This window comes from Nycticebus coucang, chromosome 12 (assembly GCF_027406575.1).
Source record: "Nycticebus coucang isolate mNycCou1 chromosome 12, mNycCou1.pri, whole genome shotgun sequence".
NCBI classification, from domain to species: Eukaryota; Metazoa; Chordata; class Mammalia; order Primates; family Lorisidae; genus Nycticebus; species Nycticebus coucang.
The window spans coordinates 10,609,117-10,681,205 of record NC_069791.1 but is presented as its reverse complement, the minus strand read 5'-3'; the positions used below and the strand labels follow the sequence as shown (position 1 = coordinate 10,681,205).

The 72,089-nt window shown below is 38.8% G+C and overlaps 2 protein-coding genes and 1 pseudogene across 2 annotated transcripts; 2 read left to right on the top strand and 1 right to left on the bottom strand.

Annotated features, from left to right (window-relative positions):
* Window positions 1-35,575: 35,575 nt before the first annotated feature.
* Window positions 35,576-36,511, top strand: LOC128561102 (olfactory receptor 6C2-like). Its single transcript, XM_053554867.1, has one exon. The coding sequence runs from the start codon at window positions 35,576-35,578 to the stop codon at window positions 36,509-36,511; it is 936 nt and encodes a 311-aa protein (XP_053410842.1).
* A 19,688-nt stretch (window positions 36,512-56,199) lies between these two features.
* LOC128561307 (zinc finger protein 277-like) lies at window positions 56,200-59,091 on the bottom strand (annotated as a pseudogene).
* A 6,085-nt stretch (window positions 59,092-65,176) lies between these two features.
* On the top strand, window positions 65,177-66,115 carry LOC128561097 (olfactory receptor 6C2-like). The gene has a single exon (XM_053554861.1). It carries the CDS (start codon window positions 65,177-65,179, stop codon window positions 66,113-66,115), a length of 939 nt encoding a protein of 312 aa, XP_053410836.1.
* The last annotated feature ends 5,974 nt before the right edge of the window (window positions 66,116-72,089 follow it).

The window sequence follows — 72,089 nt, the reverse complement described above, 5'->3', positions numbered from 1 at the left end:
AACCATCCAATATTTAGATTTAGCAGACATTTACAGAACATTTCATCCCAACAAAACTGAATACACATACTTCTCATCAGCCCACGGAACTTACTCCAAAATTGATCACATTTTAGGTCACAAGTCTAACCTCAGTAAATTTAAAGGAATACAAATTATTCCATGCATCTTCTCGGACCATCATGGAATAAAACTTGAATTGAGTAACAACAGGAATCTGCATACCCATACAAAAACATGGAAGTTAAATAATCTTATGCTGAATGATAGCTGGGTCAGAGATGAGATTAAGAAAGAAATCACCAATTTTTTGGAACAAAACGACAATGAAGACACAAACTATCAGAACCTCTGGGACACTGCAAAGGCAGTTCTAAGAGGGAAATTTATAGCACTGCAAGCCTTCCTCAAGAGAACGGAAAGAGAGGAAGTTAACAACTTAATGGGACATCTCACGCAACTAGAAAAGGAAGAACATTCCAACCCCAAACCCAGTAGAAGAAAAGAAATAACCAAAATTAGAGCAGAATTAAATGAAATTGAAAACAAAAGAATAATACAACAGATCAATAAACCAAAAAGCTGGTTTTTTGAAAAGGTCAATAAAATAGATAAACCTCTGGCCAACCTAATCAGGAAAAAATGAGTAAAATCTCTAATATCATCAATCAGAAACAACAAAGACGAAATAACCACAGACTCATCAGAAATCCAAAAAATCCTTAATGAATATTACAAGAAACTTTATTCTCAGAAATATGAAAATCTGAAGGAAATAGACCGATACTTGGAAGCACGCCACCTTCCAAGACTTAACCAGAATCAAGTGGAAATGTTGAACAGACCCATATCAAGTTCAGAAATAGCATCAACTATACAAAACCTCCCTAGAAAGAAAAGCCCGGGACCAGATGGTTTCACGTCAGAATTCTACCAAACCTTTAAAGAGGAATTAGTACCTATATTACTCAACCTGTTCCAAAATGTAGAAAAAGAAGGAAGACTACCCAACACGTTCTATGAAGCAAACATCACCCTGATCCCCAAACCAGGAAAAGACCCAACAAGAAAAGAAAATTATAGACCAATATCACTAATGAATATAGATGCAAAAATATTCAACAAGATCCTAACAAACAGAATCCAGCAACACATCAAACAAATTATACATCATGACCAAGTTGGTTTTATCCCAGGGTCTCAAGGCTGGTTCAATATACGTAAATCTATAAATGTAATTCAGCACATAAACAAATTAAAAAACAAAGACCATATGATTCTCTCAATTGATGCAGAAAAAGCTTTTGATAATATCCAGCATCCCTTCATGATCAGAACACTCAAGAAAATTGGTCTAGAAGGGACTTTTCTTAAACTGATAGAGGCTATCTACAGCAAACCCACAGCCAATATCATATTGAATGGAGTTAAATTGGAATCATTTCCACTCAGATCAGGAACCAGACAAGGCTGCCCATTGTCTCCATTGCTTTTCAACATTGTAATGGAAGTTTTAGCCACCGCAATTAGGGAAGAAAAGGCGATCAAGGGTATCCATATAGGGTCAGAAGAGATCAAACTCTCGCTCTTCGCAGATGATATGATTGTGTATCTGGAAAACACTAGGGACTCTACTACAAAACTCCTAGAAGTGATCAAGGAATACAGCAGCGTCTCAGGTTACAAAATCAACATTCATAAATCGGTAGCCTTTATATACACCAACAACAGTCAAATTGAAAAAGCAGTTAAGGACTCTATCCCATTCACAGTAGTGCCAAAGAAGATGAAATATTTGGGAATTTACCTAACAAAAGACGTGAAAGATCTCTATAAAGAGAACTATGAAACTCTAAGAAAAGAAATAGCTGAAAATGTTAACAAATGGAAAAACATACCATGCTCATGGCTAGGAAGAATCAACATTATCAAAATGTCCATACTACCCAAAGCAATATATAATTTCAATGCACTCCCTATTAAAGCTCCACTGTCATATTTTAAAGATCTTGAAAAAACATTACTTCGTTTTATATGGAATCAGAAAAAACCTCGAATAGCCAAGACATTACTCAGAAATAAAAACAAAACAGGAGGAATCACACTACCAGATCTCAGACTTTACTACAAATCGATAGTGATCAAAACAGCATGGTATTGGCACAAAAACAGAGAAGTAGATATCTGGAATAGAATAGAGAACCAAGAGATGAATCCAGCTACTTACCGCTATTTGATTTTTGACAAGCCAATTAAAAACATTCAGTGGGGAAAAGATTCCCTATTTAACAAATGGTGCTGGGTGAACTGGCTGGCAACCTGCAGAAGACTGAAATTGGACCCACACCTTTCACCATTAACTAAGATAGACTCTCATTGGATTAAAGATTTAAACTTAAGATATGAAACTATAAAAATACTAGAGGAGAATGCAGGGAAAACCCTTGAAGAAATTGGTCTGGGTGAGTATTTCATGAGGAGAACCCCCCGGGCAATTGAAGCAGCTTCAAAAATACACTACTGGGACTTGATCAAACTAAAAAGCTTCTGTACAGCTAAGAACACAGTAAGCAGAGCAAGCAGACAGCCCTCAGAATGGGAGAAGATATTTGCAGGGTATATCTCTGACAAAGGTTTAATAACCAGAATCCACAGAGAACTCAAACGCATCAGCAAGAAAAAAACAAGGGATCCCATCGCAGGCTGGGCAAGGGATTTGAAGAGAAACTTCTCTGAAGAAGACAGGCGCACGGCCTTCAGACATATGAAAAAATGCTCATCATCTTTAATCATCAGAGAAATGCAAATCAAAACTACTTTGAGATATCATCTAACTCCAATGAGACTAGCCTATATCACAAAATCTCAAGACCAGAGATGTTGGCGTGGATGCGGAGAAAAGGGAACACTTCTGCACTGCTGGTGGGAATGCAAATTAATACATTCCTTTTGGAAAGATATATGGAGAACACTCAGAGATCTAAAAATAGATCTGCCATTCAATCCTGTAATTCCTCTGCTGGGCATATACCCAGAAGACCAAAAATCACAACATAACAAAGATATTTGTACCAGAATGTTTATTGCAGCCCAATTCATAATAGCTAAGTCATGGAAAAAGCCCAAGTGCCCATCGATCCACGAATGGATTAATAAATTGTGGTATATGTATACCATGGAATACTATGCAGCCTTAAAGAAAGATGGAGACTTTACCTCTTTCATGTTTACATGGATGGAGCTGGAACGTATCCTTCTTAGTAAAGTATCCCAAGAATGGAAGAAAAAATACCCAATGTACACAGCCCTACTATGAAACTAATTTGGGACTCTCACATGAAAGCTATAACCCAGCTACAACTTAACAATAGGGGGAAGTGGGAAAAGGGGGGGGTGGGTAGAGGGAGGGGAATCGGTGGGATCACACCTGTGGTGCATATTACAGGGGTATTTGCGAAACTTGGTAAATGTGGAATGTAAATGTTTTGGCACAGTAACTGAGATGGCGCCGGAAAGGCTATGTTAACCACTGTGATAAAAATGTGTCAAATGGTTTATGAAGTGAGTGTATGATGCCCCATAATCATATCATTGTATACAGAAAAAAATAAAATAAAATAAAAAATAAAATCTTTCTCAAATAAATCATTACCTGCAGATAATGGCATAGTTTGCTCCTAAATCCTAAAGGTTCACATTATTATTCACCCACAAGGGCCCACCAAATCCTCTTTTTAGTGGCATTAAATTATTCAGGGACATATGACCTAAACAGCAAAGACCCAGGGCTGCCTGGACATGATCCATTGTTTTTAAATTGTTCTGGGAAGCACTTAAAACTGGAAGCCCTCTGGTTATTTAGTAAATATATCAGAATAACACATTTAAGAGAGCCAGATCTTGCTTCCAAAGTTCATAACAACATTGTTCAACAACTGTGTTAGCTGTATGGGAGAAATATCTTGATCCACCCCATACCACTGGACCTCTAGAAATCTCATTAAGGCAGAACTTTACATTTTGGTACGTTCTCATTTTCAACCTTTTAACACAGAGATGTCTTCTCCAGGTTGTTATGGAAGTCACTACTTCCTACTTACTGGATCAAGTGATGTCTTGTGGAATGGAAAAACAATCAAGTCCCCTACAGACTAGAGGGCTGGAAAGTCAACATGGAGTGAAGGTATACTTCACATTCACTGCATATGATATTAATAGTAGTCAAGATGTACTTCTGGCCCTGCCCACTAACAGAAAAATGCTTCTGGTGGCTTTCACTAACAAGTACAGAGAAGCAGCAATTAACAGATAAACACCTACATGCCAGCTACTGGGAATATATTGATCTGGACCAATGGCAGCCATTGGAGTCACTACCTGATTAACTTTATGATAATTGGCCACCAATCTCTAAAACCCATCTTTTTTCAGCATAAGATAAATAAGCTAGTTAAATGTAGAATTATCAGACTTGTATTTTTAAGTTCTAATATTAACAATCTTTGTGATTCCTTCAGATATGTCATCTTGCCTTTGGTTTGCTATTCTAATAGATAAAGGTATCATAATTGCCTTCACTCCACAAGTTGGGAAATGGTGGGGATCCTGTCAGTAGACAAAAGTCAACTTATTTCCTCTTCCTCAATGCACAGTCACCTTAGTAAGGAACCAAATTTCACTGTAGGGAAAGCTAGAAAAAATATTTATTAAACCAAGTTTTGTACATGTAATAAGTGCCTTTATTGTAGAAACGTGACCTCCCCCTTTATAGTTGAGGGGCTTTGAGTCTGTGAACTGGCCCAAGCCTGGAAATTGGTAAAAGCTAAAAAAAAAAAAAAATCAAGGAAACCTGACATGACCAAAAGAATGTCATATTTCCCAGTAACCGACACCAAAATAGGAGATCTGTGAATTTCCTGGAAGAGAATTAAAAATAGTGTTTTAAGGAGGACCAGTGTACTACAAGAGGATACAGATAGAAAACTCAATGATACAAGAACACAGTTCATGAATAAAATGTAAAGTTTAACAAAGAGGTTAAACTTTATCATTTAAAGTTTATAAAAGTTTAAATTATAAAGCAGATATAGCTGAAGAATATAATTGCAAAAAAAATGCATTCAGAGCCTCAACAGCAAACTCTTTTGAAATTATCCAGTCAGAAGAAAAAACATTTTAAAACACTGAAAAATAGTAAAGAAAGCCTCTGAGAATTGTGGAACACCTTGAAGAGAATTAATGCACACTTTATGAAAGTTTCAAAAGGACCAGACACTGGGAAAGAGTCTAAATGTCTGAAAGAAGTAATGGCAATAACTTCCCAAACTTGAGTAAAGAGATAAATGTCCAGATTCAGAAAGTTCAAAAGTGTCCAAACAGGATCAGTCAAAAAAGATTACACTGAGACACATAACTTTTTAAATTGTGAAAACTCAAAAAAAAGAAAAAAATAGAATTTTGAAAGCAGCAAAAAAGTAGCTGCTTATTACAAACAAGAGAACCCCCAGAAGAGTATCAGTAGACTTCTCAGCTGAAAACTTCAGTCCAGGAGTCAGTCCAGGAGAGAGTGAAATGATATATTCAAACTACCAAAAAAAAAAAATAGTCAACCAAGAACTCTACACTAGCAAAGCAGTCCTTCAGAAATGAAGGCGAGAAAGAGAATCAGAGCCAGATGGCAGAGGAAGCCTCTGCAGCAATCATCCCCTCACAGAAACATCAGATTGAACAACTATCCTTGCATGAAATACCTTTACAAGGGTTAAAGAACCTTGAACGTGTGAGCAAGGATGTGAAGCCCCTTTAGACCACGAAGACAAGTAAAACCATGGCCGGACAGTAAAGGGAATGGTTCTCCTGTGACTGTACTACACCCTCCACCCCACAAGCCATTATGGCACCACACCTGGAAAGAACCCCTGAATTCACAGTTTCTCCACTGAAAAAAGTAAGCTGGCACTGAAAAAAGTAAGCTGGAGGTAGACGTTTAGCTTCTTCTCCACCATTCTGGGTGTCTTTGTGGGAGTCTCACGCGGGCATTGGCCCACTAGGAACACCATGAGTCCCTGAGGCCTGCTAGGGACAAAAAAGGGGGTCGAAGGCTAGCAGCAGCCAGTTCACGGGATTGACTCCCCAACCTCCCTCACAGGTTGGCTCCCCAACCCTGCCAGAGAAGTTGTGTATGGCCACCAGGCTGTAGATAATACAGTCTGAGATCCTCCAGATCTAAGGGCGAGGCTCTCCCGCGTGGCCCTGTCATCTCCATTTATCTCCCACAGACTTATCCAGGTTGGAAACTGCAGAGACAGCTAGAGACTCATATCAAACCTGAGCTTAGGGCGCCATCTAGTGCTGAAGCTGATTACGACGGCCCACTCAAATTTTCTAAACAAAACCCCTGAAACAAAATAATCAACAAATTAAACCCAGACTGTGAAGATTTGATTAAATACCTAATCTGTCTATACTCAGACTGAGAATCACACCTCTAAGGAATAAGAATAGCCTAGGAAATACGGCCTCACAAAATGTTCAAAATAATAATATAATAAACAGCAAAAAAAGAGAAAAAAAATCAGATTTAAGCTTCACTCTACACCAAATGTATTTCATCATTTAACCATTAGCATTAAATACCATTTAACAGCTGAAGAATTCACATTCTTTTCAACTGCATAGGAATCTTTCTTCAGGACATGTTTGGCCACGAAACAAATTTTGAAACAAATTCAAAAAAGTCAAAATCATATTAATTTCTTTGCTGAAAATAATGGAATAAAAATAGCTATGGACCACAGTAGGAACTTTGGAAATTATAAGAATACATGGAAATTAAACTTAAAATTTTACTAAACAACCAATGGGTCAATGAAGCAATGAAAAGAGATATAAAATAATTTTTAAGACAAATAAAAATGAAAACACAACACACCAAAACTTATAAAATACACAAAAATAAGTCCTGAGAGGGAAGTTTGTAGCAATAAATGCCTACATCAAAAAGAAAAAATATCTCAAAGGAGTGCTCCAAGATCATGCTGCTCAGAAAAAGCATTGCAAAGGGAGAGTGACAGCAGGCTTACAGGGTGGGGAAGAAAAGAAAATATTAGATAATATAGTTAAAGAAAGCAGGCAATATATTTCTCCCAACTGCATCTAACACCTTTCATCATTTTTTATTTATTCATGAAACAATTCTTCCTTGAGTAACTACTATGTTTCAAACACTTAGAACATAAGTCTGAACAGACAAAACAGGTTCCTGATCTCAAGAAGTGTATATTTGCCTCTTTCCAAGGTAGTGATTCATCCTAGAAACAGAGAAAGTCCTGGTAATTCTTGTCCTTCAAGATATTTTGTTCACAATTTAATAAATATTTAAATCCATGTCCAGCATTTTGCTATTCAATATAGTAAATCCAAAAATGAAATCTGTCATAGAGCAATAATACAATATATAAGCTATAGAGTTATGAAAGGTAATACAAGAAACCGTTCAAGGAAACATATTGAAGTACCATATTAGCAGCACAAAACATGCCTCATGCTTTTAATGCAGAGCATCCCTGTGGGCAGGTGAGATGACTGCACCGTTTATGTTACTTGCTATGTGACAGCCATTACTCTCAGCAATATATGCAGTGATAACAGAATCAACTTCAATCCCTATGGATAGTAAGTTATTTTAAACAGTATGAATATATTAATAATAATAATAACATGCCATTATTATCATTATTATATTACAAATGAAAGAACTGAGGCGTAGAGCCTAAATCATACTAATAAGTGAAAAGCTAAAATCTGAATCAAGGTAATCTGACACAAAGTCCACACACATAACTAGAGCCTGATACTGCTTCCTATTCTGGCAGGCCCTGTAAAAACATAGAGCTCTCCTCAAACCTAGAAAAGATTTAGAAGGTAAATGATGAAAAAGAGAGCTTTACTTATAGGAGAGCAGCATCAAATAGATGTATTAAACTATGCTTCAAAACTCTTTCAATAAATCTTTCTACCTGATTGAACAATCCAAGATGGTGGCCGAGTAACAGCCTCCCTGCAACAGAGCACAGTGAGTCTGGGGAGATAAGACTCCAAGCATCTCTGGCTGGTGGAATCTGCCTGTAATCATCCCTTTGAGGATACAGGGAGTCAGCAAGGGACTTCTGGATCCCAAGAGGAGGACAAAAACAGTGGAAAACTAGCAAGTGGTTGCATGTGTCCGATCGACCTAATCCTGTCAGCGGCCATAAGTACAAGCAGCAGTGAGACTGCAAACTGCAAAGGCCCTACCTGTGAACTGTTTCAGTGTTTTTGGACTTGGCACCCAGTTGAACTGCCTTTGGGGAGAGCTTGAGCAGGAGTGCGGAGAACTTTGGGCATTATCTAGGGCCCCAGACTGAGAAGCTGAGCCAGAGGGAGCTAATAGTGTTTGGTTGTGGGCCGCAGGGAGCCATTGTGAGAGAACTGCCCCAGCAATCTCCGCCTTCAGGGTCGCAGAGCAAGGATCGGGCAGGACCTAGTAACCTAGTGACTGAGCAGCCTAAAAGCAGAGACTGAGCCACCTTACAGCCTTAACCCTCAAAGGCAGAGTGAGACTGGTTTTGGCACACTGGAGCCATGGGCTTTTGCCCTAGGTAGAGTGCCATGGCATCACAGCTTATAGCAACCTCAAACTCCTGAGCTTGGCACTGCCTGGACCTCCGTAAGAGCTGTGCCATGACCCCTGACCCGTGACCCGTACCTGCCGGGACTCTGCATGCCCTGACCAAGATCTGCTGGAGCCGCGCAACCCTGTGACCTCCCTCCTGTAACTTCCCTGCCTCCACACGGGCCCACTCATCTGGGCAGGGACTCTGGTAGCCGCGTGGCCTCTGGAGCCCTCCCTGCTTCTGCACAGAGCCTTTCTCCTGGCCAGAGACTGCTAGAGCCTTGGGCTCTCTGTGCCAAAGTCACTGGGCACCAGGCACTCCCAGAACTGTACGCACCACCTCCCGCCTTACTACTGGATCCGGGTGTGTCACACTCCAGAGCTGCTTCCACAACCAAAACTCCTTGGCTAGGGCAGCCAGAGAGGAACTACACAGGGTCACTCCCAACAAAGATCCAGCAACAATAGACTGATCCCGCTGGGGTCTAATCTTGGAGACACACCTCCCCAACTCTGAGGACAGCCAGAGGCAATGGTGAAAAACAAACATGAGGCAAAATCAACAGAAAAACTCTGGCAATATGAATAGTCAGAGTAGATCAACTCCCCCAAGAATCAATGGGGCAGACACAGCACAAGATCCCATGCACAAACAAATAGCTGAGATGTCAGAAATCAAATTCAGAATCTGGATAGCAAATAAGATCAAATTAGAATTCCAAGCAGTAACCAAAAAGATATCTCCAGAATTCAACAAATTCCAATAACAAATGACCAAAGATTTTGACACATTGAGACAAGAACTTGCAGCCCTCAAAGATCTGAGAAACAAAGTAGAATCCCTCAGTAACAGAATGGAGCAAGCAGAACAAAGGATTTCTGACATTGAAGACAAAGCTTTCAAACGCTCCCAAACTCTCAAAGAGGAAGAGAAATGGAGAGCAAAAACACATCACTCTCTCAGAGAGCTCTGGGATAATTCGAAGAAAGTCAATATTCGCCTTATACGGATCCCCAAAAGTGATGAAGTGGCTTCACAAGGCACAGAGTCTCTTCTCTATGAGATTATGAAGGAGAATTTTCCAGACATGCCAAGAGATTCTGAAATTCAGATAGCAGACAGTTTCAGAACTCCAGCACGACTCAACCTAAATAAGACATCCCCCAGACACATCATAATCAACTTCACTAAAGTTAATATGAAGGAGAAAATTCTGAAAGCAGCCAGACAAAAGAAAACCATCACCTACAAGGGCAAAAATATTAGAATAACTGCAGATCTCCCTGCTGAAACCTTTAAAGCTAGAAGAGGATGATCATTGATTTTTTAATCTCCCAAAACAAAACAACTTTCAAACCAGGATCCTGTACTCAGCTAAACTGAGTTTCATTTATGACGCAGAAATTAAATACTTTAACAACATTCACATTGAAGAAATTTGCAATAACTAAACCAGCTCGCCAGGATATTCTCAGACCTATCCTCCATAAAGACCAGCATAATCCTCCACCACAAAAGTAAACCCACCCAGAAAATTTTGATCAAATTCCAACTTCCACAGTTGCAAAAGGATTAAAAATGTCCACTGGACCCTCAAAAGGCTTATCAATATTCTCAATTAATGTGAATGGTTTAAATTGTCCTCTAAAGAGGCACAGGTTGGCTGACTGGATACAAAAACTCAAGCCACATATCTGCTGCATACAAGAATTGCACCTTACATTAAAAGACAAATATAGACTCAAGGTGAAGGTATAGTCATCAATACTCCAGGCAAATGGAAAGCAGAAAAAAGCAGGCATTGCAATCCTATTTGCAGATGCAATAGGCTTTAAACTAACCAAAATAAGGAAGGATAGAGATGAGCACTTCGTATTTGTTAAATGTAATATTAATATGATGAGATTTCAATTATTACTATTTATGCACCCAACCAGAATGCACCTCAATTTAAAAGAAAAACTCTAACAGACATGAGCAACTTGATTTCCTCCAGTTCCATACTAATTGGAGATTTTAACACCTCCTTAGAAGTGCTGGATAGATCCTCCAAAAAGAACTAAGCAAAGTAATCTTAGATTTAAACTGAACCATTCAACATCTGGACTTAACAGACATCTACAGAACATTTCAACTGAACAAAACTGAATACACATTCTTCTCATCAGCATATGGAACATACTCCAAAATCGACCACATCCTAGGCCAGAAATCTAACCTCAGCAAATTTTTAAAAATAGAAATTATTCCTTGCATCTTCTCAGACCATCATGGAATAAAAGTAGAACTCAATAACAACAGGAATCTGCATACCCATACAAAAACATGGAAGCTAAACAACCTTATGCTGAAGGATAAATCGGTTATAGACGAGATTAAGAAGGAAATCACCAAATTTTTGGAACAAAACAACAATCAAGACATGAATTACCAGAAACTCTGGGATACTCCAAAGGCAGTCCTAAGAGGGAAATTTATAGCACTGAAAGCCTTCCTCAAGGAAACAGAAAGAGAGGAAGTTAATAACTTAATGGGACATCTCAAGCAACTGGAGAAGGAAGAATACTCCAACCCAAAACTCAGCAGAGGAAAAGAAATAACCAAAATCAGAGCAGAATTACATGAAATTGAAAACAAAAGAATTATACAACAGATCAATAAATCCAAAAGTTGGTTTTTTGAAAAGATCAATAAAATAGATAAATCTTTGGCCAACATAACCAGGAAAAAGAGAGTAAAATCTCTAATATCATCAATCAGAAATGGTAAAGATGAAATAACAACAGATGCCTCAGAAATACAAAAAATCCTTAATGAATACTACAAGAAACTCTAAGAAATATGAAAATCTGAAAGAAATTGACCAATACCTGGAAGTACGCCACCTACCAAGACTTAACCAGAGGAAGTGGAAATGTTGAACAGGCCTATATCTAGTTCTGAAATAGCATCAACTATACAAAATCTCCCTAAAAAGAAAAGCCCGGGACCAGATTGCTTTACGTCAGAATTCTACCAAACCTATAAAGAAGAACTAGGACCTACATTACTAAACCTCTTCCAAAATATAGAAAAAGGAGGGGAGACAAGATGGCGGACTGAAGCCAGCTTTCAACAAAGGCTCCCGTCCAGAAGGAGAGTTAAGGGACAGGAATAGTAAGTATCCTGGTGGACTTGAGCCTCACCAAGAGAGAAGGCTGAAGAACGCACATCAACACCGCTGAGGCAAGTTGTGATCACAAGGACGCAAACTAAAGGTACAAAATCCACCACCAAGCGGACGGGAGTCCCCCTCCCCCATGAGACCGGCTCATGAGCCCCACAATTGAACAAGCGGGCAGAAATTAAAGGCCCTCCCACTCCACTCCACGGGAGAGACCTTCTAAAAACTGGACCTACCTCCCCTACTGGGGTGCCGTGGCGTTCTCCTGCCAGACATAGGGCTGAATAAAACTTTGGGAATCCTTTGCCGGCAACCCTGAACCCCCGGTGCTCCCCTCCCACCCACTGAGGTCTGGAGGCCTGTCCCCCAGGAATTCGGATCCTTCGGTGATTTCTCAAGGGGAGTGGACAGTCCCCGAGTTGCGACTGGTCAGCATTGACTCTGAGGCTTGCAAGTGAGGAGAGGGCACTAGGCTGAGGGGGAGTCACGCCTCGCGGCACTTCCCTGCGGTGCAGTGCACCAACCCTCCCCGGGCACAAGACTGAATAAGACTCTGCCCTCCCCGCTGAGAGCTGAGAGCGCCCCTACTCTCACTCGGGGTCTGAGGGCCTATCTCCCAGGAGTTCGGCTCCTTGGGTGATTTCTCAAGGGGAGTGCACAGTGCCTGAGCTGCGTCAGGTCAGCGCTGACTCTGGGATACGTGAGCGAGGAGAGGGCACTCTGCTGAGGGGAAATCAAGCCTTGGCGGCACTTCCCTGCGGTGCAGTGCAGGAGCCCTCCCCGGGCACAAGACTGAATAAGACTCTGCCCTCCCCGCAGAGAGCTGAGAGCCCCTACTCTCACTCGGGGTCTGAGGGCCTATCCCCCAGGAGTTCGGCTCCTTGGGTGATTTCTCGAGGGGAGTGCACAGTGCCTGAGCTGCGTCAGGTCAGCGCTGACTCTGGGATACGTGAGCGAGGAGAGGGCACTCTGCTGAGGGGAAATCAAGCCTTGGCGGCACTTCCCTGCGGTGCAGTGCAGGAGCCCTCCCCGGGCACAAGACTGAATAAGACTCTGCCCACCCCGCTGAGAGCTGAGAACCCCTACTCTCACGGGGTCTGAGGGCCTATCCCCCAGGAGTTCGGCTCCTTGGGTGATTTCTCAAGGGGAGTGCACAGTGCCTGAGCTGCGTCAGGTCAGCGCTGACTCTGGGATACGTGAGCGAGGAGAAGGCACTCTGCTGAGGGGAAATCAAGCCTTGGCGGCACTTCCCTGCGGTGCAGTGCAGGAGCCCTCCCCGGGCACAAGACTCAATAAGACTCTGGCCTCCCCGCTGAGAGCTGAGAACCCCTACTCTCACTCGGGGTCTGAGGGCCTATCCCCCAGGAGTTCGGCTCCTTGGGTGATTTCTCGAGGGGAGTGCACAGTGCCTGAGCTGCGCCAGGTCAGCGCTGACTCTGGGATACGTGAGCGAGGAGAGGGCACTCTGCTGGGGGAAATCAAGCCTTGGCGACACTTCCCTGCGGTGCAGTGCAGGAGCCCTCCCCGGGCACAAGACTGAATAAGACTCTTGCCTCCCCGCTGAGAGCTGAGAACCCCTACTCTCACTCGGGGTCTGAGGGCCTATCCCCCAGGAGTTCGGCTCCTTGGGTGATTTCTCGAGGGGAGTGCACAGTGCCTGAGCTGCGTCAGGTCAGCGCTGACTCTGGGATACGTGAGCGAGGAGAGGGCACTCTGCTGAGGGGAAATCAAGCCTTGGCGGCACTTCCCTGCGGTGCAGTGCAGGAGCCCTCCCCGGACCGCAGTATTGCGTAAAACTGAATGAAACTCTAGCTTCCCCCCCCACTCCCAATCGGGGTCTGGGGGCCCATCACCCAAGAGTTCTGATTCTTGGGGGATCTCTTAAGGGGTGTGGACCCAGCACAAACTGCGGCCGCTCAGTGCTGACTCTGGGGCGCGGGACAGAGGAGAAAAGGGTCGCCTGAGTGCCCACACCAGAGCAGCAGTTCCCTGGAGGTAGATCAACAGCCGTTTTTTCTTTAACGGCAGAACGCTCACTTCTGGATATTCTGAGGCCACACCCCTTGTCTCCCTGGGCAACCAGAGGAGGCCACCAGTGACGGCTCACAAACCCGGGAAGCTTCCAGGGCGGGGCCGACCCAGAGAGGTGTTCAGACGCAATTCTCCAGCAGCAAAGACGTTTGAACTCAAAACAGCCCGTCTTCTGTAGACGACGACAGGAACAGAGACAGAACCTCACAAAGTTGTCTGTTCTGTTCTGTTCTGTTAGCAGCATCCATCAGGGTCGGGGCTAAGCCTGAGTGAACACCTCCTTCCCATCACCTGCATCAAACACTCAAAGATGTCAGGCCCCATCTCCTCCTGCTAGATAGCGGCAGTCTGCGGGGGCCTGGCAGACTTCCTCGCGATTCAGGCAGGTGCAAACCCCTGGAGTGTCTGTTCACTGCAGGCAACTGGGTTAGCCATCTGCAGAGATACCAGTGACTGGGTCCGACGGAGGGGCAAAGTGGGGAAGGAGACGTCAACCTTCCCAGACTGCTCTGTTTGCTGGGTGGCTCCTCCTGACTCCACGCTGCACTGGGGTGAGCTGTGTCAGAGGAGTCACCAGGCCCCTGTGATCCAGTTCCCAGAGACCTCTTGAACCCTTCCACCCGAGACAAGTGCCGATTGAGACAGTTGATTCGGACCTTTTGAACTGGGCTAATAGACTGAGGACTTTACAGGCGGTGCCCTGGGTGTGCAATTGTAGGAAGGTTTGATTCTCCTTTTCCAACTGGGGCCAGAGGTGGGCAGGTGGGGTGACTTAATTGCTGATTTTTCCACACAGCTGAGACCTCAAGCCAGAGTAGAAGTTGCAATAGGATCGAACAGAAACCAGCTGAAAACAAGACAGAACCACTTTCCTCCACCACACCAGACAGGGCCCCAGTTTCTCAGGCCACAACACTGTACGGGCCCTCGATAAAACCCCAGGGGAAAAACCAAAGGGAGTAAACCATGGGGCGGAATCAGCGGAAAAACTCTGGTAACATGAATAACCAGAATAGATCAACCCCCCCAGGAAAAGATACGGCAGATGTGATTGAAGATCCCATTCATAAACAACTGGCTGAGATGTCAGAAGTCGAATTCAGAATTTGATTTGCAGACAAGATTAATAAAATGGAATTAGGAATTCGAGGAGAAATTCAAAAATTGTCTCAAGAATTTAACGAATTTAAAGACAAAACCATCAAAGACTTAGACACACTGAAAAAAGAACTTACAGCCCTCAAAGCTATGAAAAATACAGTAGAATCCCTCAGTAACAGAATGGAGCAAGCAGAAGAAAGGATTTCTGACATTGATGATAAAGTCTTCGAACGCTCCCAATCTCTCAAAGAGGAAGAGAAATGGAGAGCAAAAACGGATCACTCACTCAGAGAACTCTCAGATAATTCGAAAAAAAACAACATAAGGGTTATAGGAATTTCGGAGAACGATGAAGTAGCTGCCAAGGGCACAGAGGCCCTTCTACATGAAATTATGAAAGAAAATTTTCCAGACATGCCTAGAGAATCTGAAATTCAGATAGCAGACAGCTTCAGAACCCCAACACGATTCAACCCCAATAAGCCATCTCCCAGACATATCATAATTAGCTTCACTAAAGTTAACATGAAAGAGAAGATTCTCAAAGCAGTCCGGCGAAAGAAAACTATAACGTACAAAGGTAAGAACATTAGAATAACTGCAGATCTGTCTGCTGAAACTTTTCAAGCAAGAAGAGCCTGGTCATCAACTTTTAATCTCTTAAAGCAAAAAAACTTTCAACCCAGGATCTTGTATCCAGCTAAACTGAGTTTCATCTATGATGGAGAAATTAAATACTTCAATGACATTCATATGTTGAAAAAATTTGCCATAAGTAAACCAGCTCTAAAGGATGTTCTCAGACCTATCCTCCACAATGACCAACCCAATCCTATACCACAAAAGTAAACTCACTCAGAAACTTCGGATCAAACTCCAACTTCCACACTGGCGAAAGGATTAAAAATGTCCACTGGACCTTTGAAAAACTCCATACCCAAAATTCCACCAGACTTATCAATACTCTCCATCAATGTGAATGGCTTAAACTGTCCTCTAAAGAGGCATAGGTTAGCTGACTGGATACAAAAACTCAAGCCAGATATTTGTTGCATACAAGAGTCACATCTCAACTTAAAAGACAAATACAGACTCAGGGTGAAAGGATGGTCATCCATATTTCAGGCAAATGGTAATCAGAAAAAAGCAGGTGTTGCAATTTTATTTGCAGATACAGTAGGCTTTAAACCATCAAAAGTAAGGAAGGACAAGAATGGTCACTTCATATTTGTTAAGGGTAATACTCAATATGACGAGATCTCAATTATTAATATCTATGCACCCAACCAGAATGCACCTCAATTTATAAGAGAAACTCTAACAGACATGAGTAACTTGAGTTCCTCCAGCTCCATAATCGTTGGAGATTTCAACACTCCCTTGGCAGTGATGGATCGATCCTCCAGAAAGAAGCTGAGCAAAGAAATCCTAGATTTAAACCTAACCATCCAATATTTAGATTTAGCAGACATTTACAGAACATTTCATCCCAAAAAAACTGAATACACATACTTCTCATCAGCCCACGGAACTTACTCCAAAATTGATCACATTTTAGGTCACAAGTCTAACCTCAGTAAATTTAAAGGAATACAAATTATTCCATGCATCTTCTCGGACCATCATGGAATAAAACTTGAATTGAGTAACAACAGGAATCTGCATACCCATACAAAAACATGGAAGTTAAATAAACTTATGCTGAATGATAGCTGGGTCAGGGATGAGATTAAGAAAGAAATCGCCAATTTTTTGGAACAAAACGACAATGAAGACACAAACTATCAGAACCTCTGGGACACTGCAAAGGCAGTTCTAAGAGGGAAATTTATAGCACTGCAAGCCTTCCTCAAGAGAACGGAAAGAGAGGAAGTTAACAACTTAATGGGACATCTCACGCAACTGGAAAAGGAAGAACATTCCAACCCCAAACCCAGTAGAAGAAAAGAAATAACCAAAATTAGAGCAGAATTAAATGAAATTGAAAACAAAAGAATAATACAACAGATCAATAAATCAAAAAGCTGGTTTTATGAAAAGGTCAATAAAATAGATAAACCTCTGGCCAACCTAATCAGGAAAAAAAGAGTAAAATCTCTAATATCATCAATCAGAAACAACAAAGACGAAATAACCACAGACTCATCAGAAATCCAAAAAATCCTTCATGAATATTACAAGAAACTTTATTCTCAGAAATATGAAAATCTGAAGGAAATAGACCGATACTTGGAAGCACGCCACCTTCCAAGACTTAACCAGAATCAAGTGGAAATGTTGAACAGACCCATATCAAGTTCAGAAATAGCATCAACTATACAAAACCTCCCTAGAAAGAAAAGCCCGGGACCAGATGGTTTCACGTCAGAATTCTACCAAACCTTTAAAGAGGAATTAGTACCTATATTACTCAACCTGTTCCAAAATGTAGAAAAAGAAGGAAGACTACCCAACACGTTCTATGAAGCAAACATCACCCTGATCCCCAAACCAGGAAAAGACCCAACAAGAAAAGAAAATTATAGACCAATATCACTAATGAATATAGATGCAAAAATATTCAACAAGATCCTAACAAACAGAATCCAGCAACACATCAAACAAATTATACATCATGACCAAGTTGGTTTTATCCCAGGGTCTCAAGGCTGGTTCAATATACGTAAATCTATAAATGTAATTCAGCACATAAACAAATTAAAAAACAAAGACCATATGATTCTCTCAATTGATGCAGAAAAAGCTTTTGATAATATCCAGCATCCCTTCATGATCAGAACACTCAAGAAAATTGGTCTAGAAGGGACTTTTCTTAAACTGATAGAGGCTATCTACAGCAAACCCACAGCCAATATCATATTGAATGGAGTTAAATTGGAATCATTTCCACTCAGATCAGGAACCAGACAAGGCTGCCCATTGTCTCCATTGCTTTTCAACATTGTAATGGAAGTTTTAGCCACCGCAATTAGGGAAGAAAAGGCGATCAAGGGTATCCATATAGGGTCAGAAGAGATCAAACTCTCGCTCTTCGCAGATGATATGATTGTGTATCTGGAAAACACTAGGGACTCTACTACAAAACTCCTAGAAGTGATCAAGGAATACAGCAGCGTCTCAGGTTACAAAATCAACATTCATAAGTCGGTAGCCTTTATATACACCAACAACAGTCAAATTGAAAAAGCAGTTAAGGACTCTATCCCATTCACAGTAGTGCCAAAGAAGATGAAATATTTGGGAATTTACCTAACAAAAGACGTGAAAGATCTCTATAAAGAGAACTATGAAACTCTAAGAAAAGAAATAGCTGAAAATGTTAACAAATGGAAAAACATACCATGCTCATGGCTAGGAAGAATCAACATTATCAAAATGTCCATACTACCCAAAGCAATATATAATTTCAACGCACTCCCTATTAAAGCTCCACTGTCATATTTTAAAGATCTTGAAAAAACATTACTTCGTTTTATATGGAATCAGAAAAAACCTCGAATAGCCAAGACATTACTCAGAAATAAAAACAAAACAGGAGGAATCACACTACCAGATCTCAGACTTTACTACAAATCGATAGTGATCAAAACAGCATGGTATTGGCACAAAAACAGAGAAGTAGATATCTGGAATAGAATAGAGAACCAAGAGATGAATCCAGCTACTTACCGCTATTTGATTTTTGACAAGCCAATTAAAAACATTCAGTGGGGAAAAGATTCCCTATTTAACAAATGGTGCTGGGTGAATTGGCTGGCAACCTGCAGAAGACTGAAATTGGACCCACACCTTTCACCATTAACTAAGATAGACTCTCATTGGATTAAAGATTTAAACTTAAGATATGAAACTATAAAAATACTAGAGGAGAATGCAGGGAAAACCCTTGAAGAAATTGGTCTGGGTGAGTATTTCATGAGGAGAACCCCCCGGGCAATTGAAGCAGCTTCAAAAATACACTACTGGGACTTGATCAAACTAAAAAGCTTCTGTACAGCTAAGAACACAGTAAGCAGAGCAAGCAGACAGCCCTCAGAATGGGAGAAGATATTTGCAGGGTATATCTCTGACAAAGGTTTAATAACCAGAATCCATAGAGAACTCAAATGCATCAGCAAGAAAAAAACAAGGGATCCCATCGCAGGCTGGGCAAGGGATTTGAAGAGAAACTTCTCTGAAGAAGACAGGCGCACGGCCTTCAGACATATGAAAAAATGCTCATCATCTTTAATCATCAGAGAAATGCAAATCAAAACTACTTTGAGATATCATCTAACTCCAATGAGACTAGCCTATATCACAAAATCTCAAGACCAGAGATGTTGGCGTGGATGCGGAGAAAAGGGAACACTTCTGCACTGCTGGTGGGAATGCAAATTAATACATTCCTTTTGGAAAGATATATGGAGAACACTCAGAGATCTAAAAATAGATCTGCTATTCAATCCTGTAATTCCTCTGCTGGGCATATACCCAGAAGACCAAAAATCACAACATAACAAAGATATTTGTACCAGAATGTTTATTGCAGCCCAATTCATAATAGCTAAGTCATGGAAAAAGCCCAAGTGCCCATCGATCCACGAATGGATTAATAAATTGTGGTATATGTATACCATGGAATACTATGCAGCCTTAAAGAAAGATGGAGACTTTACCTCTTTCATGTTTACATGGATGGAGCTGGAACATATTCTTCTTAGTAAAGTATCCCAAGAATGGAAGAAAAAATACCCAATGTACACAGCCCTACTATGAAACTAATTTGGGACTCTCACATGAAAGCTATAACCCAGCTACGACTTAACAATAGGGGGAAGTGGGAAAGGGGGGGTGGGTAGAGGGAGGGGAATCGGTGGGATCACACCTGTGGTGCATATTACAGGGGTATTTGCGAAACTTGGTAAATGTAGAATGTAAATGTTTTGGCACAGTAACTGAGACAACGCCGGAAAGGCTATGTTAACCACTGTGACAAAAATGTGTCCAATGGTTTATGAAGTGAGTGTATGATGCCCCATAATCATATCATTGTATACAGTTATGATTTAATAAAAAAAAAAAGAAAAAAAAAACAAAATATAGAAAAAGCCAACAAGAAAAGAAAATTATAGACCAATATCAATAATGAATATTGATGCTAAAATACTCAATAAGATCATAACAAACAGAATCCAACAACACATCAAAAAAATTATACACCACGACCAAGTGGGATTTATCCCAGGGTCTGAAGGCTGGTTCAATATACGTAAATCTATAAATGTAATTCAGCACATAAACAAACTAAAGAATAAGGACCAAATGATTCTTTCAATTGATGCAGAAAAAGCTTTTGATAATATCCAGCATCCTTCATAATCAGAACACTTAAGAAAATCGGTATAGAAGGGACATTTCTTAAACTAATAGAGGCCATCTACAGCAAACACACAGCCAATATTGTACTGAATGGAGTTAAATTGAAATCATTTCCACTTATATCAGGAACCAGGCAAGGTTGCCCATTGTCTCCATAGCTCTTTAACATTGTAATGGAAGTTTTAGCCATTGCAATTAGAAAAGAAAAGGCCATCAGGGTATCCAGATAGGGTCAGAAGAGATCACAATTTCACTCTTGGCAGATGATATGATCGTATATCTGGAAAACACTAGGAATTCTACTACAAAACTCTTAGAAGTGATCAAGGAATATAGCAATGTCTCAGGCTACAAAATCAACACCCATAAATCTGTAGCCTTTATATATTCCGACAATAACCAAGCCGAAAAAACAGTCAAGGACTCTATTCCTTTCACAGTAGTGCCAAAGAAGATGAAATATTTGGGAGTATACCAAACAAAGGAAGTGAAAGATCTCTACAAAGAGAACTATTAAACTTTAAGAAAATAAATAGCTGAGGGCGGAGCAAGATGGCAGCCGAGTAACAGCTTCCTTGCATCTGGGCACCGTGACTCTGGGGATATAGGACTCCAGGCATCTCTGGCTGGTGGGATCTGCCTATCATCACCCCTGAGAGGATACAGGGAGTCAGCGAGAGACTTCTGGACCCCAAGAGGAGGACTAAAACAGTGGAAAACCGGCAAGTGGTCGCGTGTGTTCAATCCGTCTAAACCCGCCCACAACTGTAAGTTCAGTAGCAGCGAGACTGCAAACCAGAAAGGCCTTACCTGTGAACTGTTTTGGTGTCTTTGGACTCGGCACTCAGCTGAACTGCCTTGGGGAGAGCCTGAGCGGGACTGCGGAGAACTTTGGCCTTTGTCTAGGGCCCCAGTCTGAGCCGCTGAGCCAGACGGAGCTAATAGTGTTTGGCTCTGGGTCACAGGCAGACACTGTGAGCGATCTGCCCCGGCAAGCTCCGCCCTCAGGGTCGCAGAGCTGGAATTGGGTGGGAGCTGGTAACCCAGCAACCAAGTACCCTAAGGGCGGGGTCTGAGCCGCCTTGCAGCCCTAACCCTCGGGGGCAGAGGGAGACCAGTTTTGACACACAGTTCCACAGGCACGAGAACTTAAAGAGCAAGAGGAAGTGAAAGGAAAATTAGTGCAAGGAAACAGATAAAAGAAATCACCCATGAGAAAGAATCAGCAGAAAACTCCAGGCAACATGAAGAACCAGTCCAGAACAACCCCGCTAAGGGACCATGAGGTAGCTACAGCAGAGGATTCCACCTGTAAAGAAATGTTAGGAATGACAGAAAGGGAATTTAGAATACACATGTTGAAAACAATGAAAGAAATGATGAAAACAATGAAGGAAACTGCTAATAAAGTGGAAAATAACCAAAAGGAAATCCAAAAACAGAATCAAATCAGAGATGAACGATATGAAGAATATAAAAAGGATATAGCAAAGCTGAAGGAAATGAAACAGTCAATCAGGGAACTTAAAGATGCAATGGAAAGTATCAGCAACAGGTTAGACCATGCAGAAGAAAGAATTTGAGAGGTAGAAGACAAAGTTTTTGAGATAACTCAGACAGTAAAAGAGGCAGAAAAGAAGAGTGAGAAAGCAGAACGTTCACTGTCAGAATTATGGGACTTTATGAAGCGTTCCAACATACGAGTTATAGGAATTCCAGAAGGGGAAGAAGAATGCCCCAGAGGAATGGAAGCCATACTAGGGAATATTATAAAAGAAAATTTCCCAAATATCACCAAAGATTCTGACACATTGCTTTCAGAGGGCTATCGGACCCCAGGTCCCCTCAACTCTAACCGAGCTTCTCCAAGACACATTGTGATGAACCTGTCCAAAGTCAAGACAAAAGAAAAGATTCTGCAAGCTGCCACGAGTAAGCGCCAGTTGACCTACAGGGGGAAACCCATCAGATTGACGGCAGACTTCTCTAATGAAACTTTTCAAGCAAGACAATGGTCATCTACCTTTAATCTACTTAAACAGAACAATTTTCAGCCCAGAATTCTGTACCCTGCTAAGCTAAGATTCAAAATTGACGGAGAAAACAAATCATTTACGGATATACAATCACTGAGGAAATTCGCCACAACAAGACCAGCTCTACAGAAAATACTTCAACCTGTTCTGCACACTGACCACCACAATGGATCAGCAGCAAAGTAAGAACTCAGAAATTAAAGGACAGAACCAAACCTCCACACTGATGCAAAAGATAATACTAAGCAATGGACTCTCACCAAATAAGACGAATAGAATACTACCACAATTATCAATTATCTCAATAAATGTTAATGGCTTGAATTCCCCACTGAAGAGACATAGATTGCTTAACTGGATTAAAAAACACAAGCCATCCATTTGCTGTCTGCAAGAAACACACCTGGCTTCAAAAGACAAATTAAAGCTCTGAGTCAAGGGTTGGAAGACAATTTTTCAGGCAAATGGAATTCAGAAGAAAAGAGGAGTTGCAATCTTATTTTCAGATACATGTGGATTTAAAGCAACTAAAGTCAAAAAAGACAAAGATGGTCACTTTATATTGGTCAAGGGAAAAATACAACAAGAGGACATTTCGATTATAAATATCTATGAACCCAATATAAATGCTCCCAGATTCTTGAAACAGACCTTACTCAGTCTGAGCAATATGATATCTGATAATAACATAATAACAGGGGACCTTAACATTCCTCTTACAGAGCTGGACATATCCTATAAACAGAAATTAAACAAAGATATAAGAGACTTAAATGAGACCCTAGAACAACTGTGCTTGATAGACGCATATAGAACACTCCATCCAGGGTGGCGCCTGTGGCTCAATCGGTAAGGCGCGGGCCCCATATACCGAGGGTGGCGGTTTCAAACCCAGCCCGGCCAAACTGCAACCAAAAAATAGCCGGGCATTGTGGCAGGCGCCTGTAGTCCCAGCTACTCGGGAGGCTGAGGCAAGAGAATCGCTTAAACCCAGGAGTTGGAGGTTGCTGTGAGCTGTGTGAGGCCATGGCACTCTACCGAGGGCCATAAAGTGAGACTCTGTCTCTACAAAAAAAAAAAAAAAAAAAAGAACACTCCATCCAAAAGATAAAGAATATACATTCTTCTCATCACCCCATGGAACATTCTCCAAAATTGATCATATCCTGGGACACAAAACAAATATCAACAGAATCAAAAGAATTGAAATTTTACCTTGTATCTTCTCAGACCATAAGGCACTAAAAGTGGAACTCAACTCTAACAAAAATGCTCGACCCCACCCAAAGGCATGGAAACTAAACAATCTTCTGTTGAATAACAGATGGGTGCAGGAAGAAATTAAACAGGAAATCATTAACTTCCTTCAGCATAACAACAATGAAGACACAAGCTACCAAAACCTGTGGGATACTGCAAAAGCAGTTTTGAGAGGAAAATTCATCACTTTAGATGCCTACAATCGAAAAACAGAAAGAGAGCACATCAACAATCTCACAAGAGATCTTATGGGATTGGAAAAAGAAGAACAATCTAAGCCTAAACTCAGTAGAAGAAAAGAAATATCCAAAATCAAATCAGAGATCAATGAAATTGAAAACAAAAGAATCATTCAGAAAATTAATGAAACAAGGAGTTGGTTTTTTGAAAAAATAAATAAAATAGATAAACCATTGGCCAGACTAACGAGGAATAGAAAAGTAAAATCTCTAGTAACCTCAATCAGAAATGATAAAGGGGAAATAACAACTGATCCCACAGAGATACAAGAGATCATCTCTGAATACTACCAGAAACTCTATGCCCAGAAATTTGACAATGTGAAAGAAATGGATCAATATTTGGAATCACACCCTCTCCGTAGACTCAGCCAGGAAGAAATAGAGCTCCTGAACAGACCAATTTCAAGCACTGAGATCAAAGAAACAATAAAAAATCTTCCAACCAAAAAATGCCCTGGTCCAGATGGCTTCACTCCAGAATTCTATCAAACCTTCAAGGAAGAGCTTATTCCTGTACTGCAGAATTTATTCCAAAAAATTGTGGAAGAAGGAATCTTCCCCAACACATTCTATGAAGCAAACATCACCCTGATACCAAAACCAGGAAAAGACCCAAACAAAAAGGAGAATTTCAGACCAATCTCACTCATGAACATAGACGCAAAAATTCTCAACAAAATCATAGCCAATAGATTACAGCTTATCATCAAAAAAGTCATTCATCATGATCAAGTAGGCTTCATCCCAGGGATGCAAGGCTGGTTTAACATACGCAAGTCTATAAATGTTATTCACCATATTAACAGAGGCAAAAATAAAGATCACATGATCCTCTCAATAGATGCAGAAAAAGCATTTGATAAAATCCAGCATCCTTTTCTAATTAGAACACTGAAGAGTATAGGCATAGGTGGCACATTTCTAAAACTGATTGAAGCTATCTATGACAAACCCACAGCCAATATTTTACTGAATGGAGTAAAACTGAAAGCTTTTCCTCTTAGAACTGGAACCAGACAAGGTTGTCCTCTGTCACCTTTCCTATTCAATGTAGTGCTGGAAGTTCTAGCCAATACAATTAGGCAAGACAAGGAAATAAAGGGAATCCAAATGGGAGGAGAGGAGGTCAAACTCTCCCTCTTTGCTGACGACATGATCTTATACTTAGAGAACCCCAAAGACTCAACCACAAGACTCCTAGAAGTCATCAAAAAATACAGTAATGTTTCAGGATATAAAATCAATGTCCACAAGTCAGTAGCCTTTGTGTACACCAATAACAGTCAAGATGAGAAGCTAATTAAGGACACAACTCCCTTCACCATAGTCTCAAGGAAAATGAAATACCTAGGAATATACCTAACGAAGGAGGTGAAGGACCTCTATAAAGAAAATTATGAAATCCTCAGAAAGGAAATAGCAGAGGATATTAACAAATGGAAGAACATACCATGCTCATGGATGGGAAGAATCAACATTGTTAAAATGTCTATACTTCCCAAAGCAATCTACCTATTCAATGCCATTCCTATCAAAATACCAACATCGTACTTTCAAGATTTGGAAAAAATGATTCTGCGTTTTGTATGGAACCGGAAAAAACCCCATATAGCTAAGGCAGTTCACTGTAACAAAAATAAAGCTGGGGGCATCAGCATACCAGATTTTAGTCTGTACTACAAAGCCATAGTGCTCAAGACAGCATGGTACTGGCACAAAAACAGAGACATAGACACTTGGAATCAAATTGAAAACCAAGAAATGAAACTAACATTTTACAACCACCTAATCTTTGATAAACCAAACAAGAACATACCTTGGGGGAAAGACTCCCTATTCAATAAATGGTGTTGGGAGAACTGGATGTCTACATGTAAAAGACTGAAACTGGACCCATACCTTTTCCCACTCACAAAAATTGATTCAAGATGGATAAACGACTTAAACTTAAGGCATGAAACAATAAAAATCCTCCAAGAAAGCATAGGAAAAACACTGGAAGATATTGGCCTGGGGAAAGACTTCATGAAGAAGACTGCCATGGCAATTGCAACAACAGCAAAAATAAACAAATGGGACTTCATTAAACTGAAAAGCTTCTGTACAGCTAAGGACACAATAACCAAAGCAAAGAGACAACCTACACAATGGGAAAGGATATTTGCATATTTTCAATCAGACAAAAGCTTGATAACTAGGATCTATAGAGAACTCAAATTAATCCACATGAAAAAAGCCAACAATCCCATATATCAATGGGCAAGAGACATGAATAGAACTTTCTCTAAAGATGACAGATGAATGGCTAACAAACACATGAAAAAAAGTTCATCATCTCTATATATTAGAGAAATGCAAATCAAAACAACCCTGAGATACCATCTAACCCCAGTGAGAATGGCCCACATCACAAAATCTCAAAACTGCAGATGCTGGCGTGGATGTGGAGAGAAGGGAACACTTTTACACTGCTGGTGGGACTGCAAACTAGTACAACCTTTCTGGAAGGAAGTATGGAGAAACCTCAAAGCACTCAAGCTAGACCTCCCATTTGATCCTGCAATCCCATTACTGGGCATCTACCCAGAAGGAAAGAAATCCTTTTATCATAAGGACACTTGTACTAGACTGTTTATTGCAGCTCAATTTACAATCGCCAAAATGTGGAAACAGCCTAAATGCCCACCAACCCAGGAATGGATTAACAAGCTGTGGTATATGTATACCATGGAATACTAGTCAGCCATTAAAAAAAATGGAGACTTTGCATCCTTCGTATTAACCTAGATGGACATGGAAGACATTATTCTTAGTAAAGCATCACAAGAATGGAGAAGCATGAATCCTATGTACTCAATTTTGATATAAGGACAATTAATGACAATTATGGTTATGGGGGGGAAACAGAAAGAGGGAAGGAGGGAGGTGGGTGGGGCCTTGGTGTGTGTCACACTTTATGGGGCCAAGACATGATTGCAAGAGGGACTTTACCTAACAATTGCAATCAGTCTAAGCTGGCTTATTGTACCCTCAATGAATCCCCAACAATAAAAAAAAAAAAGAAAGAAAAAAAGAAAAGAAAAATAAAATTGTTGGTAAAAATTACAGAAAAAAAAAAGAAAAAAAGAAAATAAATAGCTGAAGATGTTAACAAATGGAAAAACATACCATGCTCATGGCTGGGAAGAATCAACATTATTAAAATGTCTATACTACCCAAAGCAATACATAATTTTAATGCAATTCCTATTAAAGCTCCATTGTCATACTTTAAGGATCTTGAAAAAATAATACTAGTTTTATATGGAATCAGAAAAAAACTTGAATAGCCAAAACATTACTCAGAAATAAAAACAAAGCAGGAGGAATCACGCTACCAGACCTGAGACTATACTATAAATCGATAGTGATCAAAACAGCATGGTACTGGCACAAAAGCAGAGAAGTAGATGTCTGGAACAGAATAGAGAATGAAGAGATGAATCCTGCTACTTACTGTTATTTGATCTTTGACAAGCCAATTAAAAATATTCAGTGGGGAAAAGATTCCCTATTTAACAAATGGTGCTGCGTAAACTGGCTGGCAACCTGTAGAAGATTGAAACCCACACCTTTCACCATTAACTAAGATAGACTCTCACTAGATAAAAGATCTAAACTTAAGACATGAAATTATAAAAATACTTGAAGAAAGTGCAGGGAAAACTCTTGAAGGAATCGGCCTGGGTGAATATTTTATGAGGAGGACTCCCCAGGTAATTGAAGCAGTGTCAAAAATATACTACTGGGACCTGATCAAACTAAAAAGCTTCTGCACAGTCAAGAACATAGTAAGTAAAGCAAGCAGACAGCCCTCAGAATGAGAGAAAATATTTGCAGGTTATACCTCCAATAAAGGTCTAATAACCAGAATCCACAGAGAACTCAAACATATTAGCAAGAAAAGAACATGTGATCCCATCTCAGGGTGGGAAAGGGACTTGAAGAGAAACTTCTCTAAAGAAGACCAACGCACAATCTACAAACACATGAGAAAAGCTCATCATCCTTAATCATCAGAGAAATGCAAATCAAAACTACTTTGAGATACCACCTAACCACAGTAAGAGTAGCCCACATAACAAAATCCCAAAACCAGAGATGTTGGCATGGATGGGGATAAAAGGGCACACTTCTACACTGCTGGTGGGGATGCACACTAATACGTTCCTTCTGGAAGGATGTTTGGAGAATACTTAGAGACCTAAAAATAGACCTGCCATTCGATCCTGTAATTCCTTTACTAGGTTTATACCCAGAAGACCAAAAGTCACAATATAACAAAGACATCTGTACCAGAATGTTTATTGAAGCCCAATTCATAATTGCTAAGTCATGGAAGAAGCCCAAGTTTCCATCGACCCGCGAATGAACTAGCAAATTGTGCTACATGTATACCATGGAATATTTTGCATCCTTAAAGAAAGATGGAGACTTTACTGCTTTCATGTTTACATGGATGGAGCTGGAACATATTCTTCTTAGCAAAGTATCTCAGGAGTGGAAGAAAAAGTATCCAATGTACTCAGCTCTACTATGAAGCTAAATTATAGCTTTCACATGAAGGCTATAACCCAACTATACCACAAGACTATGGGGAAAGGGCCAAGGAATGGGAAGGGAGGGGGGAGGTTTTGGTGGAGGGAGGGTAATGGGTGGGGCCACATCTACAGTGCATCTTAGAATGGGTACAGGAGAAACTTACTAAATGCAGAATAAAAATTGCTACATACAGTAACTAAGAGAATGCCATGAAGGCTACATTGAACAGTTTGATGAGAATATTTCAGATTGTATATGAAACCCGCACATTGTACCCCTTGATGGCACTAATGTACACAGCTATGATTTAACAATAAAAAAAAAAGAAAATGCCATGAAGGCTACATTGAACAGTCTGATGAGAATATTTCAGATTGCATATGAAACCCGCACATTGTACCCCTTGTTTGCACTGATGTACACAGCTATGATTTAACAATAAAAATAATTAAAAAAAAAGAATGAAGGAACATAAATACGTTCAGAAAAGGAATCAGACAATTGCTTCATCAAAATATGGAGCAACAATAATAATGCAAAGAAAGTAACATTCACATTGTCAAACAAGAGTATGTCTATTATAGAATGCTTTGACTCTGAGATTCAGTATGGAGTCATCAGTTAACTTCTTACCTTCCTTTTGGAAAAATGTTTGGAGATCACTTAGGGATCTTAAAATAGACCTGCCATTTGATCCTACAATTCCTCTACTAGGTATATATCCAGAAGACCAAAAATCACTTTATAACAAAGATATTTGTACCAGAATGTTTATTGCAGCCCAATTCTTATTGGAAGAAGCCCAAGTGCCCATCAACCCATGAATGGATTAATAAATTGTGGTATATGTACACCATGGAATATTATGCAGCCTTAAAAAAAGATGAAGACTTTACCTCTTTCATGTTTACATGTATGGAGCTGGAACATATTCTTCTTAGCAAAGTATCTCAAGGATGGAAGAAAAAGTATCCAAGGTACTCAGCCCTACTATGAAACCTATTTCATATGAAAGCTATAACCCAATTATAGCCCAGGGAGAAGGGGAAAGGGAGGGAAGGGGAAGGAGGAGGATGGGTGGAAGGAGGGTAATTGGTGGGAAAACATCTACAGTGCATTTTACAAGGGTACATGTGAAATTTACTAAGTGGAGAATATAAATGTCTTAATACAATAACTAAGAAAATGCCTTGAAGACTATGTTCACCAGTCTGATGAAAATATTTCAAATTGTATATAAAACCAGCACATTGTACCCCATGATTCCATTAATGTACACAGCTGTGATTTAATAAAAAGAAAGAAAGAAAGAAAGAAAGAAAGAAAGAAAGAAAGAAAGAAAGAAAGAAAGAAAGAAAGAAAGAAAGAAAGAAAGAAAGAAAGAAAGAAAGAAAAAGAAATTTCAGTAGAACTTCTGTAAGTTGACCACCAGAAGGACTGTAACCAACTGATCAATATAAGGAGGTTTCAACATAAGAATCTAGGCCTACTGTTCTGATATGTACATGTGGTGCATTTCTGCTCTATGAAAATTAGGTCAATCTAAGGAGGCAGTCAATGTAGGGAGGTGGTCAACTATTGAGGTTCTACTGTACTCAAAATCCAGAGTTATCACATTTTTTGTTTTTTTTTTAAGCTCAGGCCCTCTGCCAAGGACAATGTTCACTCTTCACCAACAGTGGGATGTCAGAGAGGTGTGATGAGATGTAGCTGATCAGTGTGAGAAGCCTCAGCAGAGGAATGCATGTAGACTGAGTAGAAGGGTGGCAGAGTGACCAGAGGGACAGCAGAGACACCTGCTTCAGTGGGGCAGTGGGAGCACGCATCTGGGCAGTTGTACCATCACTCAACACCAGGATCAACATGAGCAGCAGGAGCAAACGTGTCCAGAAATGATGGCGGATAGTTAAAGAAAAAGCTTTATGCAAGTTCACTGGGTAGTAAAGTCATACCAGAACATGAAGCACAGACCAAGAAACTCTATTCATGGCTTGGGATGAAAAACCCATCATTGCTTCTAATACACAAAGTAGTCTCATGGCCTATCTGAAAAGATGTAAACAGGAGCGGAAATGATGAAACTACAGGCTAGGTACCACCAGGAGAACATCAGGTTTAAAATTCAAATACTGCTAACCCCCTTCAATATTAAGATGAGGGGCTAGTTAAAGAACCAGACATAGTATGTAAGTCTAGGACAAACATAAAAGATCCACCCAAGACATCAAAACAACACTCAGATGACATCAGACTACCCTTAATGTCTCTGAGGACATTGTTCCCATCGTGACGTGTTTTTACACTGCTGATTAGATTGCCACCAATTCATTAGTTACCTCTGAAACTGGGTCACTGAGGACTATTTTGTTGTTCACACAAATGTTCCCTGTGCACTGGTAGCAGACTAAACATATAAAAGAAATGTTGCTATTCTAGAAATTGCAGGGAAGCTTACTTCCCTATCCAAACAATCAGATATATTCCCCTGACAAAACTAGAAAGAAATGTTCCTTTTTCTTTATATCATTCTTTTCTTCCTTTGAACAAACAGAATAACTAGTAAATCTAGTACCAAATACCAAATACCATTTTATTTGGCAAGGAAAGAGGAGATTGAGACTGGTGTCATTACATCAGTAGCAATTATAACCTAAAAGAAAATTGCCCATTGTCGAACTTGCCTGTGGGGGGAGGGTGTCTGGGTGGGTGTGTGAGTGAACAGTCCTCTGTACAGAGGGCGTGGTTGGCGGTCGAGATAGGTGGAATGCAGGAGAGGAAACAGAAGTACACAAAACCTCCTCATTGTCTTGCCACTCCTCAAATTTTGACTCCCTCAAGAACCTTCTAATGAACTGTCCAAAAAGTAAGTATCTCATTGTTATGACATGTTTTTCCATAGTCCTTAAAGATAGGCAGAAGTCAATTGTAAAATCTGAAATTCAGTCCATTACAATTGATACTTCAGAACGGGGCCAACAATCATTTTTGTAGCATTGTTTCTCTGAAGGAATATAAAATTAGAGTTATCCTTTGAAAGAAAGCCTGGCCATGATTGTCACTTGAGGAGGCTGTTACTATTTAATAGACAACAATATAAAAGGATATGGAAAACATGCCTCCACCCAAAATTATCAAAAATTGTCATATAAGGCAGAAAACATCAGTGTTAGAAATTTCCTTACAGGAGAACAGGCACAATGGCTCACACCTGTAATCCTGGCACTCTGGGAGGCTGAAGCAGGTAGATTGCTTGAGCTCAGGAGTTCAAGACCAGCCTAAGCAAGAGCGAGACCCCCATCTCTACTAAAAATAGAAAAACTGGGCATGTAGGCAGGTGCCTGTAGTCCCAAGTACTTGGGAGGCTGAGACAAGTGGATCACTTGAACCCAGGAATTTGAGGTTGCCATGAGCTATGATGCCATGGCACTCTGCCCAGGGTGTGACAGAGTGAGACTGGGTCTCAAAAAAAAAGAGGAAAGAAAGAAAGAAACATCCTTACAGGAAACCTTGCTTATTATTCACTAGTTATTTAAGTCCCTTTTGCCACTTTGGGGGAGGTGCAGCATTCAGACTCTTCTTGTACCTCAACTATCTGGTTCACAGGCAGCTTTGGTCCCAAACAATGACTGAATGAGGTTTGTTGCAAACACAAATATCTCAAATATGTTTTGAAATTCACTAAATACAAAATCTATGAAGGAAAAACTGAGTCTTAATCACTCTTTTAGCTACCAAAGTCACAGTGAAATTAGGCAGTTTTGCATAGGTTATCAAGGACTACCTGTTAATGGTTTATTGAAAACACTATTTGTGGGAAGAAAATGGCAAAGTTTATTTGTTTAATAAAATCATTTCAAACTTTAATTACTTGGAACTGAAAAAACAAGTAACTCTCAGATTCTCAGCAAAATTTTCTTTTAATTTCTTTTTTTGTTTGTTTTTTTAGGAAAATTTTCCTAATATAACATTGAGCATTGGTATGATTGTTGGTAGATAAACCTCAAAGGAAGTACTCTTACATCCAAAGAATCTGACACTACAAGCTTAACTGTGCTGTTAATGTTCATTTAACAATCTTCATAAATTAAAATGCAACGTCCCTGAAGGGTAATACATTTTTAGGCACTTTAAACATTAAAACAATAAGGATTCAAATGCTAATATCATTGAGTTTACACCACTCATTCTTAACAATTTAGAAGAATAAGAGATATGATAAGAGAAGGAAGGAATAATTTCATTTTTTCATTAGAACGTAACTGTGGACATTACTGCATTTATGGGGTACAATGTGCTGATTTTATATACAATTTGGAATGTTTACATTAAACTGGTAAACATATCATTCACCTCACTTCTTTAATTGTTGTGTAGAATAATTTTAAAAGCAAAGAGAGTCCTGGGAGAGGGAGAACTGGAAGGATAATGTCAAAGGAGAGCATAAAGATTTAAAGTACGCTAGAAGGAAAGGAAGAGACAAAGAGAGGGAGGAAAATCAGTGCCGAAAAGAACCCAGCCTATCCCTCCTACCAGTCAATCAAAGCCTTCCCTTTGCAGGTACACAGCAAGATACCATCTCACCAGCAAACTGTTTTCCTGTAAACCAAGAAAGGGGGTGCATATCTATTCCAAAAGCATGTCTCTGACCCTGTCACCCTTTGGTGACAGCTGACACCAACTTTATGTAGAGAGAGAAGAGCCTGGGGAAGCCGAGTGAACATAGGAAAATATCAACACCTACCACTGTAACTATGAACAATTGTCAAAAAACCAGGAGTTATTTCCCCAAATCCAAAGTTGCACTTTCCTGTTATCTTGTCTTACCATGTCACTAAGAATGCACTGAAATGAAACACCATCTGCCACTAGTCGCCCCTTTGGGGAGCAACTTGTTTAGAGTTGGATCTCCAGTCTCTGATATTATGCTCTGTAAATAATAAGTCTTCATGGAAAATTTATTTGGATGAACAATTATTGATTATTTACTTGAGCAGTAAGAAAGAATAGAAAAATAATGTTTTTTTGATTCTTAATTGGGGATATGCATGTTAGGTACAATTAAGGCAATTGTTTAACTCGTATGAAATTACTTTTTCCTCTCATGTAAAAGTTTGTAAGGTTTTCAAATAAAACTTTTAGTTATTCCTATAATTGCTCATTTAATAATTCATCCCTACCAGTAAAACAAAAACACATATTACAGATCCATGTATTACACTATCATGAACTACTGATATCCCTGAATTTATCATGTTTTCCTTTACAGGATGGATATCTAAGAGCAGCTACTTGAAATATGAATCTCAATGAAGGTAAGTTTGATTTTTTTTTAATTTCAGATTAATATGGGGGTACAAACAATTAGGTTACAATGTTTAGATTTACTAGATAAGGTCCCTGTTGTAGTTATGCCCCACACCAAGTAGGTGTGCCATACACGCTTCCACTGTGCCCATTAGGTGAAAGCACACCAATTCCCCTCCCTCTGCCCAACTTGTATTAAATTAAGTTTTCTCTTGCCTGGGCATCTACTGGCTTCATATTAGTATTGAATACATCAGATATTTGCTTTTCCATTGTTGTGATAATTTACTAAAAAGAATGTTCTCCAACTCCATCAGGTTAATACAAAAGATATAAAGTCAATGAGGGTAAGTTTTTACAAGAAGAAAAAGGAAATGAATTCCCTGAGCCACAGCTAATAGAATTCCTGAACAAAGATCAATTTGAATGCAGGAAGGCTTGAAACTGCAGGAAGGTGCTGAAATGGACAGGGATAAGTGCCAAAGAAAAAGGTAGGGTATTTTATCATTTGTTTACAAAGACTGATTTGTACAGGTCTGTTTATTCCTGGATATTACTTGGATGAGTAGATATATCAAAAACTCAAAGAAATGAGCAGCAAAGTCAAATAACTGGTAAATTGTCTGGGAGAGGTGATTTGAGTAAGAAAGCCACAGAAATTGTTCAAAGAAGACGTTGTGAAGACTTGCCTGGCAGCACTCAAGATTGATTGCAAAGAGCACAGGCTGAGTCAGGCTGGCAAAGAAAGAAAATACCACAGATTCTCCCCCTGGGCTCTTTCCATGACCCAGAACATCAAAATGACTAAGTCAAGTTTATGTTTACACTCTAGGAAATTTTTCTTTATTTTTTTTTTATTGTTGGGGATTCATTGAGGGTACAATAAACCAGATTACACTGATTGCATTTGTTAGGGAAAGTCCCTCTTGCAATCGTGTCTTGCTCCCAAAAGGAAATTTTTCTTTATACCACTTCAAAGGGTTCGGGACCCCTCTCCTAAGCAGTTCCAAAACTGACTTGGAAATACAGTAGAAACTCTATAAGTTGACCATCTTAGGGACTGTAACAATTTGGTCAACATACAGAGGTGGTTGACATAAGGAACTAGATTGGCCTACTGTATGTTATGTCCATGCAGTGCATGTCCAGTCTATGAAAACTGGGTCAACTTAAGGAGGTGATCAAAGTAAGGAGGTGATCAATTCTGGAAGTTCTTCTACTGTACTTTCATTCACCTAAATTTAGGAACAAAACAAATGTCCACTTTTATATTTTAAACTTTTCATCTCATATAGAGATCGTTTGAAGTACAAAGAGCAGAACTAAAACATTTAAATGAATGTGCGGCTGTTAAAATTCATCATAACAACATGAAATGATCAGCATAAAATACTAATTAACAGGTCTTTCTAGGTTTGAAAATGGAGCATTTCAGTGTGGTGGGGGAAAAAAGAAAGATAAGAATAGGAGAAAAACAATTCAAAACTGTCATGATTTCTTTCAGGGTAAGAAAAAATATCTGCACCTCGAGACAATATTGTTGAAAAACTATAGACTAGACTTATTATTTATGTTTTTGTTTTATTTTTATTTGAGATCTTTATAAATATGGTTTCCAATTAGAGAATTATAAAAATAAGATCCGCATAAGATATATCCTATAGAAGCCTCCTAATGCGGTGCCAAAGGCACAACTCTGTTACTAAATTGATTATCAAGTAAAAGAAGTTTTAAGTGCATGTGGGCTGACTGGCTAGGATGTTTTCATTCAGGTTCCAATGCCAGCTTCTTATGACACTTCTCTCCTCAGGAACAATTGCTCTTGACTTGGCACAGGCAGTGATGAGAAATCGTACAGCAATAACAACATTCATCCTACTGGGATTGACAGATGACCCAAAACTACAAGTTGTGCTATTTATATTTTTGTTCCTCACCTACATGTTAAGTGTGGCTGGGAACCTCACCATTATCACCCTCACGCTTTGGGATTCCCGTCTTAAAACTCCGATGTATTTTTTTCTCCGAAATTTCTCTTTCTTAGAAGTCTCATTCACCACTGTCTGTATTCCTAGATTCCTATACACTATGACAACTGGAGATAATACTGTTACCTATAATGCTTGTGCCATCCAAATATTTTTCGTTGTCTTCTTTGCAGCAACAGAATTTTTTCTTCTTGCTGCCATGTCCTATGACCGCTATGTGGCCATTTGTAAGCCCCTGCATTACACAACCATCATGAACAACAGAGTCTGTACTGTGCTCGTTCTCGGCTGTTGGCTTTCTGGCCTGTTAATCATTCTTCCACCTCTCGGTGTGGGTCTCCAGCTGGAATTCTGTGACTCAAATGAGATTGATCATTTTGGCTGTGATACAGCTCCCATTATACAGATAACCTGCTCAGACACGGAATTTATAGACAGAATTATCTTGAGTTTTGCCATAGTGACACTCATTATTACCCTAGTATGTGTTGTCCTCTCCTATACATATATCATCAAGACCATTTTAAAATTCCCTTCTGCCCAACAAAGGAAAAAGGCCTTTTCTACCTGCTCTTCCCATATGATTGTGGTTTCCATCACTTACGGCAGCTGCATCTCCATCTACATCAAACCTTCAGCAAAGGAAGGAGTGGCCATCAATAAGGTGGTGTCTCTACTCGCTACTTCAGTTGCGCCTTTGCTTAACCCATTCATTTACACCCTTCGAAACAAGCAAGTGAAAGACGCCTTCAAAGATGCAGTAAAACGGATTGCATTTCTCACAAAATAAGAAATTACTGATTTTTTGAGGCTAAGTTAAATTAAATTTAAATCTGAATAATGCAGGAGCAACATTCATGAATTTGACCAACTTATGGGGTTTTATATTCTGCAGATTAATCAAGCTAATCTTTCATCAGCAACATTTTTTTCTTACAGTATAAAAGCCAAAATCAAACAATTTATTTCTTCTTCTTAAAATTTTATTTTATTCAGAATGGTTTATTCAGTTATTGTATACTCCAGAGATTAGATTCTCAAAAATCTCTGATGTCATAAAAAGGAAATGTAAATAAATTAAAATTGTATTGCTGGGTGGTGCCTGTGGCTCAGTGAGTAGGGCACTGGCCCCATCTACCGAGGGTGGGGGGTTCAAACCCAGCCCCAGCCAAACTGCAACAAAATAAAACAGCCAGGCATTGTGGCGGGCACCTGTAGTCCCAGATACTCAGGAAGCTGAGACAAGAGAATCGCCTAAGCCCAGGATTTGGAGGTTGCTGTGAGCTGTGACGCCATAGCACTTTACCAAGGGCAATATAGTGAGACATTGTCTCTAAAAAAAAAAAAAAAAAAGTTCGGGCGGCACCTGTGGCTCAGTCGGTAAGGCGCCGGCCCCATATACCGAGGGTGGCGGGTTCAAACCCGGCCCCGGCCAAACTGCAACCAAAAAATAGCCGGGCGTTGTGGCGGGCGCCTGTAGTCCCAGCTACTCGGGAGGCTGAGGCAAGAGAATCGCTTAAGCCCAGGAGTTGGAGGTTGCTGTGAGCTGTGTGAGGCCACGGCACTCTACTGAAGGCCATAAAGTGAGACTCTGTCTCTACAAAAAAAAAAAAGAAAGAAATTGTTCTATTAAATGTTAAAAACAGTTTCTTTTATTTTTTTCCATGTTCTATAACTATGAAAATAAAACTTCGTGCTTTCAGAGTACAAAAACAACTACTGTCTATGTTTATTAAATATCATCTAGTTGCTCAAACATTTTATATTTTAATAATATTTGCAATTGTTCATAAAAAGTCATGGTTATAATGTGGATATAAGCTTCTTTAATATTTCAAAAATATTCAAGTAGAGTGACTATGATTAGAAAGACAAGAAATAACAGATGCTAGTGAGGATGCACAGAAAAGGGAACTCTTATACACTGTGGGAATATAAATTAGTACAACACAATGGAAAACAGTATGGAGATTTCTCAAAAAACTGAAAATAGAACTACCTGTAATCCAGCAGTCCCCCTACTTATTTATCCAAAGGAAAAAACATTCAATACAACAAGGTGATACCTTTGCTCTTAAGGTTGTCACAGTAGTACTAACAATAGGAAAGGTAAGGAATCAGTCTTAGAGTCTATCAACAGATGAATGGATAAAGAAAATCTGATATACAACAGTGCCTGTGGCTCAAAGGAGTAGGGCGCCAGCCCCATATGCCAGAGGTGGTGGGTTCAAACCCACAGAAATTGAAAAAAAAAAAAAATGTGATATACATACACACCATGGAATACCATTCAGATTGAGAACTCCAGTCACAATACCTGCGAAGAAGGAGAAGGAGAAGGAGAAGAAGAAGAAGAAGAAGAATCAACTGATCTTTAACAAAGGAGACTAAAATATACACTGGGGATAGGATAACCAATTCAGAAAATGGTGCTGTGAAAATGGAAAGCCACATGCAGCAGAACAAAACTGGATCCCTACCTCTGACCATATATAAAAATTAACTGAGGATATATCAAATGTAAGCCATGAATATAAAAATCCTAGAATAAAATGTAGGAAAAGCTCCTGTTGACATTGGCCTAAGCAAAAAATTTATGACTAAGACCCCCAAAACAAGTACAACAGAAACAAAAATAAATAAATAAATGAAACTTAATTTAACTAAAACATTTCTGCACAACAAAGGAAATAATAAACAGAGTAAACAATCAACAGGATGGGATAAAATATTCACAAACTATATACCCCACAAATGACAATCACAAACTGTACACCCTAACTAATACACAGAATCTACAAGGAACTTAAATCAGTAAGAAAAAACACCATTAAAAACTGTGTAAAACACAAGAGCAGACATTTTTTAAAACAAGATATAAGTAGCCAATAAACATATAAAAAAAATGCTCAAAATCACTACTCATCAGGGAAATGCAAATGAAACCACAATAAGATACCACCTTACCCCTGTCAGAATGGCCATTATTGTTGTTTTTCTGTTTTGTTTTGTTTTGTTTTGTTTTTGAGACAGAGTCTCAAGTTGTTGCCCTGGGTACAGTACCATGGTGTCACAGCTCACAGCAACCTCAATCTCTTGGGCTTAAGTGATTCTTTTGCCTCAGCCTCCCAAGTCGCTGGGACTACAGGTGCCCGCCAAAACCCCCAACTATGTTGTTGTCATTGTTGTTGTTGTTGTTGTTGCAGTTATCATTGTTATTTAGTTGGCCAGGGCCAAGTTTGAAACTGCCAGCCTCAGTGTATGTGGCCAGAACCCTACCCACTGAACTATGGGCCCTGCCCAGAATGGCCATTATGAAAAAGTTAAAGCAGATGTTAGTGCAGATACAATGAAAAAATAACACTTATACCCTGTTTGTTGGAATGTAAATTAGTATAGCCTCTATAAGAAAAATATGGAAACTGATTCCTCAAAAAACTAAAAGTAGACCTATTATTTGATCCAGCAATCCTACTACTGTGTATCACAAGGGAAAAGAAGTCAACTTACATCAAAAAGAAAAAGAATGTTTATCACAGCACAATTTACAATTGCAAGGATATGGAATCAACCTAGGTGCTCACCACTGATGACTGGATAAAGAAAATGTAATGTAGATTTACCATGGAGTACTACTCAGCCATAACAAAGAACGAAATAATATCTTTTACAGTAATGTAGATGGCACTGGAGATCATCCTCCTAAGTGAAGTATCTCAGGAACAGAAAAACAAATTATGCATATTCTCACTTATAAATATGAGCTAAACAATGGGTATACATTGTCATACAAGGTAGTATAATAGATACTGCAAACTGGGATCAAACTGGGATCAAAAATGACATATTGTGGGAGGGGGGAGAATGGGTGAAGGGAGGGTAATTGGTGGGACCACACCTATGGTGCACCTTACAAGGGTACATGTGAAATTTACTAAATGTAGAATGTAAATGTCTTAACACAATAACTAAGAAAACGCCGTGAAGGCTATGTTAACCAGTTTGATGAAAATATTTTAAATTGCATATAAAACCAGCACATTGTACCCCATGATTGCATTGATGTACACAGCTATGATTTAATAAAAATTAAAAATAATAATAATAATAAAAATCTCATCCAAGTTAAAAAAAAAATTACATATTGGGCAGTGTATTTCTTTTTTTTTTTTTTTTTTAAAGCAGAGCCTCAAGCTGTCACCCTGGGTAGAATACCAGGGCATCACATCTCACAGCAACCTCCAACTCCTGGGCTCAAGCGATTCTCCTGCCTTGGCCTCCCAAGTAGCTGGGACTACAGGCGCCTGCCACAACGCCCGGTTATTTTTTTGGTTGCAGCGTCATTGTTGTTTGGCGGGCCCGTGCTGGATTCAAACTGCCAGCTCAGTTGTATGTGGCTGGTGCCTTAGCCGCTTGAGCCACAGGCGCTGAGCCTGGGCAGTGCATTTCTTAACTGATTGAAGCCATCTATGACAAATCCACAGCTAATATTATACTGAATGGAGTAAAACTGAAAGCTTTCCACTCAAAACTGGAATAAGACAAGGTTGTCCTCTATTGCTGCCACTATTCAACATAGTGCAGGAAGTTCTAGCCAATGCAATCAGACAAGAGAAGGAAATAAAGGGAATCCAAATGGGGGAAGAGAAAGTGAAACTCTCTCCATTTGCTGAAGATACAATCTTATTCTTAGAAAACCCCAAAGAATCAACCACAAGACTCCTGGAAGTGATCAAAGAATATAGTAACATTGCAGGATATAAAATCAATGTCCACAAATCAGTAGCCTTTGTATATTCCGATAACAGCCAAGATGAGAAGCTAATCAAGGGCACAATTTCCTTCTTAGTAGCTTCAAAGAAATGAAATACCTGGAATAAACCTCACAAAAGGGGTGAAAGATCTCTATAAAGAAAACTATGGCCTGAGCCATAAGGCAGCAGCCCTCTTTTGCTAGCAATGCGGCTCACTACAGAATATTCTGAAGCCACACCTCCTGTCTCCCTGGGCAACCAGAGACTCTGAGTTTGCCTGAGGCAACATAAACTTGCAAACCAGGGAAACTCCCAGGGTGGGGCTGACCCAGAGGTCCGCTTTACTAAACCTAAGACGCACCTGGCCCTCAGGGGATCGTCAGCCTCTAGACAATACAGGAGCAAAGACAAGCTGATTTGAAACTCAATTCAGCTTCTCTTCTGCACGGGAAACGCAGAGTTGTTCTGTTCTGTTCTGTCAGTAACATTAATCAGGGGTGAGACTGGACCTGAGTGAAAACCCCGCAACCTTCATCTAGTGACCGAGGTTGTCAGGCCTCACCTCCTCCTGCTGGAGAGAGGCAGAGCGCAGTGGCCTAGCAGACTTCCTTGTGATTCAGGCAGGTACAAACTCCTGGAGTACCGATTCACTACAGGCAACTGGGTCAGCCAACTGCAGGGCTATCAGTGACTGGGTGTGACAGTGGTGCGAGGTGGGGAAGGAGGCAGCAACCTTCCCAGACTGATTTATAGGCTGGGTGGCTTCTCCTGACTCCACGCAGCACTGGAGCAAGCCACACCAGAGTAGTCACCAGACCTCTGTGATCCAGTTCCCAGAGACCTCTTAATCTCTCTCACCTGAGACAGGTGCAGACTGAGACAATTGATTTGGACATTTTTGAACTGAACCAATCACCTGAGGACAAATCAGGTGGTGCCCTAGGTGCATGGTGGTAGGAAGGTTTGATTTTTCTTTTCCAATTGTTTGCCGGTGGGGGGCGAGGTGACTTAATTGCTGATATTTCTGCACAGCTGAGACTTCAATCCAAAGTATCTGTTTCACGAGGGTGGAACAGAAACCAGCTGAAAACAAGGCAGAACCATTTAGCCCCACCACACCAGACAGGGCCCCAGTTTCTCAGGCCACAACACTGTACGGGCCCTCGACAAAGCCCCAGGGGAAAAAATCAAAGGGAGTAAAACAACCATGGGGCAGAATCAGCGGAAAATCTCCGGTAACATGAATAACCAGAATAGATGAAACCCCCCGAGGAAAGATATGGCAGATGCAATTGAAGATCCCATTCATAAACAACTGGCTGAGATGTCAGAAATCGAATTCAGAATTTGGATTGCAGACAAGATTAACAAAGTGGAATTAGGAATTCGAGGAGAAATTCAAAAGTTGTCTCAAGAATTTAACAAATTTAAAGACAAAACCACCAAAGACTTAGACACACTGAAGCAAGAATTTGCAGCCCTCAAAGATATGAAAAATACAGTAGAATCCCTCAGTAACAGAATGGAGCAAGCAGAAGAAAGGATTTCTGACATCAAAGATAAAGCCTTTGAACGCTCCCAAACTCTCAAAGAGGAAGAGAAATGGAGAGCAAAAACGGATCACTCACTCAGAGAGCTCTGGGATAATTCAAAGAAGGCAAATATCCGAATCATAGGAGTTCCAGAAACGGATGAAGTGGCCTCGCTGGGCACAGAGGCCCTTCTGCATGAAATTATGAAAGAGAATTTTCCAGACATGCCTAGAGATTCTGAAATTCAGATAGCAGACAGCTTCAGAACCCCAGCACGACTCAACCCCAATAAGACATCCCCAAGGCATATCATAATTAACTTCACTAAAGTTAATATGAAGGAGAAAATCCTCAAAGCTGCCAGGAGAAAGAAAACCATTACCTTTAAAGGCAAGAATATTAGAATGACTGCAGATCTCTCTGCTGAAACTTTTTAAGCCAGAAGAGGGTGGTCACCGACTTTTAATCTCCTAGAGCAAAATAACTTTCAACCCCGGATCTTGTATCCAGCTAAACTGAGTTTCATTTATGATGGAGAAATTAACTACTTTAATGACATTCATATGTTGAAGAAATTTGCCATAACCAAACCAGCTCTTCAGGATATTCTCAGACCTATCCTCCATAATGACCAACCCAATCCTATACCACAAAAGTAAACTCACTCAGAAACTTCGGATCAAACTCCAATTTCCACACTGGCGAAAGGATTAAAAATGGCCACCGGACTTTTGAAAAACTCGATACCCAAATCTTCACCAGACTTATCAATATTCTCCATTAATGTGAACGGCTTAAACTGTCCTCTAAAGAGGCACAGGTTAGCTGACTGGATACAAAAACTCAGGCCAGATATCTGTTGCATACAAGAGTCACATCTTAACTTAAAAGACAAATACAGACTCAGGGTGAAAGGATGGTCGTCCATATTTCAGGCAAATGGCAATCAGAAAAAAGCAGGTGTTGCAATTTTATTTGCAGATACAATAGGCTTTAAACCAACAAAAGTAAGGAAGGACAAGAACGGTCACTTCATATTTGTTAAGGGTAATACTCACTATGATGAGATCTCAATTATTAATATCTATGCACCCAACCAGAATGCACCTCAATTTATAAGAGAAACTCTAACAGACATGAGCAACATGATTTCCTCCAGCTCCATAATCGTCAGAGATTTCAACACACCTTTGGCAGTGTTGGATCGATCCTCCAACAAGAAGCTGAGCAAAGAAATCTTAGATTTAAACCTAACCATCCAACATTTGGATTTAGCAGACATCTACAGAACATTTCATCCCAACAAAACTGAATATACATACTTCTCATCAGCCCATGGAACTTACTCCAAAATCGATCACATCTTAGGTCACAAGTCTAACCTCAGTAAATTTAAAGGAATAGAAATTATTCCATGCATCTTCTCGGACCACCATGGAATAAAACTTGAGCTGAGTAACAACAGGAATCTGCATACTCATACAAAAACATGGAAGTTAAATAACCTTATGCTGAATGAGAGCTGGGACAGAGATGAGATTAAGAAAGAAATTGCCAATTTTTTGGAACAAAACAACAATGAAGACACAAACTATCAGAACCTCTGGGACACTGCAAAGGCAGTTCTAAGAGGGAAATTTATAGCACTGCAAACCTTCCTCAAGAGAACGGAAGGAGAGGAAGTTAACAACTTAATGGGACATCTCAAGCAACTGGAAAAGGAAGAATATTCCAACCCCAAACCCAGTAGAAGAAAAGAAATAACGAAAATTAGAGCAGAATTAAATGAAATTGAAAACAAAAGAATAATACAACAGATTAATAAATCAAAAAGCTGGTTTTTCAAAAAGGTCAATAAAATAGATAAACCTTTGGCCAATCTAATCAGGAAAAAAAGAGTAAAATCTCTAATCTCATCAATAAGAAACAACAAAGACGAAATAACAACAGACTCATCAGAAATCAAAAAAATCCCTAATGAATATTACAAGAAACTTTATTCTCAGAAATATGAAAATCTGAAGGAAATTGACCGATACTTGGAAGCACGTCACCTTCCAAGACTTAGCCAGAATCAAGTGGAAATGTTGAACAGGCCCATATCAAGTTCGGAAATAGAATCAACCATAAAAAACCTCCCTAAAAAGAAAAGCCCAGGACCAGATGGTTTCACGTCTGAATTCTACCAAACCTTTAAAGAGGAATTAGTACCTATATTACTTAACCTGTTCCAAAAGGTAGAAAAAGAAGGAAGACTACCCAACACGTTCTATGAAGCAAACATCACCCTGATCCCCAAACCAGGGAAAGACCCAACAAGAAAAGAAAATTATAGACCAATATCACTAATGAATATAGATGCAAAAATATTCAACAAGATCCTAACAAACAGAATCCAGCAACACATCAAACAAATTATACATCATGACCAAGTCGGTTTTATCCCAGGATCTCAAGGCTGGTTCAATATACGTAAATCTATAAATGTAATCCAGCACATAAACAAATTAAAAAAAAAAGACCATATGATTCTCTCAATTGATGCAGAAAAAGATTTTGATAATATCCAGCATCCCTTCATGATCAGAACACTTAAGAAAATTGGTATAGAAGGGACTATTCTTAAACTGATAGAGACCATCTACAGCAAACCCACAGCCAATATCATATTGAATGGAGTTAAATTGGAATCATTTCCACTCAGATCAGGAACCAGACAAGGCTGCCCATTGTCTCCATTGCTTTTCAACATTGTAATGGAAGTTTTAGCCACCGCTATTAGGGAAGAAAAGGCGATCAAGGGTATCCATATAGGGTCAGAAGAGATCAAACTTTCACTCTTCGTGGATGATATGATCGTATATCTGGAAAACACTAGGGACTCTACTACAAAACTCTTAGAAGTGATCAAGGAATACAGCAGCGTCTCAGGTTACAAAATCAACATTCATAAATCGGTAGCCTTTATATATACTAACAACAGTCAAGTTGAAAAAGCAGTTAAGGACTCTATCCCATTCACAGCAGTGCCAAAGAAGATGAAATATTTGGGAATTTATCTAACAAAGGACGTGAAAGATCTCTATAAAGAGAACTATGAAACGCTAAGAAAAGAAATAGCTGAAAATATTAACAAATGGAAAAACATACCATGCTCATGGCTGGGAAGAATCAACATTCTTAAAATGTCTATACTACCCAAAGCAATATATAATTTCAATGCCATCCCTATTAAAGCTCCACTGTCATACTTTAAAGATCTGGAAAAAACAACACTTCGTTTTATATGGAATCAGAAAAAAACTCGAATAGCCAAGACATTACTGAGAAATAAAAACAAAGCAGGAGGAATTACGTACCAGACCTCAGACTATACTACAAATCAATAGTGATCAAAACAGCATGGTATTGGCACAAAAACAGAGAGGTAGATGTCTGGAATAGAATAGAGAATCAAGAGATGAATCTAGCTACTTACCGTTATTTAATCTTTGACAAGCCAATTAAAAACATTCAGTGGGGAAAAGATTCCCTATTTACCAAATGGTGCTGGGTGAACTGGCTGGCAACCTGTAAAAGACTGAAAGTGGACCCACACCTTTCACCATTAACTAAGATAGACTCTCACTGGATCAAAGATTTAAACTTAAGACATGAAACTATAAAAATACTAGAGGAAAGTGCAGGGAAAACCCTTGAAGAAATCGGGATGGGCGAGTATTTTATGAGGAGGACCCCCGGGGCAATTGAAGCAGCTTCAAAAATACACTACTGGGACTTGATCAAACTAAAAAGCTTCTGCACAGCCAAGAACACAGTAAGTAAAGCAAGCAAACAGCCCTCAGAATGGGAGAAGATATTTGCAGGTTATGTCTCCGACAAAGGTTTAATAACCAGAATCCACAGAGAACTCAAACGCGTTAGCAAGAATAGAACAAGGGATCCTATCACAGGCTGGGCAAGGGATTTGAAGAGAAACTTCTCTGAAGAAGACAGGCGTGCAGCCTTCAGACATATGAAAAAATGCTCATCTTCTTTAATCATCAGAGAAATGCAAATCAAAACTACTTTGAGATACCATCTAACTCAGTGAGACTAGCCTATATCACAAAATCCCAAGACCAGAGATGTTGGAGCGGATGTGGAGAAAAGGGAACACTTTTGCACTGCTGGTGGGAATGCAAATTAATACATTCCTTTTGGAAAGAGATATGGAGAACACTTAGAGATCTAAAAATAGATCTGCCATTCAATCCTGTAATTCCTCTACTGGGCATATACCCAGAAGACCAAAAATCACGTCATAACAAAGATATTTGTACCAGAATGTTTATTGCAGCCCAATTCATAATTGCTAAGTCATGGAAGAAGCCCAGGTGCCCATCAATCCACGAATGGATTAATAAATTGTGGTATATGTACACCATGGAATATTATGCAGCCTTAAAGAAAGATGGAGACTTTACCTCTTTCATGTTTACATGGATGGAGCTGGAACATATTCTTCTTAGTAAAGTATCTCAAGAATGGAAGAGAAAGTACCCAATGTACTCAGCCCTACTATGAGACTAATTTAGGGTTTTCACATGAAAGCTATAACCCAGTTACACCCTAAGAATAGGGGGAAGGGGGAAAGGGAGGGGAGGGAGGGGGGAGGTGGGGCAGAGGGAAGGGGATTGGTGGGATTACGCCAGCGGTGCATCTTACAAGGGTATATGTGAAACTTGGTAAATGGTCTGTGAAGCTAGTGAATGATGCCCCATGATCATATCAATGTTCACAGCTATGATTTAATAAAAAAAAAAAACTTAGAAAAAAAAAAAAAAGAAAAGAAAACTATGATGGGGCAGGGGCAAGATGGCTGACTGGAGCCAGCCTTTGACAGAAGGTTCCATCCAGAGGGAAGGATAATGTCCAGAAAGTACCCAATTAATGTTGGTGTAAATACCGGTACCACGTTAAGACAGCCATGCAGCCACAGGTGCAGGCTTGCTCCTGCAATGTTAGGGAGAGGGGGCAAGAAACACACAACTACACATCTCAAGATGGCATGTAGTAAAGTTCTTTATTCGGGGATCTGATTTTATACACTTCTAGTCACATACACACTTAATCTATAATCTGCTAGTTTCACCATTACCTCATCTTACCTATCTAAAATTAACTTGTAAGGAAATATCATGTTACCACATCAGCACAATCACTTTTGCATTTAAAATTCTTTTCTAGACATTGCCTAATCTCTTGAGCTAACATCTAAATAAAGATCACAAAGATGAAAACAGCCACAGGGGAACAAAGTTAATGGAAAAGTGCCTTCAAGCATTCACTCAGTTTACCCAGCATGAAAACAGGGCAGAACAACTATAGACCTTTAGACAATATGTCTTTAACATACGTCAACCCTCTGGCCCGTATCTCTGAGGAGGGGCGACATGCCCTTTGGCCTCAGGATTAATGGTGCACAACTTCAGAGACTCAGCTTGTGGAATTTTAACCCCAAGCAAGCCAGCTCTGTGTGTGCCTCAGGGGAGCCCAGGTTTCCTAAACCTCTGTGTTAGCAGCAGCCGTTTTTAACTCACGCTGAGCTCACTTTGTGTGCTTGATGTAGGATATGTTTATTTCTAATATTATCCTACATATTAAGCTGAAGACTGGGAACCAAGCTGAGAGAGAAGAGTGATAACTGCAGGTCACCTCTGCTGAGGCAAGCTGCGACTCCAGGAAAGCAAGCTTCAGGTACAAAAGTCATCCCAAAGGAAAAGTGTCCATCCCCTCCCCAAAGAAAGTTGTGTGTTTTTTTGGGGGGGGGGGGTTCTCCCTTTGTTTACTTCTCTAGGTTTTCTACAAGCAAGCAGTGAACTGAGGACCTCCTCTGTCACCACATGGGTGAGAGCTGTAGGAAATGGGGACTACTTCCCCAGAGGGACCCTGTTGTGACCCTGAGCACTCTCTTTCCAGGCAGGGAAATTGAAATGACATTTTCCCTGCCATTCTGAACTTCCAGTCCACCCAACCCCACTTGCCTGACAATCCAGAAGCCTAAGCCATGCAGAGACTGCGGGAGTAGGCTCATGAGGAGCACACCCCACCCTGCCAGACAAAGTGCCCTGCACTCCACCCTGCCAGAGCCGCAAGCGACACCTTGCTAGAACCCTGTGCCCCATGCTCTGCCCTGCTGGAGCCTCCGCAGTGTACAGCGCCCTGCCAGATTCATGGGCCAAGCACTCTCCTTGCAAAAGCCACTGGGCACCCTGCACTCCCAGAACTGTGTGCAGCATCCCCCACACTACTGCTGGATCCATGTGCCCCACCCTCCCAGAGCTGCTCCTACAACCAACTCCCTGGCTATGGCAGTCACCTGGGAGCTGCGCAGAGTCACTTCCCACAAAGATTCAGCAACAACAGAGCAATCCCACTGGGGTCTAATCTTGGAGAGACACCTCTCCAACTCTGAGGACTGCCAGGGGAAACCAAACCTTGCTCTATAGGGATACTGGTGCTGCAGAGGGGGTGGGGCAAAGGTGCGGTGGCTGAGGGAGAAAAGTATTTGCTGAATTTTTATCCTCAGAATTAGACTGAGTTCAGGTGGAACACTCCCCAGTGGCTACTGAGTACCCAAAGCAGACAGGCATCAGCTCCCCCAGCTGGCTGGTGGCAGATGGTAGTGGCCAGGTCAAGGGGGCATTGACCTTCCATTGACTCTGACAGGCACAAAGCCCTGGCACATCTGCTTATTGGAGGGAGAAGGACAGCCCCCTGGACCAACTCTGCTACTGGGCGGGCCTCTCTGACTCCACAGAGCATCAGAGTACAATGAGACAAATTTGAGCAGCCAGTAGACCTCTGCCATCTAGTTGCTAGAGACCTTTCAAACTCTCCCACTTGAAAGTTTGTACTGACTGGGTCAATTGGTTTGAAACTGCTAACCTGGGCCAATCACCCAATGACCCTCTCGGGTGGCACCCAGGTTGTGTGGTAACAGGAAGGGTTGATTTTCCTCTTCCAGTTGTTGTCCATGGTGGGTAGGGTGTCTTAGTTGCTTGTTTCTCCACAGCTGAGACTTCAAACCAGAGTCACTGATCCACAAGGATCAGACAAAGATTAGCTGAATATAAGACAGAGCACCTAATCCCACCACACCAAGCAGGTCTCCTCAACCTCAGACTATAATACTGTATGGGTCCTTTGCAAAGCTATAGGGGAAAAGCTGCAGTCAACAGATCCTTGACAAAGGGCTGGTTAACCAGAACTCCGGGAGTTCCTAATCCAATTTCACCTTACTTGCCCATCTAGCCAACTGGTGAAAAACAATCATGAGGCAAAATCAGCAGAAAAACTCTGGTAACATGAATAATAGGAATAGATCAACTCCCCCAAGAAAAAATATGGCAGACACAGCACAAAATCCCATTCATAAACAAGAAATTTTATACTTAAACTTAACCATTCCACAACTGCATTTAACAGACATCTACAGAACATTTCATCCAGAAGAAACTGAATACACATTCTTCTCATCAACCCATGGATCATCCTCCAAAATTGATCACATTTTAGGTCACAAGTCTAACTTCAACAAATTTAAAAAAATAGAAATTATTCCTCTTATTTTCTCAGACCACCATGGAATAAAAGTTGAACTCAGTAACAATAGAAATCCACATACTCATATAAAAACATGGAAACTAAATAACCTCATGCTGAATGATAGCTAGGACATAGATGAGATTAAGAAGGAAATTACCAAATTTTTAGAAGAAAACAATAACGAAGACATGAATTACCAGAACCTCTGGGATACTACAAAGACAGTCCTAAGAGGGAAATTTATAGCATTTCAAGCCTTCCTCAAAAGAACGGAAAAAGAGGAAGTGAACAATTTAATGGGACATCTCAAACAATTGGAAAAGAAAGAACATTCCACCCCTAGACCCAGCAGAAGAAAAGAAATAACTAAAATTAGAGCAGACTAAATGAATTGAAAACAAAAGAATCATACAACAGATCAATCAATCAAAAAGTTGGTTTTTCGAAAAGGTCAATAAAATAGATAAACCTTTGGCTACCATAACCAAAAGTAGAAGAGTGAAATCCCTAATTTCATCAATCAGAAATGATAAAGGCCAATTAACAACAGACCCCTCAGAAATTCAACAAATCCTTAATGAATATTACATAAAACTCTATTCTCAGAAGTATGAAAATCTGAAGGAAATAGATCAATACCTGGAAACACACCACCTTCCTAGACTTAGCCAAAAATAAGTGGAAATGTTGAATAATCCTATAACAAGTTCTGAAATAGCATCAACTATAAGAAATCTCCCCAAAAAGAAAAGCCCAGGACCAGGTGGCTTCACATAAGAATTCTACCAAGCCTTTAAAGAGGAACTAGTACCCATATTACTCAACATTTTCCAAAACATAGAAAAAGAAGGAATACTTCCAAACACATTCTATGAAGCAAATATAATCCTAATTCCCAAATCAGGAAAAGACCCAATAAGAAAAGAAAATTATAGACCAATATCACTAATGAATATTGATGCAAAAATACTCAATAAGATCCTAGCAAACAGAATCCAACAACACATCAAACAAATTATGCATTATTACCAGGGGGGTTTCAGGGTCCCAAGGATGGTTCAATATACATAAATCGATAAATATAATAAATCACATAAACAAATTAAAAAACAAAGACCATTTGATTCTCTCAGTTGATGCAGAAAAAGCTTTTGATAATATCCAGCATCCTTTCTTGATCAGAACGCTTAAGAAAATAGGTATAGAAGGAACATTTCTTAAACATTTCTCATTTGCTGTAGAGGCCATCTACAGCAAACCCACAGCCAATATCATATTGAATGGACTTAAATTGAAATCATTTCCACTCAGAACAGGAGCAAGGTTGACCATTGTCTCCACTGCTTTTTAACATTGTAATGGAAGTCTTAGCCATCACAAATAGGCAAGAGAAGGCGATCAAGTGTATACAAATAGGGTCAGAGGAGATCAAACTTTCACTCTTCACAGATGATATGATTGTATATCTGGAAAACCCCAGGGACTCAACTACAAAACTCCTAGAAGTGATCAAGGGATACGGCAATGTCTCAGGATACAAAATTAACACTCACAAATCTGTAGCCTTTATATATATCAACAATAGTTGAACTGAAAAAATAGTCAAGGACTCTATTCCCTTTACAATGGTGCCAAAGAAGATGACATATCTGGGAGTATATCAAAGGATGTGAAAGATCTCTACAAAGAGAACTATGAAACTCTGAGAAAAGACATAGCTGAAGATGTTAACAAATGGAAAAACATACTATGCTCATGGCTGGGACATTGTTAAAATGTCCATACTACCTAAAGCAATATACAATTTTAATGCAATCCCTATTAAAGCTCTACTATCATACTTTAAAGATCTCGAAAAAATAATACTTTGTTTTATATGGAATCAGAAAAAAACCTCAAATAGCCAAGGCACCAGCCACATACACCTGAGCTGGCGGGTTCAAATCCAGCCCTGGCCCGTCAAACAACAATGATGGCTGCAACCAAAAATATAGCTGGGCGTTGTGGCAGGCACCTGTAGTCCTAGCTACCTGGGAGGCAGAGGCAGGAGAATCGCTTGAGGCCAGGAGTTGGAAGTTGCTGTGAGCTGTGATGCCACAGCACTCTACCCAGGGCAACAGCTTGAGGCTCTGTCTCAAAAGAAAAAAAAAAAAAAAAACCACATTCAGTGGGGAAAAGATTTCCTATTTAATAAATGGTGCTGGGTGAACTGGCTGGCAACCTGTAGAAGACTGAAACTGGACCCACACCTTTCACCATAAACTAAGATAGACTCTTACTGGATTAAAGATTTAAACTTAAGACATAAAACTATAAAAATACTAGAAGAAAGTGCAGGGAAAACTCTTGAAGAAATCAGCCTAGGTGAATATTTTATGAGGAGGACCCCTGGGGCCTTTGAAGCAACATCAAAAATACACTACTGGGACCTGATCAAACTAAAAAGCTTCTGCACAGCCAAGAACACAGTAAGTAAAGCAAGCAGACAGCCCTCAGAATGAGAGAAGATATTTGCAGGCTCTGTCCAACAAATGTTTAATTATCAGAATCCACAGAGAGCTCAAATGTAGTAGCAAGAAAAGAACAAGTGATCCCATCTCAGGGTGAGCAAGGGCCTTGAAGAGAAACTTCTCTGAAGAAGAGAGGCGCACAACCTACAGACACATGAAAAAATACTCAGCATCCTCAATCATCAGATAAATGCAAATTAAAATTACTTTGAGATATCATCTACTCCAGTAAGACTAGCCCAAATCACAAAATCCCAAAACCAAAGATGTTGGTGTGGATATGGAGAAAAGGGAACACTTCTACATTGCTGATGGTAATGCAAACTAATACGTTCCTTTTGGAAAGATGTTTGGAGAACACTTAGAGATCTAAAAATAGACCTGCCAATTCCTCTACTAGGAATATATCCAGAAGACCAAAAATCACATTATAACAAAGATATATGTACCAGAATGTTTATTGCAGCTCAATTCATAATTGCCAAGTCATGGAAGAAGACCAAGTGCCCATCAACCCATGAATGGATTAATAAATTATGGTATATGTATACCATGGAATACTATGCAGCATTTAAAAAAATGGAGACTTTACCTCTTTTATGTTTACATGGATGGAGCTGGAAAATCTTAGTAAAGTATTTCAGGAAAGAAAAAAAATATCCAATGTACTCAATACTACTATGAAACCAATTTATAATCACACTTTCATATGAAAGATGAATCACAACTATAGCCTAGGATGAAGGAGGGAAGGTGGGGGGGAAGGACAGGGGATGAGTCGATAGAGGGAGGGTTAATAGGAGGACCACACCTATGGAGCATATTGCAAGTATAAGTTGGATCTACCAGGTGTAGAACACAAACATCTTAACACTGTAATTGGGTAAATGAGGTGAAGGCTATGTTAATTATTAGGATGTAAGCACTCCAACTTGTATAAATAATCAACACATTGAATTCCATAATGGCATAAATGTATTCATGATCTACCCTGTTTCCCCGAAAATAAGACAGTGTCTTATATTAAGGTTTGCTCCCAAAGATGCAGTAGGTCTTATTTTCAGGGGACATCTTATCTTTCCTGTAAGTAGGTCTTATTTTCGGAGGATGTCTTATTTGGGGGGAAACGGGGTATGTACAAATGACTCAATAAAAAAAAGAAACAAACAAAACTAGTCATGATCTGCAAAAAGAAGGTGTATGGGGGGCATATGTGTTTATGGTAAAAAATATCCAAGTCATACAGAAATGTATATGGAAATATTAAAAAACTTTTGAAACCTACCATTAATTGAAACAATTTTAAAACCCAATTCCCTAAGGTTCCACTTAAAAAAAAAAAGAAAAGAAATAGAAAACTATGAACCCCTAAGAAAAGAAATAGCAGAAGATATTAACGAACAGAAGAACATACCATGATCATGGCTGGGAAGAATCAACATTGTTAAAATGTCTAAACTTCCCAAAGCAATCTACCAATTCAATGCCATCCCTATTAAAATACCAACATCTTTCAAGACTTGGAAAAAATAATTCTTCATTTCATGTGGAACCAGAAAAAACCTGCAAAGCCATGGCAATTCTTAGAAATAAAAACAAAGCCAGGGACATTAGCATACCAGACTTTAGGCTATGCTACAAGACCACAGTGATCAAAACAGCATGGTATGGCACAAAAATAGAGACACAGACATATGGAACTGAATAGAAAACTGGGAGATTGGCAGTACCTGTGGCTCAAAGTGGTAGGGTGCCGGCCCCATATGCTTCAAACCCAGCCCCAGCCAAAAACTGCAAAAAAAGAAGAAAAAAAAAGAAAGAAAACTAGGAGATGAAACTAACATCTGACAGCCACCTAATCTTTGATAAACCAAACAAGAACATATACTGAGGGAAAGAATCCCTATTCAATAAATAGTGCAATAAATAAATTTTTCCAAAGAAAATTGGATATTCACATGTTAAAGACTGAGACTAGACCCACACCTTTCTCCACTCACAAAAATTGATTCAAGATGGATAAAAGACCTAAATCTAAGGCACAAAACAATAAAAATCCTCAAAGAAAGTGTAGGGAAAACACTGGAAGCCATTGGCCTGGGGAAGAACTTTATGAGGAAGACTGCCATGGCAATTGCAACATCAACAAAAATAAATAAATGGGACTTAAACTGAAAAGTTTCTGTATAGCTAAGGAGACAACAACCAAAGCAAATAGACAACCAACACATTGGGAAAAGATATTTGCTATTTTGAATTGGACAAAAGTTTGATAACTAGAATCTACAGAGAACTCAAATTAATCAACATAAAAAGAGCCAACAATCCCTTATATCAGTGGGCAAGGGAGATAAATAGAACCTTCTCTAAAGAAGACAGATGAATGACTAACAAACACATGAAAAAATTCTCATTGTCCCTAATTATTAGAGAAAGGCAAATCAAAACCACCCTGAGATATCATCTAAACCCAGTGAGAATGGCCCACATCACAAAATCTCAAAACTGCAGATGCTAGCATGGATTTGGAGAGAAAGGAACATTTTTACACTGCTGGTGTTGACTGCAAGCTAATACAACCTTTTTGGATGGAATTATGGAGAACCCTCAAAGAACTCAAGCTAGACCTCCCATTTGATCCTGCAATCCCAAATACTTTTACCATAAGGACACTTGCACTAGATTGTTTATTGCAGCTCAGTTCACAATCGCCAAAATGTGGAAACACCCTAAATGACCACCAACCTAGGAATGGATTAACAAGCTGTGGTATATATATACCATGGAATACTATCCAGCCACTAAAAAGATGGAGATTTTACATCTTTTGTATTAACCTGGATGGAAGTTGGATACATTATTCTTAGTAAAACTTCACAAGAATGGAGAAGCAAGAATCCAATGTACTCAATTCTGATATGACAACCAATGACCTAGTACAAGGTGGGGGATGGGGAGAGCAGAGAAAGGGAAGGAGGGAGGGGATGGGGGTCACCAAGTGTGGTACACTTTTTGGGGGGTGGGACACAATTATAAGAGGGTTTTTATCTATCAAATGCAATCAATGTAACCTGGTTCTTTGTACCCTCAATGAATCCCCAACAATAAAAAAGGGGGGAATTACATATTGCGTACCATGTACACTATTAGGGTATATCAAAACCCTGACTTCACTACTTTTTGATGTCTCTACCTTCTTGGGTATGCCAATAATCCATAATTTCCATTGCATTATATAGTCATGTCTCTGGTGCACAGCAGCCCGCAATGGGAACTGTCCTAGGTGTAGGTAGCAGAGCTTGGACTGCCGGGTCCCTCCTCCACTGGGTGGAGCTACAGCTATGTCAGCCTGAATTCAACCCTAGGGCAGGGCACTGCCTGGCTGTAAACTCCCAAAATGACTCCCTGAGACTGTGACAGGAGGTGGGGCCCCTCTCGGGCAGGCTTCAGGTGTGGGAAACAGTGGTGTGTACAGTTCTGAAGACCGGATCTCGTAGCAGCCTGTTGCATGGATATTGTCCTAGATATTGTGGTGGAAAGCCTGGTTTTCCTGCCTCTCCCTGGCGAGGTACCCAAACTCAGCCAAGGGCAGGGTGCAGCCTTGTGCCTAAGTTTAGCCTCTGTGCTAAACTCTCAAAATGGCACCTTAAGCCTGAGACCCAAAAGATTTCCCTGGGGAATCCCAGCGTTCTCTCCTAGACTATCTGTTCAAAATGTGAGAATGTCAGAAACTAGATCAACAACTACAGGCCCACAGGAGAGAAAAACACAGATAAGTTCGAGAAGGGAAGAGTAAGTTCCTAAATTCCCACCTGTGGGGCACCATGTAGGGGTATATGGCACATTTCCTGGGTGAACAACTCAAGTACAACTCAGACTTTGGAATTGACCTTACAAACGCAGGTATTGTAACCTAATCATATGAACCCTCATTTTAACCAAAAAATATATAAATATAAAAATATATATATATTAGTTTTTGAAAAGAATGTTCATTTTTGAAAAGTTTATTTCACCAAAGACTAATCCTTTTTTGGCCTTCAAATTTAAACTATTCTTTCATGTCTTTCTCATAAGAGAAAAATATGAAAACTATATTGCTTCTGTAGTAGTTTCTACTTTTTTTAAGCACTCTTGTAGTAGCACCTGGTTCAAAATACTGCTTTGTTTCAAAGCATGAAGTTTAGATGTATCTTCACTGATGATAGGAACATTTTCATTTTGTTCCTGAGATGTCAGGTCACTTTCACTATCAGATAGTGTACACAGGAGAGTGTCGTTTTCATAGGTTGGAAAATAATATTCAAGTTGATACCATGTCTTTCTCTCAGGAAGCAGTGAAGTATGTTTAGTTTCTTGCATGTGAGTCCTTAAGTCTGCTTTGGATTTGAACTTCATGTGTCAGCCATAACATCTACACTGGTGATCTTGCCTCAGAATGAAATTGACCAGTTTCACTTGCTGATAGAAATTTAATCCAACTTCTGATTTTATTTTGAGAAGATCAAATTCATGTGCATCCTCCATGTGGATGTACAATTTCTCTATTGCTTCTGCTTGCTTTTCACAAAATAAGCAGACAGCAGAGCCAGGGTGTTCTTCCCGATCAGACCAGTCTTCTTTCTAGCAACTCCCAATCATCTTCCAGCTGAACTTCTTCCCGTGATTTTCTGAGTTCCAAGTAGTTGATGACATAAAATCGGTCATATTCTCTGTTCTTAGGATTGATCCTACAATGCTGTTTTTTCTCATGTAATCTTTATGTGTATTTTTGTCCCTAAAGGTTTTCTCACAGTACAAACAATGCAAACTGTCAAGCTTTTTCTGTAACATACACAGAAATTCATTGCAGTTTACAATGTTGTCTGGAAATCCAATGTTGAAAGCATGTTCTCTGGCCATATGGTTCAAAAGAATGGATCTGTTTCCAAGGAATTCTCCATTGCAAAACATACAAATGCCATGCAAATTGGTATCATTTCGTTCTTGCTGCTGCTGTTCTAGAATTTCTTTCAGTCTCTGTTCCTGAAGCTCCTAAGAATTCTATCTTCTGGTAAAACATCACATAACAAAAAATAATTTTCTTGTTCTTCAAATGGAGCTGTGGAATTGATTCTTATCACACTATAGAAATCTGTGATGGGTTGTTCAGTGAACCTTTTCTTCCGATATAAAATGTACCTTTGAAAATCAGCAATCAAATTGACATCAGCTATGACAAATGTATGCTCGATAATCATGTGCTTTAGAAGTTTGTCTTGTTCAGCCACAAAAAAAATGTTCTTCACAGAAAATACAAGGCACAGATGGAGAACCTTCTAAAGTGGTGGTGCTGTGGACTTTCTGGCAGGGAAAGCAGCTCTAGGACGCAATCCCTATGGTCCTCATAACCTATACCCCAGGCTTCTCTATGGCCTCTACTATCGTCTTCTCCTGTTGGGCAGCAACCTTCTGGGTCTTGGGAACAGCCATTACTTGCCTGAGAAGCCCAAATATTTTTTTTAAATGTGAAAATGTGCTTACTATTTTGTTTCCCCTCTGTAGAAGAGACACATACTACCTCTTCCCTACTATTTCTTCTAGTAGTTGTGCAGTTGTGCAGTTTCAGGTCTTATGTTTAAGTCTTTAATTCATTTGACTTGATTTTTGTATAAAAGGTGAGCTAAACATCTAATTTAATTCTTCAGTATGTGGATATCCAGTTGTCCCAACACCATTCATTGAAGAGGCTTTTTTTTCCCCCATTGCATATTCTTGGTACCTTTATCAAAAATCAATTGACTGTAAATATGTGGGTTTATTTCTGGGCTCTCTACCCTGTTCCACTGATTAATGTGTCTATTTTTACACCAGTGCCATGTTGTTTTGATTATTATAAGTTTGTAGTATATTTTAAGACTCAGTAATGTGACACCTCCAGCTTTGTTCTTTTTACTCAAGGTTGTTTTGGCTGTTCAGGGTTTTTTGTGGATCCATATAAATTTTTCAAATTTTTTTCTATTTGTGAAAAAATCCCAATAGAATTTTTTATTAAATCTTTTTTATTAAATCATAACACATAGATCATGTATACATTAATGCATGTATGGGGTGCAATGTGCTGATTTCATATAGAATTAGGAGCATTTACATCACACTGGTTAATATAAAACTCATCTCATTTACTTATTGTGTTAAGACATTTATACACTATACTTAATAACTCCGACAAGTGCCCTTGCATTATGCACCATAGGTGCGATTCCACCATTCACCCAAATTAATATTGTTAAAATGTCCACACTACTCAAAGTGATAGATTATATTGAATCTGTAGATCACTTTGAGTAGTGTGGACACTTTAACAATATTAATTCTTCCAATCCATGACTATAGAATATTTTTTCATTTATGTGGCCCATCTTCATCTTTTTTCATCAATGTTTTCTTATTTTCTATATAAAAGTCCTTTCCCTCCTTGGCTAAATTTTCTCCTACAAACTTTATATTTTTAATGCTATTATAAATGTGATTTTTCTTATTTTTTGGTAGTTCATTGTAAGTGTATAGAAATGCTACTGATTTTTGCATATTGATTTTATATCCTGCAATTTTACTGAATTTGTCAGTTCTAAGTTTTGTTGGTGGAATCTTTAGTTTTCTCTGTATGAGATCGTGTCTTCTCCAAGAAGAGACAATTTTCTATTTGGATAACTTTGTGTCTTTTTCTGGCCTAATTATTCTAGGTAGAACATTAAGTACTATACAGAGTGGAACAGTGAGAAGGAGTGTCCTTGTTATGTTCCTGATCCTAAAGGAAAAATTTGTCAGCTTTTCAATGTGGAGCATGTTAGCTGTGAGTTTGTTATATATGGATTATATTGTGTTGAAATGTATTTCTTCTATACCTAACTTTTGGACAGTTTTTACCATGAGAGGATATTGAATTCTTTCAAATGCTTTTTCTGCATCTATTAAGATGACTGTATAGGTTTTGTCCTTCATTAGTGAATCCCATTTGTTGATTTACATATGTTCAATGATCTTAACATCCCAGGGATGAATCCCACTTGCTCATGGTAAATGATTCTTTAAATGCAATATTGAATTCAGAAATAAGTCTCCCATCAAATAAAAATGCTAGACCAGATGGCTTCACTAATGAATTCTACCAAACATTAAAGAAATTATCCCAATCCTTCTCAGACTCTTCCAAAAAGTTTCAAAGAAAGATTTTCAGACTCATTTTACAAGACCAGCATTACCCTAATCCTAAAGCCAAACAAAGATACTACAAAAAAAAAAGAAAATTACAAGCTAACATTCATGATGAACATAGATGCAAAAGTCAACAACATAATACTAGCAAACCATATTTAATCTCTCAATTTTAACTCGATATTTCATCTGTAAAATGAGTATAATCATACAACCCCCTACCATCGGGTTGTTGCAAAGATTATATTATATTCATAGAGCACTTGGCACAGTACTATGCCAAAGATGAGCTTGTTATTTACTTAGCTAGAACATTAACTATGTTTTATGTAACATTAGATACTCTCACATTTATCCTACACCAATCAAATATATAATATTGTATTGAATGAAGAAAATATTCTATAAAATTTCACTGATTGAATGAATGAAAAACAAATATATGCATTAAATTCTTATACTGAACTATTTACATCAATTTTTGTTTGAGTTGGTTAGCAACTGACATTGATGCTTAGGCCAAACATGGGAAAACTAAGCACAAATTCATCTCATTATTTGTGATGTCTTATGTGAAGGATGGTGCCAGGAGAGAAAGCTATTAGAGGAGAGAGAAAGAGGGAGCTATTTCTGCTGTGACTTGGGAGTGATAGGACTTCATCCAAATCTGGCTTCCCTCATGGAACTCTGAACATTTTTCCCTTGAGTTCAGCTGAAATATTCCTATTCAATGTGGAGATAATGAAGCCTTCAGACCTGTCATCTGACTTATCGTTTTGCTCATGACCTATTGTTGCATCTTCCTGTCTCCGAAGACATTCTCCCCACTGACACTTGTCTAAAGATTTTATTTGAAAGAGTTCATTCCAATTTGTTACACTGTAGATTAATTAGTGACTTTTAAACTTGGGCTCCCAAAGGAATCTTTTGTTTGTTCAGCCAGTTGATCCCTCCACACCCATTGCAAGCTAAATGGATATAACCATTGCTGTTATAGTAAAGGTAAAATTTAGGGGAGGTCAGCTTCCCTATTCAGAAAAGCTAGAATATCAATTTTCTGAATTCTAGAGAGTTCCTACCAGTTTCTGCTGACTTTCCAGCTTATAACTCTTTTCCCAATAGCATTAACTTTTTTCCTACTAACAGAATGGAGCAATATATTTGGAATTTATTTCTCTTAATTTCCTTAAGAGAAAAAGTGACTGAAAATTAATGGACATTGGTCGCTGAGAATTTTCACTCAGAATTTTTGTGAGTACTGTTGTGGGGGCAGTGAACAAAAAGAATAGTCTATACTAACTTGCACCAAGTCATCCATTCCTACCCAGGTTTGAGTCGCTCTGAGGACCTTTGTGGTTAATGTGCCCTCAGAAGCCATGAAGGGCCATCAGAGAGGTGAGTGTGATTAAGTTTTTTATGAAAGATAATTCACCACCTAGAAGTTGTTAATAAATGAATCAGACTTGGTTCTTAAATAATGTTGATCAATATTCCAGGTGAGAAATCAGATGACTTTGGAATACAACCTTATTCTATAATATATGACTTGACTTGGAAGATCTTTGAATGATGTTCATGGAAGTGAGAGGGTTAAGAACAGAAACAGATAATTTACAGAGGATATATATTAAGACTATCTTTCAGGGATCATTTCTATAGTTTGTTATAGAAGATGCAGTCACCTACAAAAAGATCTGAGAAAACCCTCTTCTCAATCCAATGAAAATGCCTCCCCCAATGTTCACTACACAATTTGAACCCCCAAGCTGAAGATATAACCCTGTTTAATGGGCTGTATATTCACAACACATTTCCCCCCTTAGACTATTAGTCGAGGTATATCCTACTGTGCAAGAGTTTATTAAGATTGAAATATGGAGTAAAATTAAATACTAACAGAGAACTTTGCATTACCAGGATGGTACTAGCTAATAGTTAACAAGAGCCAGAGGCAGCTCCACTTCCCTGTAATGTTGTCTGAAAACTCATGGTGGGGCACAGACCATACCATGGACTAGGAAAAAAGTCCCAGTTTCCAGACTCAAGGGAAATACACCTCAAGGCTATTTGTGGGAAATATTTTATGACAACCAAATGAAAACCATTCTTGAAAAAAACTAATTGGAGTCTTTGGGGAGAATCCTGTTCCATTTTATGAGAGAAATCATGACCCCCAGAGACAGTACAGATAAAAGGCATTGGAGTAGCTACTGTGTGATTAATTACAGATTGTTGCAGAACCATTGTCTGTCAGTTATTGGCTCTAATTCAGGCACAAATAGTTAACTGACAGGTCCACTTTGCTCAGGCAGAAGTAGCACCACATACAAGATTGTTTCTCTACTCAAAATAGAGAGGAAAAAAGAGCAGGGAGATACCCACGTCCTTGCCATTTTCCCAGTTATGAAAAGTTTGCATGTGAGTGAGGGAGGCAGGTAAAAAGGCAATACACTATCTCGAAATATTTAGGACTAAGTCTCTGAAGGCAAACTGCTTGCTTTCATAGCCCTGCTTTACCATACCCTAAATAGAAGATACTAGATGGGTAAGTTTTGGGTTGCCTAAAATTTATGCCCTCCAGTTCCTCATCTATGAGATGTGGATTATAAGACTACATATCTCAAGAAGTTGCTGTCAGGATTAGTCATGATAAACCATGTAATGTGTTTAGCACAGTATCTGGGACACAGTGTTCTAGAAATGTTAAAAGTTATCCTAGTTAGCTTTGCAAATCAATATGAAGGTAGAAAAATAGATTTCTTTTCTGGAAGCATCTGTTATCTGACAGAATCTCATCAGAAATATATTTTTTTATTAAAAACAAAATACGTCTAGAATTGATAGCTCAGTCTCATTGCAAGATTTTGAAAGCTTGGTATTGATCCATTTTCCAAATTTACAAGAAAGTAAGCTTAGAACACATTTTTGAATGATAACATACATTCTCTAAGTGGTTGTTATTAATTTTTTATTAATGTCATTAAGTAAATTACTCACTTATTAAGTTCTATAGGAAAGTTATAGTGATTTAGGGACAGAAACTGGTTGCTACTTATCATCATAAGTTAGAAAACACATAAGAATTAGAAAAAAATGAATCAGAAAACATGCTCCTAAAACTTTTTTTCTACATTTGTATAATAAAAAATGATGTAATTAGGAGTCAAGAAACTTAAGTTTATTTTCCTGCCACTAACAACTTCCAACCACCTGTTCTCAACCTAAAAATTCAGGGATTCAACAAAATACAGTTGATAATATGTTCTATATTTAGGATTGTGTCTACCTGTTCATAATCCATAGACAATAATTTTATGTAAAGAGGACTAGTATCCACCAAGGCTGAGTTGTTTTTGTCAACAGATAGGCAAGGAAACACAAGAAGGATGTGAAAGACTTGGCTAAATTAGTACAGCAGTTTGAACGAATTTATTCTCAATTGGCATAATGTTTTGAAAGGTCAGGGCACAAAGACAGCCCAGAAGAGAATTTAAAGTGAGTTCAAGGAGAGGTAGTTGAATAAATATATTTTGTCACAATGCTATTCTACAGACTACAAAGACTAAATGGTAAATATTAAATAGATTTAGAAAACGACACACAATGTATCACAACTAGCAAGAGGTCTATTAATAATGAATGATCAACTTGCCAAGGAAGTACTACTTGTAAGATTCAGGAAGTCCTTATCAATTTGAATTTAATATCAAAGTAAGTAGAAAACTTTCTGGAAATCATGGAGAGATAATAAAGCAGGCAGAACTACTTGCCATGAAAGAAAGAGTGGAAAGGAAACCAAACTTTACTTAACTCAGGAAGGAAGGGTATCAATCACCCTGGCAGGAACAACTCCTATACAAGTAAAAGCCTTCAGCCTTCATGTAATATTTATTGATACACGACCTAAAACTATACTAAGAGTTTTGTATCTAGTCTTATTTAATCCTCAGTGAAATTTGATGAGGGAGATAATAATATTGCATTTTATGGATGATGAAACTGAAGGAAGAAAAACCATTCTTAGCACCCTGATCTAACTGACTCCAAAGCCATAAACCTGAAGCCCCATCACCTTCTACAAAATGATCTAGGAAATTGAACTCTGCTTATCCAGGAACTAACTTTCCAGCAGTCTCATCCAGCCTCCTAGAGGAAAATTAGGGATCGGGAGTATGAAGCATTGGGACAAACCCCATGGAATTCAATCTTCTATCCTCCCACTTCCACAAACTAGTTCTGCACATTGAACTATAATAATGTGAAAATTATAAGTCTTGATTTACTCTCATCTCATACCCAGCCAAACAGGCCTACTGTCAGTTTACAGGATTCATATTCAAAAATGATTTTTTTTAACCTTACTGATGTCACAAAAAGCTTCAATAAGTTTAGAAACCTTATTGGAGGTAACTAAATAGAAATGGATACATGACACAAGCCTTCTAAATGAATGTGTTTCAGATAAAGTGTAATCAGCCACTCGGTTTTCACATACAAAGTGCTCAGTGACTTCTACTGAGTGCCAAACACATTGTTAGGCAGAACAATGAAAGTATAATAGTGAACAAAACAAACATGGCTTGTGTTCTTATGAGCTATGCGGTCTAGTAAGTAAACAAAAATTAATGCATTGAAAAGAAAATATGGTAAGCACAAAAAGAAATGGACTAGCATAAGAAAAAAAGAATGTGCTACTGAAACCCTGACTTCGTAGAAGGCTTGTTTTGGAGAGCACAGCCAAGTGGAACCTCTCTGAGGAAGTTACAGTTAGGGTGAGTTCTAAAAAATTATAAAGAAAAGGTGTGGGGCAGTGCCTGTGGCTCAACGGTGTAGGGCGCTGGCCCCATATGTCGGAGGTGGCGGGTTCAAACCCAGCCCCAGCCAAAAAGTGCAAAAAAAAGAAAAGGTGTGACAGGGGAGGGACTGAAAAAGGCCACTGTAACCAGGACATGCTGACTGAGGTGAAAGATCATGTGGGAATTTGCAGGCTAACGTAGGGAGCTTGGGTTTTATTCCAAGTACAGAAGGAAGCCATTGAAGGGATTGAGGCAGGAGAATGACAATCTTCAATATACCTGCAGTTTTGAAAGGGAAGAAAACAGAAAGGCAATAATAGTTAAATGAGTATATTTGGCTGTGGAGTTGGGGAAAAAACAACACAGAAACTAAGAAAAGAGGTTTTAGAAACATCACATCTTCTATCTACATTACACCAAAAGTTGATATGTAGGATTTAAGACCAGGATTGTCACCATTAATTCTAAAACTTTGCATGTAATTATAATGTGCTTATTAAGACATTTTCTAAATGGTTTTAGTATATTAACTCCTTTATTCCTTTAATAGCCCTAAGTAAGTTTCAATTATTCTCCACAGTTTACTTATGAAGAAATTGAGGCACAGAGTTAATAACTTGCCTAAAGTCAAATACTGAATAAATTACAATTTGATCCCAGTCTAGCTCCAGAGTAGATGTCACAATCCGAAGTGCAGTGCTGCTCTTCTACTGCTATTATGAGGTTCCTGACAGTGTTTTTGTTTTTCTTTTCACCTGACTGATGTAGTCTGGAAGAGATTCCCTTCCAGGTTTTGTTCTCCAGGTTTTTGACTGTTTGATCTAGGAGTTCCTGTGCCATAAACTTATTATAATGATAAAAAATGATAAGAATTTTTAATACAAGCTCTTCTGGACATACTATTGTATGGATCTCAGAGTAGCACCAGGTACCACGGCAATCACATTATCAAATAAAATAACATTGGCTTGCCTGGCATTTTTACTCTGTTCCTGCTAATAATTTATCTGATCCCCATTTACATCTAATTTATGCCTTGTTTTACCCACAGAACATGAAGAAGTCAGAGGTCAGTGATGAGAAATTATACAGTGTTAACTACGTATATCCTAGTGGGACTAACAGATGACCCAAATCTACAGATTCTGCTTTTCATCTTTTTGCTCATCACCTACCTACTGAGTGTCGTTGGAAACCTGACCATCATCACCCTCACATTTGTAGATCCCCGTCTTAAAACTCCTATGTACTTCTTTCTCCGGAATTTTTCTTTTCTAGAAGTCTCTTTCACCACAGTCTGTATTCCCAGATACCTATATACCCTTGCCACTGGAGACAACACAGTGACCTATAATCCCTGTGCCGCTCAATTATTTTTTGTTGTTGTCCTGGGTGCGACTGAGTTTTTTCTCCTGACGGCCATGTCCTTTGACCGCTATGTAGCCATCTGCAAGCCCCTGCATTACATGACCATCATGAACAACAGAGTCTGCATCAAGTTCCTTATTGGCTGTTACATGTTAGCACTGATCATCGTCCTCCCACCCTATATTATGGGCTTCAAACTGGAGTTTTGTGATTCCAATGTCATAGATCACTTTGGCTGTGATGCTGGCCCCATCCTGAAGATTGCCTGCTCAGATACACAGTTTATAGAGCGCTTTGTCTTGGTCCTGGCAGTACTCACGCTCATTTTCACCTTGGTGTGTGTGATTCTGTCCTACACATACATCATCAAGACCATTCTCAGATTTCCTTCTGCCCAGCAAAGGAAAAAAGCTTTTTCCACTTGTTCTTCCCACATAATTGTGGTTTCTATCACATATGGAAGCTGCATCTTCATCTATATTAAACCACATGCAAAGGAAGGGGTCGCCATGAATAAGATGGTGTCATTGCTCACGACTTCAGTTGCCCCAGTCATGAATCCTTTCATTTACACGCTAAGAAACAAGCAAGTGATACAAGCTTTCAAAGACATGATCAAAAGGGCCGCCTCAGTCTCAAAGAATTAAGGACTAGAGAACACAAGAGGTAAAAATGTAAAAGAACTCCTTCCATTCATTTTTGTTTGATTAGGGTACAATTTAACTGCTATAAAATTCACTAATGGTATTAGTCAATACGTTCTAGTAAATAATAAAGTTGTGAAAACATCACCATAATATAATTTTAGAATCCTCCTGTGGCCCCAGATGTTTTCCTCATGACTATTCAATCACCAGTTCTACCCCCCAAGCTCTAAGCAATCACTGAGCTGTTTTCTGTTTCTATATAAGTTTGCCTTTTCTGGGCATTTCATATAAACAAGAACATATAATATGTGGTATTTTGTATCTGGATTCTCTCATATAACAATGTTTTTTTGTGTTCATTCATTCATGTTATAGTATTCTTGAGTTGCTCATTCTTTCTTATGGCAAATAATATTTCATTATATAGATATTACTACATTTTGTTTATTCTTTTACTTGTTGATGGACATTCAGATGGTTTCCTTGTCATTGTGAGACATAAGTTTTCATTTTTTTGAAGCTTGCTTAGATTTATCTTTTGTAATTTTTAATTTTTAGTTATTATGAATACATAGTTGTACATATTTATGGGGTACATGTGATATTTTGATACAAGCATACAATGCGTAATGATCAAATCAGAGCAATTATGATATCCATCATTTCAACCATTTGTTATCTCTTTGTGTTAGGAATAGTCCAGTTCCACTCTTTTAGTTATTTTGAAACATGCACTATATTACTGTTAACTGTAGACACCTATTGTGCTACCAAACACCAGTTTTCATTCTTTCTAACTGTATTTTGTACCCCTTAACTATACCGTCTTCCCCTCTTTAACACACACACACCCCCACTCCTCACTACCCTTACCAGATTCTAGTAATCATGATTCTACCCTTCATCTCCATTACTTCAGTTTTGTGTGTGTACGTGTGAATGTGTGTGGCTTATACATATGAGTGAGGACATGACTTTTGTCTTTCTGTGCCCAGCTTATTTAACTTAACGTAATGTCCTCCAGCTTCATCCATGTTGTTGCAAATGACAGGACTTCTGTTTCATAGCTGTATAATATTACATTGTTTATGTTAACCATATTTACTTTAGCCATTCATCCATTGATGGACACTTAGGTTGATTCCACATCTTGGCTATTGTAAACAGGGCTGCAATAACCATGAGAGTGCAGACATTTGTTTGATACACTGATGTCCTGCCCTGTACATATATACCCAGCAGTTGGATCACTGTATCATATGGTAGTTCTGTTTTTAGTTATTTGAGGAACCTCCATACTGTTCTCCATAGTGGTTTTGCTAAATTACATTCCCACCAACCATATATAAGATTTCCCTTTCTCCACACCCTATGCCTGTATTTTTTATAAAAGCCATTTTAACTAAAGTGACATGACATTTCATTGTAGTTTTGATTTGTATTTCTCTGAAGATTAGTGATGTTGAGCACATTGTCATATGCCTTTGGCCATTTTTATGTCTTCTTTTGAGAAATAGCTATTCAGATCTTTTCCTACTTTTTAATTGTGTTATTGGATTTTTTCCTATTCTGTTGTTTGAGCTCCTTATAATTTTGATTGTTAATCCCTTGTCAGATGAGTAGTTTGCAAATATTTCCTCCCATCCTATAGATTGTCTCTTCACATTGTTGATTGTTTCCTTTGCTGTGAAGAAGCTTTTCAGTTTGATGTGATCCATTTGTCCATTTCTGTTTTAGTTATCTGTGCTTTGGGGATCTTATAAAGAAATCTTTGCACCTAAATGTGAGGAATCTATGGCTTAGGGCCATATGTAGCCTGCTAGATCCTTGAGTGCAGCATTTTGACTGAATCCAAATTTTACAGAAAAATCCTTCTAATAAGTAAGTAACAAATAAAGAAATTTGTTCTGTGAAATTTAGATTCAGTTGAGGGACTGCACTTGGGGATCTGGAGGGCTACATGTGGCCTCAAGGTCTCAGGTTCACCACAATGTCCTGAAGTGTTTTCCTTATGTTTTCTTCAAATAGTGTGATAGTGTCAGGTCTTAGATTTAAATCTTTAATCTGATTTGATTTTTGTGTATATGGTGCCAACACCATTTATTGAAGACACTGTACTTTCCCTATTATATGCTCTTGGCTCCTTTATGAAAATGAATTGACTATAAATGCATGGACATATTCCTGGAATCTGTATTCTGTTCCATTGGTCTATGTATCTGTTTTTATGCCAATATCATGCTGTTTGGGGTACTATAGCTTTGTAATGTAATTTGAAGTCAGATAATGTGATCCCTCCTAGCTTTGTTCATTTTGCTCAGGATTGCTTTACTTTTCTGAGTCTTTTCTGGTTTCATATAAATTTTAGAATTATTTTTTCTATTTCCATGAAGAATGTCACTGCTACTTTGATAGAAATTTCACTAAGTCTGTAGATTGCTTTGTGTCACATGGGCATTTTGACAACATTGATTCTGCCAATCCAGTAACATGAAATAACTATTTGTTTGTATCAAATTCATTTTCTTTCATTAACATTTTAGTTTTCGTTGTAGGAATCTTTTACTTCTTTGATTAAATATGCCTGCCTGTCATTTTTATTTTTAAGACAGAGGCTCACTCTGTCCCCCAGGGTTGAGTGCCGTGATGTCATCATAGCTCACAGCAACCTCAAACTCTTGGGCTCAAACTATCCTCTTGCCTCAGCCTCCCAAGTAGAAGAGACTACAGGTGCCCACCACAATGCCCGGCTTGTTTTTCTATTTTTATTAGAGATGAGGTTTTACTCTTGCTCAGACTTGTCTCAAACTCCTGAACTCAAGCAATCCACTTGCCTTATCCTCCAGAGTGCTAAGATTACTGGCATGAGCCACTGTGCCCAGCCCCTCCTGTCATTTTCTTTTTACCTACAAGTGGAACTGCTGAATTACATAGGACCTACCAAGCCATTTTCCAAATTCATACTATTTTATATTCCCACAAGCAATATTTAAAGGGTTCAGTTTTTTCACATACTCCCCAACACTTGAGTGTCCAGTGGCACCTTATTGTGAGTTTAATTTGCATTTCCCTAATCACTAATGATAATGAGCATCTTTTCATATGATTGCTCTCTGTTTATATATGTTCTTTGGTGAAATTTCTATTCAAACCTTTTGCCCATATTTTAATTGGGTTGTTTGACTTCTTATTGAGTTGTAACAGTTCTTTACAAATTATGATACAAGTCCTTTATCAAATATATGATTTTTATGTCATCCCTGTGCTCTCAGATATATGATTTATAAATATAAATATTTTCTCCCAACCTTTGATTTGGTGGAGGGTCTTTTTTTTCATTTTCTTAATGTTGCCCTTTTAACATGCTAAATTCTAAATTTTTAATTTTGAGAAAGTACTTTTTCCTTAACAAGTATGCCTTTATGTGTCAGATATAAGAAATATTTACCTAACCCATGGCTACAAAGATTTCCTCCTCTGTTTCTCAGACTTTAAATTTAAGTCTTTGATCCATTTGGAGTTAATTTTTGTACATGGTATGAGATCAGGATTTAAATTCATTTTTGCCCTTAAAGAGCCAATCATTCCAGCACTATTTGTTCAAGACACTACCCTCTTCCCAATCGAATTCTCTAGATACCTTGCTGAAAATCAATTAATCATAAATGGAAAGGGTTATTTCTGGACTCTCAATATGTTTCATTGATACTTGTACCAATACTACACTTTCTTGATTGCTATAAATTTATAATTCTGAAACTGAGTAGTGTAAGACCTTTAACTGTGATCTTTTTCAAAAGAATTTCTGACTATTTTAAGTCCTTAACACTTATATATAAGTGTTAGGAAAGGCTTCTCCCCATTTTATATTGTAGTTCTTAAACCTCACAATCCCATTTCTTTTGTACCCAGAGCCCCCATTGTTAGATTTATTCATCATTCTATCCTTTAGCTCAATCTCTACCAGGACGAATTGAGAAAATTCCTCTATAAGTATATTATTATATATTATTACAAAACCTTTGTTATAATCATTAAAGTCAGGAAAAGTTTCATTCCTAGGAATATAACTTAGGGAAACACTTGCACATGTGCATTAAGTAATATACATAAAAATATTAATATCATTAATATTCAAAGTAACAAAAAAATAAAAGTACAACATATGACTATTGTCAAAGAGTAGATTAATATAGTGTATTCATATTCATATAATTGAATACTATAAAGTCATTGAACAAACTTCAGCAACATCCATCAACATGAGTGAATCTCATAAAAATAATGGAAAGGGCAGAGAGTATAACACAGAAGAATGTATATAAGTCAATTCATACAAATGTTTTTTAAGATGAAACTAGATAATAAAATTAATATTGCATACATTGACAGAAAACCATAATGAAAAAAGAAAATGATTGTGAAAATAGGATCATTCAGGATGTGGAGAAAGATAAATTGTGATGTGTGTAGGTAAGTGAGACTTTTCTAAAGTTACAGCAATGATCCATGTCGTAGACTAAAGTTTAGTTAAATTGGGTGCTTACCTTATTTTTATTATTTTTAAAGTACACAAATGTTTTATGCATGCTTTATGAAAAAGTTTTCTCATATGAAAAATGATTTGCATGAAAAAATTCCTAAAAGTTTTGATATTTAAATAATAAAAGACTATTTTGTTCAACTCTATGCAAATTAATTTGAGTATCTGGATGAATTGATGTTATTATAAAGTATATTACTTATTAAAATTGACCCAGGGAAGCACAGGAAATCTAAACTAATTTCCATATAAGAAATAGAGAAGGCCAAGAAAGAAATATCTTTAAGAAATTTAGGAGGCCTGCTAAAGTAATTTCACAAGTAAATTCTTTTAACTTTTAAAGAGTGAATAACTATTTACTTAGTCCTTCTACCCAACTCTGAGGCTGAACCCTTTCATAGTGATTAGAATGCCTTGAATCAAAAAATCTCTAATTTCATCTATCAGAAATGACAAGCACAAAATAACAGACTCCTCAGAAATTCAAAAAATCCTTAATGAATATTACAAGAGATCTAAAAATAGACCTGCTGTTCAATCCTATAATTCCCCTACTAGGTATTTACCCAGAAGACCAAAAATCACATTATAACAAAGATGTCTGTACCAGAATGTTTATTGCAGCCCAATTCATAATTGCTACGTCATGGAAAAAGCCCAAGTGCCCATCGATCCACAAATGCCTTAATAAATTGTGGTATATGTACACCGTGGAATATTATGCAGCCTTAAAGAAAGATGAAGACTTTACCTCTTTCATGTTTACATGGATGGAGCTGGAACATATTCTTAGTAAAGTATCTCAAGAATGGAAGAAAAAGTGTCCAATGTTCTCAGCCCTACTATGAAACTAATTTATGCATATGAAAGCTATAACCCAGTTATAACCTCACAATATGGGGAAGGAGGAGAGGGAGGAGATGGATGGGAAGCATGGGCGGAAGGAGGGTGATTGGTGGGATTACACCTACAGTGCATCTTACAAGGGTACATGTGAAACTTACTAAATGTAGAATATAAATGTCTTAACAGAATAACTAAGAAAATGCCAGGAAGTCTATGTTAATCAGTGTGATGAAAATATGTCAAATGGTCTATAAATCCAGTGTATGGTGCCCCATGATGACATTAATGTACACAGCTATGATTTAATAATAAAATAAAAAAGATGAGGAAAAAAATAATTAATTAATAAATAAATAAATTGGTTTCATAGTGGGCTGTATACATTGGATACTTTTTCTTCCATTCATGAGATACTTTGCTGAAAAGAATATGTTCCAGCTCCATCCATGTAAACATGAAAGAAGTATCCTTTTTTAAGGCTGCATAATATTCCATGGTGTACACACACCACAATTTATTAATCCATTCATTGGTCGATGGGCCCTTGGGCTTCTTCCACAACTTAGCAATTATGAATTGGGCTGC

Excerpts from the sequence above, each read along its gene's own strand:
- LOC128561102 (XM_053554867.1), top strand. The coding sequence starts at position 35,576 with ATGAGAAATCGTACAGCAATAACAACATTCATCCTACTGGGATTGACA.
- LOC128561097 (XM_053554861.1), top strand. The coding sequence starts at position 65,177 with ATGAGAAATTATACAGTGTTAACTACGTATATCCTAGTGGGACTAACA.